This window comes from Glycine soja, chromosome 16 (genome assembly GCF_004193775.1).
Source record: "Glycine soja cultivar W05 chromosome 16, ASM419377v2, whole genome shotgun sequence".
NCBI lineage: Eukaryota > Viridiplantae > Streptophyta > Magnoliopsida > Fabales > Fabaceae > Glycine > Glycine soja.
This window is the reverse complement of record NC_041017.1, coordinates 9,472,830-9,544,918: the sequence shown is the minus strand read 5'-3', so window position 1 is coordinate 9,544,918 and position 72,089 is coordinate 9,472,830. Positions and strand designations below refer to the sequence as shown.

General features: G+C 34.2%; 3 protein-coding genes and 1 pseudogene across 3 annotated transcripts; 1 reads left to right on the top strand and 3 right to left on the bottom strand.

The window, feature by feature from the left end:
- Positions 1-42,824: 42,824 nt before the first annotated feature.
- Positions 42,825-45,576, bottom strand: LOC114390333 (beta-galactosidase 15-like). Its single transcript, XM_028351033.1, has one exon. It carries the CDS (start codon positions 45,560-45,562, stop codon positions 43,082-43,084), a length of 2,481 nt encoding a protein of 826 aa, XP_028206834.1. The 5' UTR covers positions 45,563-45,576; the 3' UTR covers positions 42,825-43,081.
- An 11,518-nt stretch (positions 45,577-57,094) lies between these two features.
- Positions 57,095-61,051, bottom strand: LOC114389757 (probable pectinesterase 53). Its single transcript, XM_028350497.1, has 6 exons — positions 61,024-61,051; positions 59,366-59,450; positions 59,080-59,155; positions 58,710-58,916; positions 58,113-58,348; positions 57,095-57,281 (listed from the first exon to the last, which is right to left on the bottom strand). The coding sequence occupies exons 1-6, from the start codon at positions 61,049-61,051 to the stop codon at positions 57,269-57,271; spliced, it is 645 nt and encodes a 214-aa protein (XP_028206298.1). The 3' UTR covers positions 57,095-57,268.
- Positions 60,942-61,831, bottom strand: LOC114389755 (annotated as a pseudogene).
- A 6,604-nt stretch (positions 61,832-68,435) lies between these two features.
- Positions 68,436-70,806, top strand: LOC114389644 (dCTP pyrophosphatase 1-like). The gene is made up of 2 exons (XM_028350362.1): positions 68,436-68,835; positions 70,297-70,806. Exons 1-2 carry the CDS (start codon positions 68,713-68,715, stop codon positions 70,546-70,548), a joined length of 375 nt encoding a protein of 124 aa, XP_028206163.1. The 5' UTR covers positions 68,436-68,712; the 3' UTR covers positions 70,549-70,806.
- The last annotated feature ends 1,283 nt before the right edge of the window (positions 70,807-72,089 follow it).

The window sequence follows — 72,089 nt, the reverse complement described above, 5'->3', positions numbered from 1 at the left end:
TTTAGGCATATGGTCGTACTTACTTTACGATGATTTTTCTGAAACACAAAAAAAAATGTGTAGGTCTTGTGCACTTTCGTTTGCACACCTTTTTCAAAAAGATGCGATCTCGGGCATCAGTCGTGCCCAGGTTACAAGCTATTTTTAATCTTTTGAAAAAAAAAAACAACAAAAACAAAAAACAACAAAAAATATATCTTTCGGCTAAAAAGCCAGCACGCTTTTGAAAAGAAATAATTTCCAGCTTTTCTTTGAAAAAGATTCACCAATCAAAATACAAGGGTTTTCGAGAAAAAATGTGTCTACAACATGAAGGGTGGATGTTATGGAATTTTCTGAACACCCAAAATGGACTCAGACGAATGCATAAATTGATAAAAAGAGCATGTTTTGGAAACACTGGGTTGACATAAATAGGGAAAATGAATCCTGAGCCCTAGTGTCACACAATCCCAAAACTTGATGCTTGGGTGTCCATATAGGTGAATGCGTGACCTGTTTTGCATAAAATTTCTGAATCATCATTGTTGCGCGCGTGTCATGGAAATAATGTGGGACATCCCTTTACCCCTGGACTGTTGACCAAACCAACACCCTGACATATATCATGTCCAGTCGTTCTACAAGCTCTGAGCCAAAATCCAAACTCACCATGAACCTTGACTCGAGATGAGAATTTCCATCCTCGCCCTCGGAAGAAAACAAAAGAAACAAAAAAAAAAGAAGTTCCCGATCAAAGATCGGAAGAAAACCAAAAAGAAAAAAAATTCCCGATCAAAGATCGGAAGAAAACAAAAAAAGAAATTCCCGATCAAAGATCGGAAGAAAAAAAAGAGCGAGAGAAGAAAACCCCCGATCAAGATTAGAAGAAAATGAAAGAATTATATATAAGGGTCTTCAGACCAAACAAATATCCAAAATAGTCACAACCAAATAAGGAAAATAAAGGAAACCAGAACTTGAAATGGTCCATTCCCTTTGATTGCCAACCAAAATCCTGTGCGCTGGCAACTTTCTCACCCCGCACTAAACAAAAATAGAAAAGGAAAAGGCCAAAACATTCAGAGTCAAATTTCTCACCAAAACACCATTCCCGAAAAGTCCTACTAATCCATGACCGCGCATGTAATCTTTGATTTGATAGGAAATGATTTGCAAAATCAAGTCATGACATATTTATAGTTCGGAATTAGGATAAAACACTTACCTGTGTGAGATTGATACACTTCGAGTGATTTTCTTCTATTTTGTTGGACCTAGTGTTTCCTCTAAATGGTCGTTTAGAAATGAAACGCTAACATCCAAAATCTCATTTGTGGTTATGAGAAAATTTCATCAGCATATTCTTCTTCCCCAATAGACACATTGTTTATCTCCAAAAATTATATTTTGCCCTGATCAGTTGGAGGTTTTGTTTCTTTACTAAAGCATGTTTGCATTTTAGTGAAAGAACACCAAGACTATTTTAGTCTCACAAATTCAAGAACTAGGTAGGTCTGAGTTCCTCATCACAAATTGAGGATACGTAGGAGCAAAAGCTTCGCTTTTGTCGACCACCCCACCTTTTTCTATCATGACTTGTGGGTTCGGTGGCAAGCGGAGACGCCCTATACGGTAACCCGCACACACTTGTTTGCTATCGGTCAGACTCAAGAGTCTAGTAGCATGCAGTGACTAACGTCGTCATCTGCACCTTTCTTGGAGATGTCAGCATCTTTCGGCCAAGACTGCGAAAAAGTGTTGTTTGTTATCCTTCAGACTCAAAAGTCCGGTAGCATGCAGTGACTAACGTCGTCATCTGCACCTTTGTCATCCAGAGACGACAAGCCCAATGACATGCGGAGATACCTTATGGTTATCCGCACCTTTTGTCAGCTAGAGGCAAGCGAGCCTGTTGACACGCAGAGACTAACGTCGTCATCTGCACCTTTGTCATCCAGAGACAGCAAGTCCGATGACATGCGGAGATACCTTATGGTTATCCGCACCTTTTGTCAGCTAGAGGCAAGCGAGGTCATTGACACATAAAGACTAACATCATCATCTGCACCTTTGTCATCCAGAGATGGCAAGTCCGATGACATGTGGAGATACTTATGCATATCCACACCTTTTGCCAGCTAGAGGTAAGCGAGCCCGTTGACACACAGAGACTAACATCATCATCTGCACCTTTCAAGAGATGTCAGCATCTTCCGACCGAGACTGCGAAAAAGTCTCGTTTGCTATCCGTTAGACTCAAGGGTCCGATAGCATGCAGTGACTAACGTCGTCATCTGCACCTTTGTCATCCAAAGACGGCAAGTCCGATGACATGCGGAGATACCCTATGGTTATCCGCACCTTTTGTCAGCTAGAGGCAAGGGATCCTGTTGACACGCAGAGACTAACGTCGTCATCTGCACCTTCGTCATCCAGAGACGGCAAGTCCGATGACATGCGGAGATACCTTATGGTTATCCGCACCTTTTGTCAGCTAGAGGCAAGCGAGCCCATTGACACGCAAAGACTAACGCCACCATCTGCACCTTTGTCATCCAGAGGCGAAAAGTCCAATGACATGTGGAGATACCTTATGGTTATCTGCACCTTTTGTCAGCTAGAGGCAAGTGAGCCCATTGACACGCAGAGACTAACGTCGTCATCTGCACCTTTGTCATCCACAGACGACAAGTCCGATGACATGCATTGATACCTTATGGTTATCCACACCTTTTGTCAGCTAGAGGCAAGCGAGCCCGTTGACACGCAGAGACCAGTGTGGTCATCTGCACCCTTCCCGGAAATGTCAGCGTCTTCCAGCCGAGACTGCAAAAAAGTTTCATTTCTGCCATCAGACTCAAGGGTTTGCTAGCATGCGGAGATACCTTAAGGTTATCCGCACCTTTCGTCATCTAGAGGCAAGCAAGCCCGTTGACACGCAAAGAGCAATGTGGTCATCTGCACCCTTCCCAGAAATGTCAGGGTCTTCCGGCCGAGACTGCGAAAAAGTCTCATTTCTGCTATCAGACTCAAGGGTCCGGTAGCATGCGGAAATACCTTATGGTTATCCACACCTTTCATAAGCTAGAGGCAAGCGACCCTGTTGATACCTAGAGACCAATGTGGTCATCTGTACCCTTCCCGAAGATGTCAGTGTCTTCCAGCCAAGACCACGGAAAAGTCTCAATTTCACTATCGTGACCTAAGGGTCCGGTAGCATGCGGACACACCTTATGGTTATCCGCACCTTTCGTCAGCTAGAGGCAAGCGAACCCGTTGACATGCAGAGACCAATGTGGTCATCTGTACCCTTCCTGGAGATGTCAGCGTCTTTCGGCTGAGACCACGAAAAGTCTCAATTCTGCTATCGTGACCCGAGGGTCCGGTAGCACGCAGACACACCTTATGGTTATCCGCACCTTTTGTCATCTAGAGACGACAAGTCCGATGACTCACGGAGACAACATATGGTCGCCCGCACCCTTCCTATCCGAAGACTATCGAAGTCCCTTTTATCATCCAAAGACGAACAAGTCCGATGATATCGGGATGATGATGGTCTTCCACTTCTAATCATGTTGAAGATTGTTGCAGATTTTACCTTTGTCATCTAGAGACGTTCAAGTTCGATGACGCGTAAGACTCGTCTCTGCTAACCAGAGACGATCAAGTTTGATGACATGCGGCGACACTCAAGGGTTATCCGTACACACATTTATGCTACCCCGACCTGTGAGAAGTCAGGTAGCATGCGGAGATGCCCTATAAGGTAATCAAACACATTTCGAAGACAAAAATGTCTTCAAATCATTGCATGCCTTCAAAGGCGACAATTTCCTCACACATTTCAAAGACGACAATGTCTTCAGTCATTGCATGCCTTCAAAGGCGACAATATCCTCATCTACATTTCAAAGACGACAATGTCTTCAGTCATTGCATGTCTTCAAAAGGCGACAATATCTTCATTTGCATTTCGAAGACGATAATGTCTTCACCTCAAAAACTTCAATATCCTTTTCCAATGTGCTTCGTAGGACTCGACGTCCTTTGTTTGTACGCTTTAAAAAAAAAGAGGGAAAATGAAAATGAAAATGAATTAAACGAGAAAAGAAGGAATTTCAATGTCTTCATGCCTTCACAGGTTTTACTGCTTGGATTTGCGCTAGTGGCCGGTCCGGTAAAGATTCAGCTCGAACGAAATTATTGTCTTATCTTTACTTCCCTTTTATCTCCAATAAAAGATAAATAAAGATGGGCAACTGTCATACCCTAATTTCATCCGGGGACCATTGCTTGTCGGCATGCGACCTTTTTTTTACCACCTTAAAATTTTTAACACCCATCGTTGTGGAATCCGTAAAGTTCCGGGATGTTTCAGGAAGAAACTGGTCAAAAACACGAAAACATAAGTGTATTTAGCAAAGTGGGGTGTGTGTAAATAAACTGTTACACTCTAATTTCATTCGAGGACCATTGTTGATCGCTTCAGAAGGCTTAACACTCATCACGGTGGAATCCGTAAAGTTTCGTGAGATTTTGGAAAGAAAACAGCCAAAAAGCACAAAAAAGGGGGGTGACCTTATCAAGATAGGGGTGTAAATAGTAATTCAAATCTAGGCCCTAGAAGTTGGGTTGCTTAAGGAGGAAGAAACTAGGCGGCAAGATCCTCCATGTTTTGTTGAAAAATGGTTTCCGTGGCTTCCGTAATGCTTCTGTAAAATTTCCAAAATCCTTGGGTAAGCATATTTCACTTAACATTGATGAAAGAGAAGAGAAAAAAAAGATGAAAATCAAATCCAAAACACTTCCGTAAGGCTTCCGTAACTTTTCCGTAAAGTACGAAAAGGGGGGGTGAACTTAGTAATTGGGGTGCGCTTAGAAATCTTCCTCAAGAAGCCTCTGGGCGGCAAGCAGTTCCCTTTTTCCCTATAAATAGGGGAGGGGGGCTGTTTCAAAATGTTCATGACTCCTAGGCTATGCATTTCAGCTGTTTTTGGTATAAAAAAAACGTGTTTCCGTGAAGAAAAATCAAGTCGAAGTGCTTCCGTAACGCTTTCGAGACTTTTTCGAGCAAATCTGTGAAGATTTTCCTCTGTTCTTCGTTCTTCAACTGGTAAGTGTTCGAATCTGAGACTTTCAATTCATTTCTTGTTTTTTTTACTTTCATCTTCATTTTGCTTACTTTCAGTTTTCTTTTCTTCCGCTATAACGAGCTTTTAACCGTTTATTTAAGTCGTTTTCTCAGCTAATAAATGATAAAATGAATTTCAACCGATCATTTGTGTTGTAATCTCGTTTAATCATTGTTAAAACAAAATCTAGCCGATCGTTCACGCTGAACCAAAAAAAGCAAAATAATAATAAAATAATCAAAATATCTTGAAAAAAAATAATAAAATAATCAAGAAAAATCAATCGGACGTTTTTCTTTGAAAGTTTCCTTGAATTAATTGACTAATAACCAAACTGAAACCAAGGCTAAAATCAACTCACAAATCAAGCTTTGTCCGCAAAAATCACTTGAAACCGCTTTAAGGTCCAACGCCTTAAACGCTCCTCTTTGCTTTTATCGGTTAACATGGACCGTTCAAAAGCATAAAATCAACACATAACTTTACCGCTTTTGCAAGAACTATATAGGTCTGAGTTCCTCATCGCAATTGAGGATACGTAGGAGCAAAAGCCTCGCTTTTGTCGACCACCCAAAGAGATCATTAATGGTCCAACACCTTAACGTTTCTCTCCTTTCAAAAACCAAGAGATCATTAATGGTCCAACGCCTTGACATTTCTCTTCTTTCAAAAACAAGAGATCGTTAATGGTCCAATGCCTTAACGTTTTCTCTCCTTTCAAAATCAAAAGATCGTTTAATGGTCCAATGCATTAAATGACCTTTGTTCAATTAAAATCTATCTTGCAAAAAAAGATAAAAACAACATAACCAACGTTTAGTTCTAAAAGAACTACGTAGGTCTGATTTCCTTATCACAATTGAGGATACGTAGGAGCGAGGAAAACACCCTTGTCGATCACAAAAAGATAAAAAAAATACAAAAAAACATAAAAACACAAAAAGACATAAAAAAAGGGAAAATAAAACATTTTGAAGTCATATTTGCACAATTGATTAAAGGTTGTCGTCCCTTGTGACGGACGCGTGGAGTGCTAATACCTTCCGTGTGCGTAAAAACAACTCCCGAACCTTTCACACTTAAAGTTCGTAGACCACACATTTTTCAGTTTTTTCTGACATTTTCCTCAAATAAACATTCTTGGCGACTCCCCGTGCCTTCCTCCCTTGGAAGACGCACCCGTGAGCCCTCGCGTCACTCTCTCGCTGAAGGGTAGGTTGCGACAGGAGGGTTCATTTTCATCTGGTATATATACCTTCTTAATGGTGGAGTTTTTTTCGTAAGGCTTGGATGGATGATTGCTTTGACACTTAGGTTTTTCTACTTTTTTTATTGGTTTGAATAGACCTAGATTTCATGAACTTTTATATGTGCTCAGTCGTCTTCTTTACTCATTATTTACCTTGGATACATATTTACTTATGTTTTGATGCAATCCTACCCCCCAAGGGCATTGGATAGAAGACTCCAAGAAGATTGGGCCAAAGATGCAAGAGAAGACCCTAGGGTTCTCATGAGCCTTAGGGTAGATTTCAGGCTCATGGGCTAAGTATGAGCCCACTTATCTTTGTACATATTAGATTAAGGTTTCATTAATTTTGGGTCTTGTATTTAGGGCTTCATAATGTAGGTAGGGTACCCTAAAAATGTAGGATTTTCCAGCCCTTGTATTTTAGGGCACCTAGACTAGTTTTGTATTAGGGGTAGTTTTGTAATTTCACATGCATTAAGTGAATATTTGATGTGTGTGCTGAGAAATAAATTTAATTGAATTGGGAGGAGCCCAATCCAATTAAATTTTAGAGGGGGAGGTGAGCATTTGCTTGCTACACCCCATTGCCACATCATATAGTCACACTTTGTGCATGTCCTTCATCCTTTACATGCCTCATGACACCTAAGCACACTTAGTGGAGAATCTTGGAATTGATCTTGGATTAGTGGGCTGAACCATAACTGATGTGAACCTGAGTAGGAGCGGATCGTTTGATACAGGCTACGGAGATTTGGATGACGCCACTTCCAGTGAAGGAAGATAAGTCAGGGTAGACGCCACAAGGATTACCTTGATAAGTCTGAGATTGGTTCAACAAGGAACTCAGAGAGAAACTCTCACCAAATTTTATCAAATTCCAAAAGTTCCTTTATTGAAAACAAAAACCAATACTTATAGTGTATCAGAACAAAAAGATAAAAATAGACATGGGCCTTCTAAACAATTTGAGCCAAAATTACAATAAATAAAAATTATAACTAAAAACATATTTAACTTGGGCCTTTAAATTAGTTTGGGCCTTCAACAACAATTAATAGTCTTTGTAGTGCCTCTGTCTCTGGGCCTCCATATTTCTCCACTTGGGCCTTCAATCATCATCAATGCCAGCTATACAAATAACCAGCCTTGTCTCTATGACGTGTTGGGCCTGTTTAAGTCTGTCTCTGGTCCTGGACCCTTCAAGTGCTTCAAGGTCCTTGTCCTTAGTTGTGTCCTCATCAATAACTAAAATTCACTAATCATAATTAGTGAAATTTTGGCTCCAAAGTTTGGCTCCACAAATTCAATTTCAAATTCAAGTGAAATTTGAATTGAAATTCAAATTTCCCTCCAATTTTGTGACACTTAGGCCATAAATAGAGGTCATGTGTGTGCATTTCTCAACTTTGATCATTTGAATATTAAACTTTAGATTTCATAGCTCTTTTAGAGCACAAAATTTCGTGCTTTTCTCTCCCTCTCCTTTCATTCATCTCCTTCTTCCTCCAAGCTCTTATCCATGGCCTCCTATGGTGGTGAGCTTCTTCTAGACTCATTTTCTCCTTGAAGTGGCATCTCCTCTCTCTCTTCCTTCTCCATTCTGCTGCCATTCATCTTCCAAGAAGCAAAGGAATCCATTGATGAAGAAGATCCTAGGCCTACAAGCTCCAATGGAGCTTACATCATGTGGTATCAGAGCTTCTTCATCTAGGTGATGTTCTTTTGCTTCCTCTATCTTTTTGTTCGGTGAATTCTCTTTAATTCCTTGTTCTTCATCTTATTCTCCATGTATATCCTCCGTTGTCTTGTGGTTTGGTGTTGTTTATAGTAGATTCAAAAAAATAAATCGATTAAATCTTAGATCTACACTTGTTCTTGCATTTCTATGGTTCAAATTTTATAGATCTACTCTTGAATCATTTTTTGTGTTGATTTTAGGTTCTATCATTTTTCATTCATAATATTCTTGTGCTGAACCTTAGATCTAAATTTTCTTCCAAAATATTGATTAGAAAAAAAACACAAAAATCTAAGTGTAAATCACTTAATCCATTTTGTCTTAGAGTCATGTTTAGTCATAGTAATTGTCACATTATGTTCTAAGTTTGTGTTGAATTTTTATTTTGTTGATTGAATTCTAGATACATTTGTTCATGTATTCTTGTTATTCTTAGCCTATCTTTTGAATTTTGAGTCTAATTCATGCATGTTATTTAGTTCATAACATGTTCTAAATCAATTCCTAGAAGTAGTCTTGTTGTTGAACTCTTTTTTTTTCTCTGTTTCCTACATGATGCCTATGATGAAGTTGTGGTTGGATTTGTGAATCAAATAAGTCTTAAGCTCTCTTGAATTGTGTTATTTAAGATAATTGAGCATAAGCAAACACAAATTGTAACTGTCCAAGCCTTAAGCAACATAAACACTACTCTTGATTTCTAGGTTGAAATCGTTGGTGCTAGCAGCTTGAACATACAAACTTGTATAAATTACTGGGATCAAAGGAAAAAATAAGAAAAATCACACAAGTTGGCAGAAAAATTAGTGTCCAGGAAAAAAAAAGTGAAAGGAAAGTGTGCTTGTTGTTTTGGCTCAAAATTTGTTCTATAATTGGTGCCTATTTTATACCAATTCTAGTTCTGAAATTTAAATTGAAAATTATTGTTAAAACAAGTGCCAAAACTAGAGGTTTCTTGAGTCTTTTTTTTAGTTTTTCTACTCTACTCTAGAGCCATTCTAGGTTTCTCTTTGAGTCCTAGCTTGCTTTTGTGTGTTTTTCATTGCTTTAATTGTTGAATAATCCTAAAAAATTTGTCTTGTTGAAACTCTATTAGTTTAGCTTTCATTTTTGTTTTTTGTCTTTGGTTATTGCTTGTCTCTTTGTTTCCTTGCTTGTGAGTTGCCATATAGGGAATTGGAAAGGAGGATTGGTGCCATACCTTGAAGAGTTTGAGTCAAGAAGAAAGGGGCCAACCACCTTAAGAGCTATTGGAATAAGAAGCACTCCAAATTAAGTGAAACACAAAAGAGAGAATAGCCACCAAAATTGAGGACTTTTTTTTTGTAATTTGTAATTGCCAATTTTCTTTGCTTTCAAACTTTGTAACAAAAAGGCCTTTCATTGGAAGTAAGTTGGGAGCCTCCAATAGGTCACCCTACTTCCATTTGTGTGTAATAATTTTAGGCAATTTTCCCTTAAGATAGTGAGTGTTTTGTTGGGAACCTTAAATGAGGTCATCCAAACACTCTTAGGATCTGCCTAGTTTGCATTTCTTGCACTTTAATTTTTTGCTTTCCTTCATAGCTTATTTCATTTACCCTCCATTGTCAAACTGCCTAGATAGCTTGCCTTTTACCAATTAGTTTTTACCTTATCTTTCACACCTCTTTTAGTGTTTATTTTGGCTAGTTTCAACCATAGTTTCTTTTACCTTTTTTTCAAACCCCCAACAAGAAAGAACCATAACTTAGGAACCAACATGAGTGTTCATTCCTCATCTAGTGTTAATGGTAAGGGTTCTACTCCTAAGGACCCTTTGTATAAGATATTAGATGAGTTGAGATCCCTTAATTTGTGGAAAGAAAAACAAGAGAGAAAAGAAAAAGGTAAAAAAAGAGTGGAAGAAATAAGTCAACATGAAAGAGAGAAAATAAGAGAGGAAGAAAGAAGAAAAATAATGAAAGAAATGAAAAGAGAAAAACATGCCTCCTATAGTAGTCATGACTCTTGCAAGAGTTTAAGTGAAGAACTTAGCGACTATTATAGAGGGCGCCATAGTTCACATACTAAACATCACTCCCAAAGAAAAGAAAAGGATAGAAGGCCTCAAGAGGTTAACATTAGCCTCCCATATTTCCATGGAAAAGATAATGTTAAGGCCTACTTAGATTGGGAAATGAAGGTTGAACAACTCTTTGCTTGCCATCATATTAGCGAAGAGAGAAAAGTTCCATTGTCTACCCTTAGCTTTCAAGGGTATGCCCTCTATTGGTGGACTTCCCTTGTTAGGGAACGAAGGATTCATGGGGATCCTCCAGTAGAGTATTCGAATGATCTTAAGAGTGCCTTTAGGAAGAGGCACATTCCCTCCTACTATCAAAGGGAGCTTATGGACAAGCTCCAAAAGCTTAGACAAGGGAGTATGAGTGTTGAAGAATATAGACAACAAATGGAACTACTCCTTTTAAGAGCTGGAATTAGTGAGGAGGAAAGAACAAGCATAGCTAGGTTCCTTAGTGGGCTTAATATGGAAGTGAGGGACAAGGTTGAACTCCTTCCATATAGGGACCTAGATGAGCTAGTCCAACTTTGTATAAGAGTGGAGCAAAAACTTAAAAGAAAGTCTTTTTCAAAATCTAATGGCTCTCACTCTTATCCAAGGAAGGACCAAGCCCATGGAATTTTTGGGGCTGCACCTTCAAAACCTATGGAAGATAAGGGTAAGACCATAGAGAAATACACCCCTAAGACTAGTTCCCAAGAAAGGACTAGCAACATTAAATGCTTCAAATGTCTTGGGAGAGGTCACATTGTCTCTCAATGCCCCACAAAGAAAACCATGATCATGAGGGGTCAAGACATTTATAGTAGTCAAGAGGAGACTACTTCTTGCCCTTCCTCTAGTGGAAGTGAAGATGAAGTAAGGGGTGAAGAGTCTAGTGAGGAAGTCTACCCTAATGAAGAAGGTGACCTCTTAATGGTTAGAAGGCTTCTTGGAGGTCAATCTTGTGATCTATCTCAATCCCAAAGAGAAAAATATCTTTCATACAAGATGCAAAATTTTAGATAAAACTTGTTCTCTCATTGTGAATAGTGGATCTTGTTGCAATTATTGTAGCACAAGATTAGTTTCCAAGTTGAACCTCACTATCATTCCCCACCCAAAACCTTATAAACTTCAATGGCTCAATGAGCAAGGGGAAATGATAGTTAACCAACAAGTGAAGGTACCTTTCTCCATTGGGACATATAAGGATGAAGTTAATTGTGATATAGTTCCCATGGAGGCAGGACATATTCTTTTAGGAAGGCCATGGAAATTTGATAGGAAGATTATTTACAATGGCCTAACTAATGAAATACCCTCACCCATCTTGGCACTAAATTTGTGTTGCATCCTCAAAAACCTTCACAGGTGGCCAAAGATCAACTAACTATGAAAGATAAGAGGGATGAGGAAGAAAAACTAGAAAAAAAAAAGGATAGTAAGGCCTTGTCTTCAAAGGCCAAGGGGAAGAAAAAGGAGGAAAAGGATTCCTCCAAGAAGATTGTTAAGAAGGAAAATCATTTTGCAACAAAAGGTGATATTAAAAGAGCACTCCTTCTTAAACAATCTTTCTACCTTCTCCTATCAAGGGAAACATCCTTTAGCACCGCCATACCTCTTGAGCTTGAGGTTATTCCTCAAGTAAAGGAGTTGTTGGATGAGGGTTTGGTTCGCAAGAGCTTAAATCCTTGTGCTTTGTTGGTGCCTAAAATAGGTATTATTAGGCACCAAATCCCTATGATAGGTGGTATGATGAATGTGTTGAGTGGTGCAACACTTTTTTGTAAAATCACTCATGCACCCAACATCTTCATGATTTGTGTACATAGGGACTCATTAGGTAGGTTTGTTCTTATTTTTTGTTTCAATGTGTCATACCCTAATTTCGTCCGGGGACCTTTGCTTGATGACATGCAACCTTTCTTTGGTCCTTGTGAGGTGCTTGGCACCCATCATTAGGCAATTTGTGAAATTCCGGGACATGCCGAAAAACAAAAGAAAATATTGATGCGCAATCCGTAAGATTTTGTGACACACCGGAAATCAAATGGAAGCATCGTTGCACAAATAAGTGAGGTTCCGTAACATTCCGTAAGTCAAAAAGGGGATGATTATGTAATCCACAAGGTTCCGTAACATTACGGAAAGAAAACAAGTATCGTTACGAAATTCGTAAGTTTCTGTAACTTTATGAAAAAAGAATCACCAAAAATAAGGCAGGGGGTGTACTTAGTAAAAATGGGGGTGCAAATAGCAACCAGGCCCATTTGGGCCCTCCAGAATATTCCTCCAGAAGGCTGTTGCTTCTGGAGGAAGCAACCCTGCTCGCCTGGGCGAGCTGGGCGGCAAGCACCTCCCCTATTTTGCTATAAATAGGGGAGGAAGTGAGAAGGAAAGGGGTTCAGCCCCTTAGGCACTTCTCTCTCTTTCGAATTTGCTTGGAAAAATTGTTTTCGTGAAGAAAATCTAAGCCGAGGCGCTTCCGAAACGTTTCCGTAACGTTTTCCGTGAGGAATTTTGTGAAGGTTTTCGACCGTTCTTCGACGTTCTTCATTCGTTCTTCATCGTTCTTCAATCTTCATCGGGTAAGTACCTCGAACCAAGCTTTTCGATTCATTCTATGCACCCATGGTGGTCCACATTGTGTTTCGTGAATTTCTATTCTCGTTTCATTTACTTTTTTTATTCCCTCTTTTGACGTGCTTAAGCCATTTTACTTAAGTCATTTCTCGCTTAACTTAAAAATAAAATAAGTTTCCACCGAACGTTTGAATTGTATTATCCGTTAACTTCGGTTAAAATAAATTCCGACCGTTCGGTCGTGCCATAACCACGTTGGAAATAAAAAAAAAGAGGTAAAATAATAATGTAATAATCAAAAAATATCTTTTAGTAAAATAAAGCGGAAAATCAATCGGACGTTTTCTCTTTGGGATTTCTCATTCTTAATCGAATTGACTAATAACTAAAGTGAAATTAAGGCTAAAATCAACTCGCCTAGTCAAGCTCGTCCACAAAAATAGGTTTTTAAAGTTTGTCATTTCAATTTCTTACTAAGTAAATGGATCATTTTCAAGGTCCAACGCCTTAAAATGATCACCTTTGAAGTAAAAAGAATCACTTGATAAGCAAGAACTACGTAGGTCTGATTTCCTCATCGCAATTGAGGATACGTAGGAGCAAAAGCCCCGCTTTTGTCGACCACCCCAAGAGATCGTTAATGGTCCAATGCCTTAACGTTTCTCTCCTTTCAAAAACAAGAGATCGTTAATGGTCCAACGCCTTAACGTTTCTCTCCTTTCAAAATCAAAAGACCGTTTAATGGTCCAACACCTTAAATGACCTTTTGTTCAATAAAAACATATTTTGCAAAAAAGACAAAAACAACTTAACCAAACACTTTGTTCCGAAAGAACTACGTAGGTCTGATTTCCTCATCGCAAATTGAGGAATACGTAGGAGCAAAGGGAAACACCCTTGTCGACCACAAAAAGAGAAAAAAAATATAAAAAGGGTATAAAGGATGTAGAGACATAAAAAGGGAACATAAAAAATCAAAGTCATGTTTGCACATTCGATTAAAGGCTGCCGTCCCTTGGGACGGACGTGTGGGGTGCTAACACCTTCCCCGTGCGTAAATACAACTCCCGAACCTTTCACTTAAAAGTTCGTAGATCACGTCTTTTCCAGTTTTTCTGACGTTTTCCTCAAATAAACGTTGGTGGCGACTCCGCGCGTATTCCTTTCGTGGAACACGCATCCCGCGAGTCACGCGTCGCCCTCCCGCCGAAGGGTAGGTTGCGACACAATGCAAACCTAGGTGCTCATGTGGGACACCGTAGGTTTGTAGTAATTTTTTGTAGGAATAATCAACATGAAAATAAAGAAAAAGGTGTGTTTTATTCCATTACTTTCCCTAACTTTTTAAATAGTGATCAAGGGCTTCCCATGGACCCTAAGAGAATAAAGGTCATCCCTGAGTGGCCTACTCCACCAAGTATAAGGGAAATTTGGGGCTTCAATATCTTAACAAACTTTTACAAAAGGTTTGTCCCATATTTTTCTATACTTGTAGCACCACTTATTGAGTTGGTGAGGAACTATATTCTTTTATGGGAAGATAGCTAGGAAAGGGGTTTTCAGTCCTTACCGTACTCTAACATACCCAACATCACTAATACATATGTTTTTATTCTTTTTACAGGTGTTGAGGAAAGAATTAATGAGTTTCAAGAACCTCTGGATTTGAGGTCAAATCCTTTTCAAGGGGGAGGGAATGATGAAATCCTACCCCCCAAGGGCATTGGATAGAAGACTCCAAGAAGATTGGGCCAAAGATGCAAGAGAAGGCCCTAGGATTCTCATGAGCCTTAGGGTAGATTTCGGGCCCATGGGCTAAGTATGAGCCCACTTATCTTTGTAGATATTTAGATTAAGGTTTCATTAATTTTGGGTCTTGTATTTAGGGCTCCATAATGTAGGTAGGTAGGGTACCCTAGAAATGTAGGATTTTTCAACCCTTGTATTTTAGGGCACCAAGACTAGTTTTTGTATTAGGGGTAGTTTTGTAATTTCACATGAATTAAGTGAATATTTGATGTGTGTGCTGAGAAATAAATTTAATTGAATTGGGAGAAGCCCAATCCAATTAAATTTTAGAGGGGGAGGTGAGCATTTGCTTGCTACACCCCATTGCCACATCATATAGTCACACTTTGTGCATGTCCTTCATCCTTTACATGCATCATGACACCTAAGCACACTTAGTGGAGAATCTTGGAATTGATCTTGGATTAGTGGGCTGAACCATAACTCAAATTCACTAATCATAATTAGTGAATTTTTGGCTCCAAAGTTGGCTCCACAAATTCAATTTCAAATTCAAGTGATATTTGAATTGAAATTCAAATTTCCTTCCAATTTTGTGTGACACTTAGGCCATAAATAGAGGTCATGTGTGTGCATTTTTTCAACTTTGATCATTTGAATATTAAACTTTAGATTTCAGAGCTCTTTTAGAGCACAAAATTTCATGTTCTTCTCTTCCACTCCCTTCATTCATCTCGTTCTTCCTCCAAGCTCTTATCCATGGCCTCCTATGGTGGTGAGCTTCTTCTAGACTCATCTTCTCCTTAAAGTGGCATCTCCTCTCTCTCTTCCTTCTCCATTCTGCTGCCATTCATCTTCCAAGAAGCAAATGAATCCATTGATGAAGAAGATCCTAGGCCTACAAGCTCCAATGGAGCTTACATCATATTTGGTGGCCATGGAGGCTCGCCTTAGACTTGTGTGTGTGTGTGTGTGTGTGTGTGTGTGTGATTTTATTCAAAGATTCATGGTTTTGTATTTTAAGTGTTGGACATGTGTGGCCTCAGAAATCTTAAGAAGGGGTGAATTAATTTCCCACTAACAAACTTTTAACCCCCTTCTAAATGAGATAGGCTCAGAATGCAGAAGAAGCAACAATTAATTTAATAATGTTCTTTAATGATTGAAACAAAATAAATGAGATAAAAGAAGATAGAATGCAAACTCAATTTTATACTGGTTCGACAAAGTCCATTGCCTACGTCCAGTACTCAAGCAACCCACTTGAGATTTTTCACTATCTTTGTAAAAACCCTTTACAAAGTCTGAACCACACAGGGACAACCCTTCCCTTGTGTTCAGCATTCCTTACAACTTAAGAGACCCTTGGTCCCTTAATCAATCTCATTGAATAAGAAGAAAGAAGAGGAATTATCTCTTGAAGAGAATGATATTACAATTGAAGTCCATGGATGAACTCTTAATGGATTTGCAAGTGTTTGCCCAAGAGTTTCTTTTGAGAGAGCATTTTGCAATGAAGTTCTCTTGGAATCTCTCTCATTGCTTTTTGAAGTCAGACACACACATATATATAGACCCTTCGTGCCTTTTCAAAATGGTTTGAAGAGATTTGTCTTTTCAAAAAGCTTTTTCTGAAATTCTTCACTAGTAATCGATTATAGGTTTCTGGTAATCGATTACACAGTTATATTTTGAAGGGTAATGACTTTTGAATTTTAATTTCAAGATTTTCGTTACTGGTAATCGATTACATACATATGGTAATCGATTATATGTTCAAAATTCAAATTCAAAACCCTTTTCAACAGCTATTTCTCAAACTTCCCTTCTGGTAATCGATTACACTGTCTGGTAATCGATTACCAGAGCCTTGCATGTCTTGGAAACACTTTGTTTTGAGGCAAGGCTTGATGTTAAAGAAATATTGAAGCAAGGCTTTGTTTGTTGAAGCAATCTTGTATTAATCTTGAAGCAAATGTTTATGCTTTGAAGCAGCCTTGTTTGATTCTTCTTTGGCATCATCAAAATCATGTCTGCATACATTCACATTCTCTCCCTTTTTGATGATGACAATCAAGTGATTTCTTTTCAACATCATCAAAACATACATGATTCACATTCTCCCCCTTTTTGATGATGACACTCATTATCAAGCAAATTCTTTTTTACATCATCAAAACCTGCATGATTTACATCAAGTCTAACTATTATTTTGTATATCAACTTGTGGCTTTAAATCAAACAACATTTTGTTAATATGTAAGTTTCACACAATTTCAAAAATAGATCACATTCCTTTCAAGTTCATAGCTTTCATTAAGGAGAAAAGGTTTCACAAGCCCTTGTGAAAAGTTTTATTTCAATGAAAATTTTACCTTATCTTTTTGTGTTTTGTTACGATGTTTATGAAAAGGATTTGAATTCACTTGTTTATAAAGATGAATAATAGGTATTGAAGTGTATTTTTAATCCTAAATTTTAGGTGTTACACTAAAAGGGAGTTTCCCCACAAATATGAAATAGAACTAATGCACACTCCCACGGGGAGTTAAAATTGAAAGGTTCAGAAAGGTACCATCCTCCTTTAAATTTGCTCCTAAGGGTTTGTCATTATAAAAAAGGGAGAGATTATAGAATCTACATCCATGGTTTTGATTATGAAAAACCATTAGCTATGGAAATTGTAAGGATGATAGGTTTTGTGTGATAACTAACAATCTACTCAAGTGTTTCAGTGTTAAACTTACTAAGAAATAGATATGTTCATGCATTCTGAGGTGCTTAGAAAGGATATCTAAGATTTCTTGTCAAGAGTAAAGAACTCAGAAGATTCCTTAAAGCTCATGTTCACGATGAAGAATGCTTCCCTCTTAGTAATTATTTTTAGAAAAGAACAAGACAACAAGGTCTTAAATAGAAGTCACATCAAAGGCAACAGTGAGAGCATCCAGTATCAGAATGAAGTTGTATAAGAGTCAACATTAGAATGATGAATTACTTGACTCTGAATACTGGACTTCATAATTCTTCATAATGGTTTAGAATGCACCTCAGGGACAACATTATTTGTTCCAAATGATGCTACATATATAAAGAAAACATCAAAAGACTAAAGTTGACAACATCTTGCCTTTCCTTATTTTGCCACATGCACAAAGACCACATCAGAAAGTGAATGCTAATTGCATTAGAAGATGTAATCAAGTTGAAATATGAAACTATCCATGAGAAGAACTGATGTGGAACATCAGAATGAAAGACTGAATACATTGAATAGTCTAATCTTGGACATAACACTAATGCATCGGCAACAGTACCTTCACTTTATTTCTATGAAGCAATCTACTTCAGAATGCTTTGTGTTAAGAAGTTGTGTTCAGATTAATGAAGTTGTGATACTTCAGAAAGAAATATTAGTTGAACTTCATCAAACAGATCTACTACCAATATGGATCCTTTCTAATCTCACATTAGAATCCCCATTCTTATGTAACTTTAGAGTGCTCATTAGAAAGGATCCTCAAAATGATCCCTCTAGCAATCATGACATGACATTTGGCATTTGTGTTTGCTTTCTTTAGAAGTCTATCTATTGAGTGCACTCCACTTCAATGGTCTTATTTGGAGCTTTAAGAGATCATCAAGGAGAATCATGAAGTTAAGTTTTTGAAGCCTTGCAAGAAAGAGAAACTCGAGCCAATTTCTGTGTGAGAAATCTACCATTGTTGCTTCAACCCTTTTATTAGAGAATGACCCACTTCTATAAAAGCTTGTAATTTGTGATAGATCTAAGATAGAAATGAGATATTGTTCCTGAGTGGAAACCCTCATGTGACCATGTGAGGAGAAATTTGTATCTATGCAGTCATAACATAGAGACTCCTTATTGTTGAAAATCCTATAAGTGGTTGGCAAATGTTGAAACTAGTGGTGAAGTTGGTTTAGTAGTGGTTGGGAGTGAAGTATAGTAAGGTTTTAAGCAAGTTGTTGAAATCCAGTGGTTTGTTGATCTAGCAATGGCTGGTTGCATTAGTGAAATCTTATCTTGAAGGGTGAGGACTGAACGTAGCCCAAGGTTGAGGTGAACCAGTATAATAATCATTGTGCATCATCTTTTTCCCTTTTCTCTCTGCACTAATTTTGTTGTTTTTTCCACTCTACTCATTTTTTAAAATCATAAAGGTAAAAATCCTTTTGTACAAACACACTTAAAATTGAACATTTTCATCAACGTCTTTTCAACCAAACATCCTTTTTGAAACAAAACTCTGAACTGCAAAAACTCTTTTTTCATAACTTTTTTTGCATTTCCATTCTAAACTTAGAACAATTATTGATTCTGAACTAACTTAGTCTAAACTTCTATCTAAATATACTTTATTTTCAAAAGGGGAACATAGAATTTTATGAAAACACAATTCAACCCCCTCGCCCTTCCTGTGGTATTTTTGTCACTTCAAGATGGTCACAAAAACAAGGTGTAAAAAACAATTATCAATCATTTATAACAAACAAATCTATAGTGATATGGGCTATTGATAGGGTTGTTCCCCTCCATAGGCACATGCTTAGCTTTGCACTCGCACTCATTTTTAGAAAATTTTCCCAATGTATGAAATGACTCTAGTGAACTCCAACAAAAATTGTAAGTTAAAATAAATTCATTTGATATTATTATGGGATTTTAAAGTTTAACAAATTTTGTGTTAATGTTAATGGTATTTTGATAATTTTATTAGTTAATTTTTTTAATTTAAAATTTATATAGTTGGGGGTTCTGTGAATAATTTTAAATTAAAAGTGAAACAGTAAATAGCCTTCGTCATTTAAAAACACCAAGAGTTATCTGTTGTGAGTGGAAATGTAGAATATGAATGTAAAAACTCATTAGGTTGTTTAGTAGGACCTCACACCCATGCATTTATAGAGGTTGTTTGGTGGGTCCTCTTTTAAGATAATGATGGGGGTTGGAAAACTTAAAAGGTTTCTTGGTAACACCTTAGACCTTTTCATGATTTTTGTAGAGGTTGTTTGGTAGAACCTCTGGCATTACTCTTTTGAGGTTGATTAATGGGACCTCATGTATTCCTCTCTACAAGGGTTGTTTGTAAGATTCTATTTAAGCACTTTTGAAATCAAGGAAAAATGTATATTGTTTTTACTAGACCATATATTTTGATGAATGTTAAATTACAACTTGATAATGGTTGTATGTGAGACAATTTGAATACATCTATTGATGAACTAATTTGCTCGAGATTTATGGATTTTAATTTGTTTGTAAGATTTGTATATTTTATTTTCATAAGCTTACCCTTGCACGTGTTCATTTATATGACTACAATGATCATCACATTTTATTCACAAGAGTAGATGGCGAGATGTTAGCACCTAGGAACCTTTTGTCTTGAGTTCTTAGAGCCCACCACTTAGTAGGGCAAGGTATAATGAGTGAATTGGTTCTTGCAACTAGTCATGTACACTAGAGATATGTGGATTTCAAGCTAGTCGTTGTTCTATTTTTCTCACTAATCATCAATTCCACCTTGATATTATTTCTCCTGATTGACTAAATGTGGGAGCAACAGAATTATGCGCCTAGGAAGTCGTCTATCAAGTCTTCTACTAGGATGGTCCAAGTGTGCATCCTACGACTAACAAACGTCTACATCTTGTTGGATCAAGTGGCCTCGGAATAATTAAGAAGGGGGGTTGAATTAATTATTAACGAACCTTTACTAATAAAAATTTATCCTTCTTAATATTAGCAAAAGTAAAAACAATAATTAAAGTGCACAGCGGAAATTAAAAGAGTAGGGAAGGAGAAGACAAACACAGGAGATTTATACTGGTTCAGCAACAACCCGTGTCTACATCCAGTCCCCAAGCGACCTGCGATCCTTGAGATTTCTTTTCAAACTTGTAAAAATCCTTTTATAAGAAAAGATCCGCAAGGGATGTACCCTCCCTTGTTCTCTTTGAACAACCTAGTCGATGTACCCTCCACTAGAACTGATCCACAAGAGATGTACCCTATCTTGTTCTTAGTCACAACAACCCAAGTAGATGTACCCTCTACTTGTACCACAAAGGATGTACCCTCCAATGTGTTAAGACAAAGTTCTCAGGCGGTTAGTCCTTTGAAACTTTGTGAATGGGGAAACAAAAGAATTCTCAGGCGATTAGTCCTTTGAAATCTTTTGTTTATGGGAAAGGGAAGAATTAAAAGAATTCTCAGGCTGTGTCATTTTGAATTCTTTGACAAGGAAGAAGGGAGACACAAAAGAATTTAGGCGGTTAGTCCTTTGTTCTTTTGGAAAAGGGAGAAGAGAGACACAAAAAGAATTCAGGCGATTAGTCCTTGGCGAATTCTATTTGGAAAAGGGAGAAGGGAATGAAAAAGATGAATAGCACAAGTTTTGTTTTCAAGGTTTGGAAAACCAGAAAACTTAAGAAAGCTTTTGACAAAGGAAGAAGAAGAAGAAATTCAAGAAGATGTTCAAAGAGACTCAAGGGTTGTAAAGGATTGAAATCAATGTATTCAATGTATATAAAATGCAAGTTAAGGTCTTGCTTTTATAGACTCTTCATGTCTGGTCAAGAAAACCATTAGAAGAGTTATAACTTTTAGAAAAACTTGAAAACCATTGGAAGAATTACATCTTTTGATTTTTATTCAAAACTTATCACTGGTAATCGATTACCAAATCATTGTAATCGATTACACAAAGCATTTTTGTGAAAGGATGTGACTCTTCACATTTGAATTTGAATTTCAACGTTCAAACACACTAGTAATTGATTACCAAATCATTGTAATCGATTACACCATTTGGAAATCAATTGGAACGTTGTAAATTTAGCTGAAAGCTTTTTGAAAAAAATCTTTGCTACTGGTAATCGATTACAATAAACTGGTAATCGATTACCAGAGAGTAAAAACTCTTTGGTAAAAGGTTTTGTGAAAAATTCATGTGCTGCTCAATGTTTTGAAAAAACTTTTTAGTACTTATCTTGATTGAGTCTTTTCTTGATTCTTGAATCTTCAACTTGATTATTCTTGATTCTTGATTCTTGAAACTTGAATCTTGAAATCAAATTTCCTCTTGATTCTTGAAGTGTTCTTGATTCAATCTTGAACTCATTCTCTTGGGCTTTTTGTCATCATCTTTGTTATCATCAAAACTCCTTGAATCAATCTTGATTCAACATCATGAAGCAATCTTGATTCATCATCATGAAGCAATGAAACTTGCTTCTACACATCTTAGCACCCCACGTGGATGGCAAAGCTCACTTGGTGTTTTTTTTTTTTAAAGAACATTATACGTCATGAAAATAAATAGATAAAAGGAAACAAATCATACTTAAATAACATAAGGTCAGCATTGATGACTAACTATTTCCATATTTAAATTAATTATTATTTGTTTCCTTTTATCTAACGATTTTCTAAAAGGGGATCATTAGTCATCAATGGACATTAGGTTATTTAATTATGATTTATTTCCTTTTGTCCATTTATTTTCATGATGTATAATGTTTTGTTAAGAAAAAACACTAAGTGATATTAGATCTCTTGACATGTTGTTTTTCCTTAACTATCAATTGCACCAAGCTGAAGACATTGATGACATATTAGTTTCTATTTATGTCTTAGGAGTTTTGATGATGATAAATGTAAGATCCTGAAATTTTCTTCTCAATTTATTTTTCTACATGTGTAAAATTGTACCATTAAAGACTAGACAATGGAAATTTTGCATTGTGTAATTTAATTATGACTATGTGATTTAATTTATGATTTGTATGATATTAATTGCATAAGTTTAGAATTAGCTTTTTTATTTTTAGTGTAAAAAAATTATTTATTTAGTTGGAAGACATTTGGAAATTGCCTAAATAAAATTCCATCTGTAGCAAAATTGCATCGCGCACTGAGCGGCAGTGTAATTTAACTTTGTGTAAAAGTGTTTTCTGTATGAGAATCACTCCGGGTACATGTATTCCTAGGGAGATTAGCACAACAACCTAGGCTATTAAGATAAGATTTACTAGTTTCGGTAAAAACCAAAAATACTCATTTTTGTCAAATCTTATCTCTTCCATTTTTGGTAGTTTTGCAAAAATAAAAACTACCCATTTGTGGTATAGCATGGCACATTCAAATTGGCAGCCAAGGGAGTCATTCAAGTGTCAAAGCTTTGTCAATTGAACCCTACACCATAGCTTATTGGTCTTTGTGAGAAAAAAATCTTTTGGAGCCTTTAGCCCTTAATTTTGCAAGAATTCAAACTTGAGGGAGTGGAGTTCAGTTGTGCTTCTTTGTCTTCCAAGCTTGTTCTGAGTGTTCTTGAGCCTTTGAATCAACAAGCTTAGGTAAATGAGCTTCATTCTTCATCCTAGACTTGATTCTTCTTCATTCTTTTATTTTAGCTTCTCTCATAACTTGAAACTATCATTTTTTTACTCAAGAAGGGAAACTTTCAAGAACTGAAAATTCTTCATTCTCCTTCAAGATTTCATAAGTTCATCAAGAGGTGATAGGGGTCTCTCCAACTCTTGAACCATATGCTTGTTGTTGAACTTCCTTGAACATGTTGTTGCTTGGAAACTTTTGAGCTTTCTTTCATGTCCTAAATATGCGTGCTGAGCTATTTTCCTTGAGTTTTCAATGCAAAAAATGATTTATTTGCATGTTAAAACATAGATTTAGCCTCAAATTTCACTTAAATCGGAGTTTCCTAGCAAAAGTTGCAAATAAAATAAGTTTAAGGACCTTTAGTAAAATGAAAAGTCTATCACGAATTTGGACTAAGAGTTACATCAGTATGAATTGTTTTTTTATTAAAGTTTTGACCTCAAAATTGAGTTTTTTAAGTTTTAAAATGTAGGGTAGCATATAAGATTTGCAAAAATCCAACTTTCAGAGCACCAAGAGTACTAAAAATACGTTAGGAGCAAAACATTGAAAAACCAAGCGATAGAGTGATTTTAGACCATATTTGGAATCTGTGCCTCCCTATAAATTATCTTAGAATTATTTGTTTTTTGGAATTGCTAATTTATTTACTATTATATGGTTAAGCTAAATTCAAGATCTGGTGACTAATGCATGTTCTGAAATTTTGATTATTCTCTGCTAATAAAATTAATGAAATACGTGCATATATTTTATTATGATTATTGAATGATAAGACCGGTAGAGTGCAAACTCTGGAAATTATATTTGTGGCAAGCGAATTTATTTTGTAATATGTGTGTGTGTGTGTGTTAGAAATTAAAATACATTGTAATTATAAAAAGAGTGATAATTAATTTTATTAATATGATTAATATAAATTTATTAATTAAATGTACTATTAATAAATATAAAAAAAATAAAACTTTTTACGGTGACTTGTAACATAAATCTTGATTCGTTTTATACTAGCATTAGTAATCTAAGTAAAATTTAAAGTATAGAGAAAATGTATACAAAATATGTAAACATTAGTGAGAATTTAACAGAATAAAGCACAAGGACGGGCAAAGCCAAACATCCTGCCCGAAAATATTGCATGTGATGGGACAAACCAAACTTAGCTAAGGGGTTAACTATATGTTTTCTCTTATTTTTAACAAGCATGCAAAAACAAGCATACAACAAAAACAAACTAAAAATGCCAAAGGTAAGTCACCCCAACTGAGTCAACAAAGATTCAAGAGTGTTAGAGATAGAGGAAGCAACATGAAGACTTAGCTGAAAAAAGATGATGGTACTCAACAAACCAATAAGGGGTGAATTGGTTTTCAAAAAAAATCGAACCTCTAAAACCAGAGTTAAAAAAACTTATTTTGTATAGATTGTATCACAAAACTTTTCATAAATCAAACTCAATCAATACTTAATCAATCCACCATTTGCACAAGATCCCTTATTAGAGTTCTTTCTTTCACAAAGATATATCTTGAACCTTTTTGAAAACTGATTCGTACTTGAATGAGAGATAAAGGTCAGATCAAGAAAAGACATGCACAACCTTTTTATTCCAGTTCATTCTCTATCACTGGAGAAGTTAATCCAGTTATCTAATCAAAAACCAGAATTAGATTTTCACTATGCATAAAGAATCCTTACAAGCAATCGCAACCAAACTATAGCTCCCACCCTAGAAAATGATACTTAGACACCCAACACTAATGTCCTTTGTGAATAAGAGCCTAAGAGAACCCTACTCTTAGCCCAAACTAGAAACACCTATTCTAGCATACCCTAAGCAATTCATGCACAAATGAAAAGATGTGTAAAAACATACACGAAACCAAGAGTAAAGATATACACACCCTGATCAATCCTTCCGCAAAACCTTGCTTGACTGAAGAGGTGTTCTTCTTGAACTCAAGAAAGTGATACAACTCACTTATCACAACAGATCTTCACAATCAAATAGATTTCAAGGTGTAAGTTACTTCTTCTAAGCACTTTTTTTCTCTTCTAATCACCATTAGGCCCAATCACTGCCACTAATAACAATCATTCAGAGGCTTATTTATTTTTTTCATTGTTTTTTTAAGAGAACACAAGCTAGTTATTTATAAAGAAAATAGTTATAATCGCATGTAATCAATTAAATTTACAAAGTAATAGATTAATTCAATGAAGTAATCGATTAGATTATCTTTTTAATCAATTAAAGTATTATTCCCAAAACCTATAAACAACTCAAGAACAAGGTACTCGATTATATACTCAAAGTAATCGATTGAAGTGTTCTTGTTCACTTCTAAACTACTCAAGAATGAGAAGTAATTGATTATATCACATGGCAATCAATTAAAGCAGAGACTCCTGAATAAATCAATCATAGTCTCAGAAACTACTATGTAATTAATTATGAGAAGGTTGCAATTGACTAAACTGATACAAGACATAACTTTGTAAGCTTCATACAACTTTTGTAATCGATTATAATAAGGTTGTGTCAGATCCTAATTTCGTTCGGAGACTATCATTTGCTAATGTTTTGATTCTTACTAGCCGAATTGAGCTGCTTGACACCAGTTGTCATGCAATACGAAAGGTTTTTCGACGTTCCGATAAAGAATATGGAAAATACCCAAAAGGGAGGGCAAAAGGGTCATTTTGAAGCTTTTTTTGACCCTTGGCTCGCCCAGGCTAGCCTCTGGCTCGCCTGGCCCTCCAAATAGCTTAGGGGTGAAGTAACCAGCTCGCCTGGACGAGCAAGGTTACTTCTGGTTGAAGCAACAGCTCGCCTGGGCGAGCTCCAGGTCACTTGGGTGAGCTATAGATCAACCAAGTCCCCTCATTTCCTATAAATAGGTGTGAGGGGGCTGAAGGAAAGGGTTCAACTTTCAAACATTGAAAGGATTTAGTAAAATTACAGAGAAGAATGAGAAAGAAGAAGAAAAAACGAGGCTGAGGCGCTTCTGAATCGCAACCTTGATCGAATCCTACATCGTTCTTCATTCGGTAACCGGTTAGTATTTATTTTAAGGTTTTGAATTCGCTCTATGCACCCTTAGGGGTCCTCGTTGCTTTTCACATCTTCATCTCATTCTTCTACCATTAGTAATCTCATTTCTTCATGTAAAGTGAATTTCAACTGATTGTTAGTGTCGTAATCTCATTTTATCCTTGTAAAATAAAATTTTAACCAATCATTTACTTCAGAAGTTGTCTTTTAATGAGATTGAAAGTAAATAAGTTAAACCAAGATAAAATCAACATCTAATCGAGCTTTCTATCCATAAAAGTCGCTCAAGTCCGTTCAAGGTTCAACACCTTAATGGTCTCATTCTTTTTTTTTTTGTGTGGTTAAAATGAACCTTCCAAAAGTTTAAAATCAACTCAACGCACAACTTTCTTGCTTTTAAAGAAATACGTAGGTCTAAGTTTTTCATTGCACTTGAGGATACATAGGAGCAAGGGCAATACCCTTGTCGACCCCAAAAAGTAAAAACATAAAAAGGGAAAAATAAATAAATATTAAAGTCGTGATTTTGCACACTCGATTAAAGGTTGTCATCCCTTGTGACAAATGCATGGGGTTCTAATATCTTCCCCACACGTAAACAACTCACGAACCCTTATTCGTAAAATTCGCAGACCTTTTTGGTTTTTCTAACATTTTCCTCAAATAAATGTTGGTGGTGACTGTTCGACGACCGGCAAGTGTACCGGATCGCACAAGTAGTATAAAACGGTAAGAACCGAGTATCAAACTCTCGGGGACCTTGTTTTACTTGGTAAAGTTGTGGTTCAGTAAATAAGTGCCTTTGGATGAAAGTTTGGTGCGTGGTATGGACAGGTATGTAAACTAAACTATTCAACAGAAAATCACGTGAGTAGTGGTGTGTGAAGATAGATAAACAACGTGTTGATCTTCCTACTGGATGACTGATGTTATTAATGTTGTCCTCTATTTAACAATGTTTCTGTGTTCTATGTTGTCTCCTGGACGGCTAAACCCTGATATCTCGTGCATGTATAGCCTAATCCTAATCAAGCATCATCCTCAGATCCCTCTTGTTGGACTAAACTTGATTAGAACTGCATTAAGATATACATACCAGCAACTAGGTTACCGTACCCCGATCCCTCGTGAAAATACAATAAACTAGCCTTGTCTTATCAAGTTCTAAGGATCAAACCATTTCCCAATGTTGAATGACCCTAAGTGAGCATGCATCTACGTGATCAAAGCAAAGGCATACTAAAATGAAGTACTAATAGCACAGAGATCACATGCAACATTATTAGATAGATATAAAAGTATTTACATCAAGTAACCCGTAGGAAGAACCAACTTAGGATTTAGCTCTCCATAGCAGGGAGGCTTCTTTTACAACAAAGAGAAGAAAAAGTGAAAGATTGAATAATTACAGGTAGTGGGGATGTCTCCTCCACCTCTAGAAACCTCACAATCACTCAAAATCTCGTCCAATGCTTTGAAAAATAGCTTCCTCTTCAAGCTCGGTTCTCTCTAGTATCTTCCACAGCCAGAACTCTCCAAAAAACTCAACAACACTTCCTCCATTTCGAGATTCAGCTTTAAATAGGCAAGTCTGTTGAGAGGTGCGCGCTTAGCGGAAGATAGGCTCGCTTAGCGCATGTAAGTGACTTTTGGCTTAGCACCAGTCATGCTCGCTCAGCCTGGAGGTTCAAGCGGTGCGCTTAGAAAACTGATTCTCGCTGCGCACATCATGACAACTCATCTGCTTCCAGGATCTTCTATGCGCTTAGCCATGAACTGCTGCGCTTAGCAAATGGCTCGCTAAGCCAGAGAGTTGGCTTAGTGAGCGACTCAAAATCAGCCCTTCTACAAACTTGCTTCTTTTACCAGAAATTGAAATGGAAGGTTATTAAATACACAAAAGTGGGATACTAAGTACTTATTACCTGTATTTAACAAAAAGTATTCACAATACTACAAAAATAACTGTAAATGGAAGGAGTCGAATACAATTTACACAGCTTTTTTACACAAAAGTTAGTCGTATTAACCGACTAATAAACTCCCCCAAATTTACAATTTTGCTTGTCCTCAAGCAAATAAAGAACAGCTCACTGGTCCCCAAGTGACAAAACATGCAGTGATTATGTACGAAGGTGTGTAACTCCCAAAATATTAATTGCATGATAAAAAATGAAACAAAAATCCCTTTGAACTCTTTTATTCTTCTTTTTTTTATTTATTTGTTGTGTGTGTTGTTGTTTCTTACCTTTAAACATTAACCATCTAACAGAGTCCCCCAAATTTGGGGTGAAATTGTCCTAAACCAATGTGTTATCTTAAAACCTAAGCAAGGTAAATAGGAATTACACCTCAAGGCTCACGGTTCAATACAATTACAGTTTAGCTCAAAGATGGGTGCAAATGATATAATCATTGATAACAGGTAAGCTTTTGGTCAAGTGGCTTGTATAAACAACAATGGCCTTCATTATTACCAATTCATACATTTCATTCTAAATTTCAGAGATTGATGCAAAAATTATTACTCTATGCTAGTCGTTCTCTCAACAATTAAGTTCACACTCTCACTAGTTTATGATCAAGCTTTTCTTTCACAATTAATCTGTCTACTAACTAACATTTCTAATTGTGAGCCTACTTTCTTGTTCTTTCTCATCTAACATACACAATTGCTCAACTCATGATAAAACATAATCTTCATTTCAATCATGCATTCATTCCACAATCACCATTTCAAACTTATATCAACACTGCATTTTCAAATAGTCAAGTTAAACTGTTCTTTATGCATCAGGACTTTCAAAATGTTTTCAAAACAAAAGGTATGTTGTAAACCATATTCACATGTCACAAACCAAAATAGTTCATACGTACTAAAACCATACAACTACTATACTACGCAAGCATAATAATTAAAATGTACTCAGAACAATATAATAATAATAATAATAATAATAATAACAATAATAATAATAACAATAATAACAATAACAATAATAATAATAACAATAATAATAATAATAACAATAATAATAATAATAATAATAATAATAATAATAATAATAATAATAATAATAATAATAATAATAATAATAATAATAATAATAATAATAATAATAATAAAATAATAATAATAATAATAATAATAATAATAATAATAATAATAATAATAATAATAATAATAATAATAATAATAATAATAATAATAATAATAATAATAATAATAATAATAATAATAATAATAATAATAATAATAATAATAATAATAATAATAATAATAATAATAATAATAATAATAATAATAATAATAATAATAATAATAATAATAATAATAATAATAATAATAATAATAATAATAATAATAATAATAATAATAATAATAATAATAATAATAATAATAATAATAATAATAATAATAATAATAATAATAATAATAATAATAATAATAATAATAATAATAATAATTAATAATAATAATAATAATAATAATAATAATAATAATAATAATAATAATAATAATAATAATAATAATAATAATAATAATAATAATAATAATAATAATAATAATAATAATAATAATAATAATAATAATAATAATAATAATAATAATAATAATAATAATAATAATAATAATAATAATAATAATAATAATAATAATAATAATAATAATAATAATAATAATAATAATAATAATAATAATAATAATAATAATAATAATAATAATAATAATAATAATAATAATAATAATAATAATAATAATAATAATAATAATAATAATAATAATAATAATAATAATAATAATAATAATAATAATAATAATAATAATATAATAATAATAATAATAATAATAATAATAATAATAATAATAATAATAATAATAATAATAATAATAATAATAATAATAATAATAATAATAATAATAAATAATAATAATAATAATAATAATAATAATAATAATAATAATAATAATAATAATAATAATAATAATAATAATAATAATAATAAGGACAGGTAATCAAATCTTGTCATTCATCTCGATCTTGCTTCTCATCATCCAAATGTAACACTGGCGTCCCTGGAGGAGTAGTGAGTCGCCCCTCTTCTTTATCTGAAAACTGAAGCTTAGGTGTGGTTAGAGGAGTAGGAATCCATTCAGGTGTTCGCATTGTAGGGTCATCAGATATAAGAATAGGTGTAGATGGGAGATCTACTTCTGGCGCAGGAGAAGATGGATCCATCAGCTGGTACTGGTACTGGCTCAAGATAAGCAGCCTCCTCAGATCTCCTCTATAATCTACCTTCTACAACCTCAAAAGCTTCAGGAATAGTGGCTTCAGCAGATTGGTTGTCTTCTGGCTCTGGCTTTTGTTGCTAAGGTGCCTAGGCTATAGAGCTTCCATTATCACTAACAAAAGAAGGTCAAGCTCCAGGCCAGGCCACTTGCTTAATGAACTGCTCAACACTCATGATTGGCCTTTGGTGGGCCAATTCTTGCAAGTTGTGCATAATGAGAATTTGTCCCTCAAACAAACTCTGCAACTTAGCATCTAAACTCTGCAACACTTCCAAAAATTTGACTAAGTTATATGGGCTCAGCGACTAGGCTCACTTAGCCCACCCACTACTGCAACGAATAGCGCTAAGCTGGGCCAAGCACGGCTTAGCGCGAGGCAGTCAACAAAAAAATTGTCTAAGGTACCTGGGCTTAGCGAGACAACACTTGATTAGCCATAAGTTTGTCATTAATCAAGATGAACATTCGACAACCTGGTTGAATGCGCTTAGCGGATACATGCTGGCTAAGCACGTTCATCTGGGAATGTATAAAATCAAGGCTTAATTGATGAACTCGCTTAGCGCACCAACCGCACTTAGCAAGTTCATCGCATTTTCCAGAAAAGACACAAACGAGGAAGTCTTTCAACTTCCTCTTTTAGGCCTCTAATAGGCCCAAATCAGACATGCAACACAATCAAAATTATCTACCCGTAACAACTCCTAACAAAGCCTTAACTTTTATCTATTCTACTTACAATCTAAACCTAAAAATCACATTGCTAACTTAATGTCTTCTATCCTAAGGTATTAAAAAAAGAAGAAGCATAAATGAAGTTGGAAGCTTACTTGGATCGTAGATGCTTAGTGGAGACTTGGTAAAGGATGAAAAATGAGTCAAGAATGCAATGCGAAAGTTTTAGAAGAAAGAGGTTGTAAGAAAAGCTCAAGATTTTTGGTGTAAGTGTGAGTGCACTACTGTTGCACTTCACTAAACCGAATTTCGAATAACTCACTTAGCGAGATGAACCGCTAAGTGAGAGAGATGTTTGGCTTTTTGCCTCCTTTCTTGGCGGGCCAACATGGGCCCATTTAAAATTCTTTGGCTAAACGAGCCATCCGCTAAGTGGTAGCGAGAGACGTTTGGTTTCTTAACACGCTCGCTTAGCGGTTATAATTATTATTTTTTTTTAACTAAAACTGCGCTTAGCAAAAAACAAAGCGCTAAGCGACGTATGCAAATAAGAAAACTTGCAACTCTCGCTAAGCTGCACTCTTGGTCAGCTTAGCAAAAATACTGCACCCTGCATACAGGGGGCATGCACTTAGCGAGTGGTTGCTAGCTTAGCACTATCTAAGCCGCAAGGAAATTCGCTTAGGGCAAATAGGTCTTGTTTAGTTCAATGAAACCAGTGATTTGGTCGCAAAGAATAGGGCTTCGCGCAGGTCCACCGCGCTCAGCCACTAAAAAAAATGCGCTGAGCGAATGTACTCTCACTTAGCCCAATTTAGATCGAATTGAATTGGGCTAAGCTCGCTCATGGCCAGTTTAGCAAGCCAATCACCTTGAGATGCAAGGGTTTGCACGCTTAGCGCAGGCTAAACTCACTTAGCGAAAGAAGGATATGCACTCAGCGCATGATATGCGCTTAGCGAGTGGACTATTTCTTGAAAATGTTTTTAAGTTATTTTTAGTCCACTTTCTCAAAACATGTAGAACAACCCCTCCCCCCCAAAAAAAAAAATCTATGACTCATTATAAGCTGATATCCCCCTTTTCAATGATCAAAAAGTAAATTCCAACTTATGCAATGCATGAAAAAAAAATGAAAAGAGTCAGAACTGGGTTGCTTCTCAGGAAGCGTTTCTTTAACATCATTATCTTAATGTTTTTATCTCAATGGGTGATAAAATGCAAGATGGTGTTTTCCTTCTCAAACTCTCCACCATGGTACAGTTTCAATCTTTGACCATTCACCACCCATGTTCTGTCAGGGTCCTAAGATTGTGGATCATGCAGCTCTATTACACCATAAGGCCGAACATTCTTAATGACGAACAGTCCAGACCATTTGGACTTCAGTTTACCAGGAAATAATTTCAATCTTGAATTAAAAAGTAGTACATGTTGTCCTGGTTTAAGATCTCTCTTCAACAGCTTTTTATCATGATAGGCTTTGACTCTTTCTTTGTAGATTTTTGAAGATTCATACGTTGTCAATCACATTTCTTCTAATTCCAAAAGTTGAATCTTCCTTTGCTCCCTGGATGCCTTCTCATCAAAATTTAGGAATTTCAGAGCCCAATATGCTTTGTAGTCCATTTCAAATGGTAAATGACATGATTTCCCATACACCAGTTGAAAAGGAGATAAGCCAATTGGGGTCTTGTATGCAGTTTTGTAAGCCTATAGTGCATCTTCCAATTTGATTGACCAATCTTTTCTGGTTGATGCCATTGTTTTCTCTAATATCTTCTTTAATTCTCTGTTGGATACTTCAACTTGGCCATTAGTTTGAGGATGATAGGGTGATGCTACCTTATGATTCACATGATATTGACTCAGCACCTTTTAAAGCTGAGCATTACAGAAATGCAAACCACCATCACTAATCAAAACCCGAGGCACCCTGAATCGAGCAAAAATATTTTTCTTTATAAACTTTACCACAACCTTAGCATCATTTTGTGGAGTGGCCACATCTTCCACCCATTTAGGCACGTAATCAACAACCACCAAAATATACTCATTACCTGCAGATGAAGGGAAAGAACCCACGAAATCAATACCCCAGCAATAAAAAACTTCAACTTCCATAATGTTTTGAAGAGGCATTTCATTCCTCCGGGAAATTCCTCCCATTCTTTGGCATTGATCACACTTCAAGACATGGTGATGGGTATCTTTGAAGAGTGTTGGCCAGAAAAATCCTGATTGTAAGACCTTAGCCGTTGTTTTGTATCCACCATAATGCCCCCTCCACATGGTGAATTATGACAGTGCCACAAAATACCCTTGGCTTCCTCACTTGTCACACATCTTCTGAGGAGATTATCTGCACCTACCTTGAACAAGTGTGGATCATCCCATATATAAAATCGTGCGTCATGGAAAAATTTCTTCCAATACTTCCAAGTGAGGTCTTTGGGAATGATCCCAGCTGCCTTAAAATTTTCCATGTCAGCAAACCATGGTCTCTCTGCAATCAGAAACAAAAATTCATCAGGAAATTCATCTTTTATTTCAACCTCCTATAAAGTGACCTCCTCATTGACTAATCTAGATAGGTGGTCTGCTACCACATTTTCAAATCTCTTCTTGTCCTTGATGACTAAATCAAATTCTTGAAGTAACAATATCCACCTGATAAGTCATGGTTTGGAATCAGCTTTGTGCAACAAATATTTAATTGTTGCATGACCAGTGTAAATTACGATTTTTGACCCCACCAAATAAGATCTGCATTTCTCAAGTGCATAAACAATTGCCAGCAATTCTTTCTCAGTGGTGGCATAATTGATCTGAGCATCATTCAAGATTTTGCTGGCATAGTAAATGGTATGAAAAATTTTGCCCTTTCGCTGTCCCAGCACAGCACCTACTGCATAATCACTTGCATCACACATTAATTCAAACTTTTGTCCCCAGTCTGGTGTTGTGATCACAGGAGCAGAGACCAACTTGGCTTTAAGGGTATTAAAGGCTTCTAAACATTCATCATTAAACATGAACACAACATCCTTGTTCAGCAGATTACTCAGTGGCTTAGCAATTTTGGAAAATTCTTTAATGAATCGCCGATAGAATCCAGCATGACCCAAAAAACTATGTATGCCTTTAACATTAATTGGAGGTGGAAGTTTATCAGTAACCTCATCTTTGCCTTATCCACCTCAATTCCTCTTATAGAAATCTTGTGTCCCAGCATGATACCTTCTTGAACCATAAAGTGACATTTTTCCCAGTTGAGCACCAAATTAGATTCTTCACAGCGTTGTAACACTTTCTCTAAGTTTGCTAGGCAATTTTCAAAAGATGCACCAAAGACAGAGAAATCATCCATAAAAACTTCAATACATTTCTCTACCATGTTAGCAAAAATTTCCATCATACATGTCTAGAAAGTAGCTAGGGCATTACATAAACCGAATGGCATGTGGTGATAAGAAAATACACCAAAAGGACATGTGAAAGCTGTCTTTTCTTGGTCCTAAGGATCCACTGCAATTTGATTGTAGCATGAGTATCCATCTAAGAATCATTAGAAAGATTGCCCTGCAAGTCTCTCAAGCATTTGATCCTTGAAGGGAAGCGGGTAATGGTCTTTCCTGGTGGCTTCATTTAGCTTCCTGTAATCAATACACATCCTCCACCCAGTAATTGTTCTTGTAGGAATTAGCTCATCTCTATCGTTCTTTATCACTGTCATACCTCCCTTTTTCGGAACAACTTGAATAGGACTAACCCATGAACTATCCGAGATTTGGTTAATGAGCCCTGCCTCTAGCAACTTGAACACTTCCTTTCTTACTTCTTCTTTCATTATTGGATTCAGCCTTCTTTGAGGTTGTCTCACTGGCTTGTAATCAGCTTCCATATTAATTTTGTGCATGCAATATGATGGACTGATTCCTTTTAAATCAGAGATGTGCCAACCAATAGCAGCTTTGTGACTTTTCAGAATCTATACCAGTTGATCCTCTTCTTTCTTCTGCAAGGAGCTGCTAATTATAATAGGTTTGGTCTCATTGTCCTCCAAGAATACATACTTTAAATGTGTTGGAAGGATCTTTAATTCTACTTTGGGCTTTTCTTTTGGTCTATTGTTTTCCAACACTTCAAACATCACATGACCAATAGATTCATCGTCTGAATCCCCTAACTCTTCAATACAAGCTAGCATTCTTCCTCCATCTTTATTGACTAGACATTCTGTCACATTCATATTCTTTCTCCCCAGGTGTCTGTAATATCATGGCTGAGGCTGTTAATTCCATCTCCTGCTCCAATATTTCTGCTTCATTTCTTTGATATTTCTGCATTAAGATATACATACCAACAACTAGGTTATTGTACCCTGATCCCTCGTGAAAATACGATAAAATAGCCCCATCCTATCAAGTTCTAAGGATCAAACCATTTCCCAATGTTGAATGACCCTAACTGAGCATACATCTACGTGATCAAAGCAAAGGCATACTAAAATGAAGAACTGATAGCACAAATAACACATGCAACATTATTAGATAGATATAAGAGTATTTACATCAAGTACCCTGTAGGAAGAACCAACTAAGGATTTAGCTCTCCATAGCAGGGAGGCTTCTTTTACAACAAATAGAAGAGAAAGTGAAAGATTGAAGAATTACAGGTAGTGGGGATGTCTCCTCCTCCTCTAGAAACCTACCAATCACTCAAAATCTTGTCCAATGCTCTGCAAAATAGCTTCCTCTTCAAGCTCGGTTCTCTCCAGTATCTTCCACAGCCAAAACTCTCCAAAAAACTCAACAACACCTCCTCCATTTCGAGATTCAGCTTTAAATAGGCAAGTCTGTTGAAAGGCGCGTGCTTAGCGAAAGATAGGCTCGCTTAGCGCATGTAAGTGACTTTTGGCTTAGCGCCAGTCATGCTCGCTCAGCATGGAGGTTCAAGCGGTGCGCTTAGCTAACTGATTCTCGCTGAGCGCATCATGACAACTCATCTGCTTCCAGGATCTTTTACACGCTTAGCCATGAACTGCTCCGCTTAGCAGATGGCTCGCTAAGCCAAAGAGTTGGCTTAGCGAGCGGCTCAAAATCAGCACTTCTACAAACTTGCTTCTTTTACCTGAAATTGAAATGGAAAGGTTATTAAATACATAAAAGTGGGATACTAAGTACTTATTACCTGTATTTAACAAAAAGTATTCACAATACTACAAAAAGAACTGTAAATGGAAGGAGTCGAATACAATTTACACAGCTTTTTACACAAAAGTTAGTCATATTAACCGACTAATAGTGACTCGTGCGCATTTTCCTTTTTGGAAGACGCACCCGTTGAGTCTCGCCTCGCCCTCCCATCGAACGACAGATTGTGACAGGTTGTAATCGATTAAAACAAAGAGTTTTTCCTTCTGAAGAAATTTTTCTAACTTAGAAAATTTTCTTATCACTTACTCATGATACTGCATGATGTAAAAAAGATATTATATTGGCTAAGATGCAACATTCAATATAACAACCAATACAAATGCCACTCAAGGGAGTTAAGCGTGTAAAAGACAACATCTTCAACCTTTTCTCCAAGCTTCAAGCTTTAGTCTTCATGTTGTTCCCCCTATCTCTAACATTAGCCTTGAAGCTTGAAGAAGTTTTGTCTTTTACATGTCTAACTCTCGTGAGTTGCATTAGTATTGATTGTTGTGTGTTGTGTTGTAGCTTAGTCTCTACCATTTCATATGTGCATAATATATCATCATGTAGGAGTAAGGAGAAAGTTTCTAAAGTTAGAAAATTTCTTCAAAAGGAAAAACTCTCTATTTTAATTGATTACACAAGTTTATTTATGCCATTAAGAATGTGAGAATACCCAAGTATTTGGACTTAGAGTGGTTCTCTTAGCAAGGTTTCAACTTCCGTAATTTGCTAGAAGCTCAAGGTCTATCCAAGCTTGTGTAGATGAAAGGAACATTTTATTCAAAGCTAGTGAAAGTCTTATACACGTGTACACGCATCAATTTAGAAGGTAATCTCTTTTCTATAGTTAATGGAGTAGAATTGGTTATAGACGCTGATGTATGGAAGGAAGTAGATGGACTAGACATGGGTGGAATTCACAAATTCAAAGAAATTTCTGATGGGTACAAGATATAGAGCTATAGGGGAATGCTTCTCAGCCCAGCAAGGAATTTGAGGAATTGCTTAGGTGTAGGTGGTCTGACGGCAGAAGACAAAATGATTGTGTCCCTTATTACGTACATTTTCACTCTAAGGTCAAGTAATCATGCACAGGTAATTGACAATGATCTGTAGATTGTATGTGGTCTTAAATCTGGTATCAAGATGAATTGGGTACTTTTTATTGAAGTCATTATGTTAAAGAGTCGTTGGTTAGTGGACTATGAATTTTTGTATGTTGTGTTTGCCTCAAGATTCATTTACGATTTCAATGTCGATTTATCTAATGAGATAGTGGATTTTACCAAAGCATCTAGTCAAATCACCAAAAGGAATCTCAAGAAGGTGGGGATGAGGTTTGTTGAACATAAGTGGATTATGGCTAGAGAGCCACCTATAGCAAGAAACAGGGATTAGATGGATGAAGAAGCTAAAGTTGAAGCTCCGCAAGAGCCTACACACCAATGGAGTCCTTTTGAGTCTCTCATGATTCAAAAGATGAATGTTATGCTTCACCTCCATCAAAAGCACTTAGCTGACATTCACAGTACAATAGAGAACATCACAACTCAGCTAGAGAACATAGAAACTAGGGTGACCCTTAGTACCCTCCTTAACCCTGATGAGATGAAGCTTAGTGTCGCAACGTGCCCTTCGCGGGCGAGCGAGGGCGAGGCTCACGGGTGCGCTTTCCAAAGGAGGAAAGATGCGCGGAGTCGCCACCAACGTTTATTTGTGGGAAACGTCGGGAAAACCGAAGGAAACCGGTCAAAATGAAAATTCTAAGTTCGGGAGTTGCATTTACGTTTGAGGAAGGTATTAGCACCTCTCACGTTTGTCACAAAGGACAACAGCCTATTTTTTAGAATTGTGGAATTGTGTTATCTTAACTTTTATTTGTTTTTATTTTTTGAAGTCGACAAAAGCGGGGCTCTTGCTCCTACGTACCCTCCATCAAAGAGGAAATCAGACCTACGTAGTTCTTCCTTATGCATGAATCAAGTGATTCTTTTTACTTGAGGGGTGATCATTTTAAGGCGTTGGACCTTAAAAATGATCCTTTTTTACTTAGTAAGAAACTGACATGATAAACTTTCAAAAAAACCTATTTTTGTGGACGAGCTTGACTAGGCGAGTTGATTTTAGCCTTAGTTTCACTTTAGTTATTAGTCAATTCAATTAAGAATGAGAAGTCCCAAAGAGAAAACGTCCGATTGATCTTACGCTTTTATTTTACTAAAAGGTATTTTTTGATTATTATATTATTATTTTACCTCTTTTTTGATTTCCAACGTGGTTACGGCATGACCGAATGGTCGGAATTCATTTTAACCGAAATTAACGGATGACACAATTCAAACGATCGGTGGAAATTTATTTTATTTTTAGATTAAGCGAGAAATGACTTAAATAAATGGCTTAAGCACGTCAAAAGGGGTATAAAAAGTAAATGGAAACGAAAAAAAATACATGAAACGAAATGTGGACCACCACGGGTACATAGAATGAATTGAAAAGCTTGGTTTGAGGTACTTACCCGTTGAAGACTGAAGAAAACGAAGAACGAACGATGAATCTTGAAGAACGGTCGAGAATCTTCGCGTAATTACTCACGGAAACGTTACGGAAACGTTACGGAAGCGCCTCGGCTTGGATTTTCTTCACGGAACTAATTTTCCTCGGCAAATTCGAAAGAGAGAGAAGTGCCTAAGGGGCTGAACCCTTTTCTTCTTCACTTCTCCCCCAATTTATAGCAAAATAGGGGAGAAGCTTGCCGCCCAGCTCGCCCAGGCGAGCTCAGCTCGCCCAGGAGAGCAAAGTTGTTTCCTCCAGAAGCAACAGCCTTCTGGAGGAATCTTCTGGAGGGCCCAAGTGGGCCTGGTTGCTATTTGCACCCCCATTTTTACTAAATACACCCCCTTCTATTTTTTTGGTGATTCTTTTTCCGTAATGTTACGAAACTTTATGAATTTCATAACGATACTTATTTTTTCTTCCGAAAGGTTATGAACCCTTACGAATTATGTATTTACTCTTTTTTAGCTTTCGAAGAAGTTACGGAAACTTACGGATTGCGCAAAAACACCTCTTTTCAACTTCCGCCACATTACGGAATTTCACGGATCACGCAAGCCTGCTTCCTTTAGATTTCTGAGACGTCTCGGGACTTCATTTATTGTGCAACAAAGGACGCCAAGTATCTCAAAGCGGCTAACCAAAGATTGCATGTCATCAAGTAATAATCCCCGGACGAAATTAGGGTATGACACTTAGTCATGTTTTAGTGCTTGTTTTTGTTTTTTGATGGTCTGTTCTTCCAATATTATGTTTGCTTTTGTTTGTCTCTGATTGATCAAAAAGTTGAGACATCGTTTAGTAGTTTAATGATTAAAGTTGTAATGTTTTTATATTATGAAATGTTATGGCTTTTTCTGTTCAAATTTCTTTTGTATGTTTTGATTCTATGTATCATTCTAACTTTTTGGCCTTGTTAATGCCAAAAGGAGGAGAACTGGCATTAGCATTTGTTAGCATTAGCATACCATATTGCATTACATTAGCATTGTTAAGCATTTTGCCTACTGCATTGTGTAAAAAGATGAGAATATACTACATTAGCATTGCATCATTAGGTAGATATATAATGATACTTCTCTACACTTGTTAATGATGATGATGATATGAATTGATAATTCTCTTAGTGTTAAGATATTTTCAGAATTGACTAAGAAAAGCAAAGTCTCTACTCTTAAGACTCAGACCCTCCAAATGCACTCGCAAATTCAAGTTTGGCATCATCAAAGCCCAATAGGGAAAGATTGTTAGAGATAAGGAGAGCAACATGAAGACTTAGCCATAAAACTTGAAGAAGAGCTTGAAGAAGTTTTGTCTTTTACATGTCCAACTCTCTTGAGTGACATTTGTATTGATTGTTGTGTGGTTTGTTACATCTTATTCTCTATCATTTCATACGTGCATCATGCATCATCATGTAGGAGCAAAGAGAAAGGTTTTAAAGTTACAAAATTTCTTGAAAAGGAAAAACTCTCTGTTTTAATCGATTATAGCCTTACAACAATCCATTACACAAGTTGTTTTAAGCTTACAGAAAAATGTCTCATATTGGTTTAATTGATTACATGCTTATCGTAATCGATTACACAGTTGTTTTTTTAGACAATGATTGATTCATTAAGGAGTCTTTGCTTTAATTGATTACCACGTGATATAATCGATTGCTTCTCTTTCTATAAGTTTTTCAGAAGTGATCAAGAACACTTTAATCGATTACATTGAGGATCTAATCGATTACATTGTTCTTAAGAGGTTTCCAGTTTTTGAGAAGAACACTTTAATTGAGTGAAAAGATAATATAATTGATTACTTCATTGAAATAATCAATTACATTGTAGATTTAATCGATTACAGGAGGTTATAATTGTTTTCTCTATATATAGTCATCTTGTGCTCTCACTTCTATGTACAAGTTCATTAAGTGTGAAATTGCATCAGCTAATATAAGTGAAAGAAGAGAAGAAAATGCTTAGAAATAGTGACTCACAACTTCTAACCTTTGATTATGAAGATCTTTTTGTGATAAGTGAGTCGTGATACTTTCTTGAGTTCAAGAAGACACCTCATTCAGTCAAGCAACATTTTTGTGGAAAGGATTGATTAGGTTGTGTCTATCTTTGACTCTATTTCTTCGTGTGGTTTTACACATTACTTTTTTGGGCATGAATTGCAGAAGGCATGCTAGAATAGATTTTTCTAGTTTGGGCTAAGGGTTGGTTTCTCTTAGGCTCTTATTCATAGAGAACCCTAGGGTTAGGTACCTTAGTCTTTTTTTCTGGGTAGGAATTGAGATTGCTTGTAGGGATTTGATATGCATATTCAAAATCTAATTCGAGTTTAAATTAGATAACTTATTAGCTTCTCTAGAGATAAAGAGTGAACTAGTATAAAAAGTAGGGTACTTCTTCTCTTGATCTTATCTTTCTTTCTCATTTTTGTCTTAATCAATTTACTAAAGGTTAAAGAAAATATCTTTTTGAAAGAAAGAACTTTAACAAAGGATCTTGTGTAAAGGGTGATTGATTAAGTATTGGTTTATCAAAGTTTGGTGATACGATTTGTGCAAAATAAGTTGTTTTTTAACTCTGGTTTTAAAATTCTGTTTTGTTTTGAAAACCAATTCACTCCCTCCCCCCCTTTTGGTTTATGAGTTCCATCATCTTTTTTAGACTGGACAAAGAGTAAAACAACCAGTGGTTCTATTTTCTTCTGTGAGAATGTAAGGTTGCATTGAGGAAGTGGATGATAGACAGAGATACACTGGGGTGTAGTGGGCGGAGAGGTTCGAAAAACCTAGGGGAATTAGCGAGTGGTGACTACCCTGCATTTGGTACTCCTAACAGGCTCCGAGACTATGCTTTTTGAGTTGGAAGATGAGGGGTCGGTATACGATGTATCCATATGTAGTGATCACATCACTCCCGACTGTCATGCACTTGATTTTGTAAGACCATTAAGACTTGGGATGATTGGTGGCAGTGATTGGGCCTAATGGTGAATTAAGTGTGATAGTTACGTGTTTAGAATGTGAGAGTGTTGTTTGTTTGGATAACCACATGCAAAGGTTATGTAGATTGTATGTTTTAATTTTGTTTTACTATTGCCTGCTATTTGTGGCGTTCGAGGAGTAAAGGACTTACCCCTACAACCAACAACTTTCAAGTATTGATAATGTCGAGCACACCAAGGCGTCTACAAACTCAGCGTAACTCGCAAAGAGAGTAGGTATGGCCATGTAACATAACACGGACTACACGTTACACATATGTAATACTTGAGTCCACGTAGTGCCAGCTGATAGATTGGATACAACATGCATCGAGTATACCCAGTGGAGGTTAAAAAGGACCAAGGTAACCATTCGGACATGTCTTCCAAGGAGATGGAGGAGTACCGAGAACTACTGAGGCAATTGGAACTAACGTCTAAGGAGGAGAGTGATGATTCTTCTATGGACACATCTTAGTTCTCTACTTATGGTGTGATAAGTGGTCTACTATGGTCCTAGTTTCTTTATTGTTTTGATATATTTTGAGAGATATTTTTTTCACATACATGTATTTTGTTGTAACAAGGATGAAAAATGTACTTTGCTTATTATTACACTATTATGGGATGTATCTCTATATTTCTCAGTGACACTACAAGTTTTATTTTATTTATGTATGGAAAGTGAATTACTTTACACGTGCTTTTATTTTAATTTGATGTAGCTATTTAGCATTTTCCAACTATCGTGTTTTGTTTTATTTTAAAAAAATACTATAGGAAGATGTTTTTTTATTATTTATAAGTAATGGTTAACAAAAGTGACACACATTTCTAAAATAAATCAAATTATAACATTTTCAAACAATATTCTTAGTTTAGAATTTGAGGTGTTACAATATATAAACTAGAAAAGCTAAAAGATAGTATGGCCTATAGTTATTAGGATGTGTGTTTTAATAGCCTGTTGATACTTGAATGTGCGTGTCATGCATCATAGGCTAGGAAAGCATTTAACTTTACAAGTTTATATATTATTTTCAATTAAAATGTTGCTCTATGTTTATTCAATGACTTAAATTCATTAATAATTAATATATAAACACCTTTAAAAATAGTTTTAAAAATAATATAAAAATATTATTTAAGGCAATTCATATAAAGTAATGCAGAATATAAATTTTATTGATAGTATTCTTCAATGTTTTGTCATTGATCATAGTCGTACAGAATGTTTAGGGTATATAAAAACAATTCATATATAAAAGTATTAATATTATTTAAAGCAACACATTATAAAAATTGTAGAAAAGTTTGGGGGGCATGGCCCCTCTTTGCTCCATCAATGCTCCGCCACTGAATTGAATCCTTTAACAACTTTCTTCTCTTTAACTTTGATTTGAATGAAATGCTGACTTAACAAGTTGCTTGGACAGCTAATCTTGCTACACGCTCGTCAACATTCATTGGACCAATTGCTACACCAAATGCTTCTTTTGTCACCATAAATCCACAACTATTCCTCCCTACGCATGCAGCTTCCACCACAGATTGGCCATCAGTAGCTTCCCATGTACCTTTTTTGAATGAACCACAGTTACCTGTTGGATTTCCAAAGCTAGAAAATTGGATCTGTGAGATTGTTTTCCCACCTTGGCATGATAGCTCTAACAATGCACCTTCCTGGACTTGGGCACAAATAGTTCCAGTTATCACGGTTTGAAAGGAAACATTTTGAGGATTTCCACCTATTTCTTCGAACAAAACCAATGTGTTCTTGTCATTTTTCAAGAATGACCTTGGTACATGGTACCACCTTTGTGATGGATTGCCACAATTGGTGTTGCATTTTTGAGCCGGTACGTATTTTCCACGGTAGTCACAAGTGTCACTGCACCCATTGGTAGCAGTAATCCAAGAAGTCCAATAACGACCAATGCTTTGTCCATTCACCCAAGCTTCTCCTTTACCCAAGCCTAGCAAGTCCACAACCACAGGGTCATTTCCGGAAGGAGCTACAAAGTCAGCCTTATACCAAGTCAAGGATCTCCCAATAGGATAAGGTGAATTAGTGCGCCATGATACACCAATGCGTGGTTGCGGATCATATAGACGCTTTTTTTCGCCATTCAAACCTATCTTGTAAGACCAAAGGTTGGTTGACAAATCTATGGTCTCATTATTGTTTCCAATTAATTGAACAGGGCCACCTGCTATACCAGTTTTAATCTTATCGAACTTTGCACCATAGTTTGGAAGCCCAACAGTGGCACTAAGCAAAGTTATGACGTTTAGTCCCTTCTTCAAAGAAACGTATTTCTCATATGTGAAATTGCCTCCCCATTGGCTAAATTTGTATCCTACATGCCTTCCATTAACATAAGCACGAAGGGTATGCCCCCTAGTGTTCACACGAAGAGTTGCATTGCTCCAAATGGAAGTGTCATTGATATCAACACTAGTCATGTACCACAAGTAGTCACTGACATCGAAAGTTAGCTCCTTCTGCTCAAGAAGTTGATTTACCTTGAAGTTGCCCTTTCCATGCATGGTGTCTTTCTTTTTCTCTGGTATCCATGCCCAAGTGAGCTTATTAGAAGCATCATCACTCTTCTTCACCATTATCGAGGTTTGACTATTAACCTTTGCAGTGTTGAAAACTTCTTTGTTGCAACCATCAAGAATGGTCACAGACCAAGCAGGGAGAAAGTAGTTTCCATCTTGTTGCAAGTCAACATTTGCATCCTTGCTATCGTTTGTATTGCTCAAGAAACAAAACCTTTCCCCATTTGTGTGGGTATATGTTGTTAATGTGACTTCATTGCCAAAATCCTTGTCCGTCCTTGTCCCGTTGGTGATGATTTTTTCCCCTAATTTTATTGCTGCATGAAGTTGCTTAAGATGTCCCCATTTGGGTTGATTCAAATTGCCATACTCATCAAGTGGCGCATCATACTCGTAAGATGTTGTCATATACGGGCCTCCTGCCGTGCGACCAAAGTTAGTTCCTCCATGGTACATGTAATAATTATTCAATATCCCTCCATTTTGGAAAAAACGTGCAACTGAGAAAGCTGAATCTTCAGCACTTCTGTGAGGCACCCTCTCGCCCCATTTTTGGAACCATCCAATCCAATTTTCAGTGAACATTTTGGGACTTTTAGGGTTATTGGGTTGAAAACTGTCACAATAGTGCCCATTGCAAGTGTTGATCATAGGTTGGGGAGCATCGTGTTGCTGACACATGATCCAAGGGACACCGATATTTTGTGCCAAAGCCATTTGTGCACACCATTTGATATATGTCTTCCCTGCCTCTCCGTAATCCGTCATAATGTTTCCATATTCATTTTCAATTTGAGCAAGAATAATGGGTCCTCCTTGTGATGCAAACAACTTTGCTTCTTTAGCCATGTTCACAATCTTTGTAGTGAAAATTTGCATTTCGTTCTTGTAAATTGGGTTATCTGTTCTCAGCTCAATCCCTGGCATATTGTGTAGCCACAATGGGAAGCCTCCAAAGTTCCATTCGGCACAAACATATGGACCAATCCTTAGAATGGCATACAACCCAGCCTCTTGGATTATCTGAAAAAATTTGATAAAATCTAAATTTCCTGAGAAATCATATTCACGTCGAACGGGTTCATGACGGTCCCAAAATACATAACTTTCAATGGCATCAAGCCCTCCATCCTTTGCCTTTTGTATGATGTCAGGCCACATCTGCACTGTGCTTCGAGGATAATGGACCGCACCAGAAAAAATAACACGTCTTTCTCCATTAATAATGAGAGAACGTGCATCATAAGTAACCTCTGTTGCAAAGCATGAGGCTGTGAAAGCTAAGAAAAATAAGGCAATCCCAACCCACGAAGAAGAACCCATTGGAAACATATATGACTATTCAATCTTTGTTATTACTTCATATATATGTATATAAAAAGTGAGATCTACATATAGAGAGAGAGAAAGAGAAAGATCGAGAGATAGAAATGTTACTTGCTTAAAATAGATAATGAATAACTAAATTGGGTTTGTTGTCAAATTTTGGATCAACAACGTGTTTGGTATTATGATAATCACAAGTAAGAAAGGATTAGAATGACACAAATAAGGAGCAAATATCCTTTGACTCCTTTAATATCCATAACTATATATATCCAACTATTTTTTAAAAGTATGACCTGTACCAACTAATTTTGTATCTTAAAATTTCTATTTTGCTAAAATATTTATTTACTCCTATCTATTTATATTCAATATTTGTTTTGTTACAACTATATATAGGATAGCCAAATGGTAGTTATATTGTGTATGTGATGTGTTATCTTGTTGTAGATAATAGGGTGTGTGAGATGTAAAATTGTACAATTTGTACATTGTCATTTCATTTTCTTTTTTTCATCTTGCAGTTAAGCCTATTATTGTAGCATGTGCATAATGCCAGGTTAATGGCATGTAATTCTCTTTCTTAGGAAAAAAAAACATCGATATTATTCACTTCCACGGGATTTCTCATTTTTTTATTGAAATTAATATCTTTCTTTGTATTTGTCTTTTATTACTAAGACATTATTTTTCTTTTCAAGTTTTAAGTTTGACATACACCTTATATTTTTAGTGAAAACTTTTATTCATGGACAAATAAGTAAGTTTATTAATCAAATAAGGAATTAATATTAATTATTAATTAAAAAAATTATTTAGGGGGATATTTCAACCTCTTGACTTCAACCAGCATCACTTGTACTCCAATGATGCTGACTTAGGGGCAACTGTTATGGTAATCACCTAGGCTATGGGCTCATGCACTCCAAGTCACGGCCCACAAAACTACCATAGAGGAAATATCTATAGGGAAAAGCTCAAAATAACTAATTGAGAACATAAGAAACTCTAAAAGGACTTTTGTCTTACCGAACAAGGCATTTTTTACTATTACTAACTTTGAGAAGATTCACCCACATTCAATTGCAATTCTCGCATGATCTCATTTTCACCTCCAATATCACACCATTGTGTTCAAACCTTATGCCACCACGAGGGGCAACTGTTTTGAGGGATATCTTGACCTTTCGACTTTAGCCAATATCACTCGTACCCAAGAGATGCCAACATAGGGTCAACTCTAATGTTAATTGCCTAGCTTTGGGTTGACCCACTCCAAGTCAAGGCCCACAAAACTACCATAGAGGAAATATGTGGGGTAAGGCCCAAAATAACTAACTGAGAACATAAGAAACTATAAAAGGACCTCTGTCTTACGGAAGAAGGCAACTTTTACTTTCTCTTACTTTGAGAAGATTCATCCACACATTCAATTGTGATTCTTATTGGATCTTATTTCTACTTTCAATATTGCACCACTACATTCAAACCTTACGCCACCACGCCGAAGCTTGAATTCTAGTCACCTTGAGTTCAGATCACATCATTAGTGCTATCTATGGGAATCAATCATCAAAATTTCGATTTGATTCACCAAACATCTTGAATGCTTCCTAATTTGAGAAAGATCTCTCAATTTGTGATGGTAAGCACAAGGATTCGAAAAAGAGCCTTTGCGGCTTCACAGAAAAATCGACCACCACCTTCACAAGTGGAGGGAATAGAAGCCTCCATAAAAATGGAAAATAATGATAGGCATGAGTTTGTTAGTGAATCTCTGGCTAACTCCATTATAGGGTTGGCGACAATGCTCCAGCAACAACAAGGATGATTCATTGAGGAATTGTGCATAGAAAACAAAAATAGTCAAGAGCGAATGAAGGTTCCAAAAGAAAAAAAAAGGTCGATGAAACCATATGAAGGAGATGGAAGAAATGATTTCATTCAACATGCCATTATCTACAAGGATTTTGGTTGTTCAAGTTCCCAAACAACTCCAAAAGCTTTTGGCAATGGAGTTGTAATATGGATCTACTGATCCTAATGATTACCTGATTTTTTTAAGCTTTGTCTTACAAAGGTGCTTTTGTGTTGTTAATTTGAATAGCATTTCCATTGTCATTGAAAAGATCAGCATTAAAATGGTACCAATCACTTCTCATAAAGTCAATAGACTCTTACATGGATTTAAGAGAGAAATTCAAAGCCACCTATGTAGCAAGTCAAGTCATGCCGAAAATAGAGCAGGCTTAAAGAAAATAAGACAATGTGCACTACTACAAAAATGGCATTTTACGACATGGACACTACGACGGTTGATGGGGAATCGCCTTAGAAAGTTGTGTGGTGGCTTTTTTGTAATTATTTGAACAATAATAGCATTTTACGACATCCATTCTAAGACGGTTAATAAAAACTGCCTTAGAATGTTATATATAGTTAAATTTACGACGGGTTTTATAAAAAAACCGTCTTAATTGATTTGGATTAAAATTTCGCGGTGAACCTCACCTCTTGCCTGTCCCCTTTTGCGTTGAACTCTCTCTAACCCTAGTCTCACTTCTAACCCTTTTGCACCTCTTGCCCTTTCGCGCTGAAACCTTGCCTCTAGCTTCTTTTTGAACCTCAACACCTCTTTCTTTTTCTTCAAATCTAATCGCGCCCACGCATCACCTCTTGATTTTGTTCCACAGCCTCTTCGTTCCTTCCAATGAGTTCAACCTTCTCGGCAAGGCTTTCGCAACACCCCTGGAACTTCCGAATCAAGGACTACCAGCAGGGCTTTCGATCCAACGTCAGCAACAAAGACATTGGTTTGACTTCGAAGAAAGCAGGTTAGTGACTTAATTACTTAAGAGAATTATACCAATCAAATGTGATGGGTCGTTTAACCTCATTTTTAATTGGGACAAGTTAGGTACGTAACTCCATAAATCTGAATTGTGATGGGTTAGTTGCTTATGAATGTAGAGGGTGGCTTCTTATGGTGGAGTTTTAAGGGATGATGATGGTATTTTTATTTGTGATTTTTTTTAGTATCACGAATGGGATGAAATTAACATGGAGGAGAGGTTTTTGTCAGATAAAAGTGTATTTTGGTTCTCAAGAAACTTTAAATTTGTTGACTAAAGGATGTTGTTGTTCTTTCACATCCTTGTTATAGTATGGTGCATATGATCCATAGTATTTATCAACGCAAAATGCATGGAGTGCAATTCTTAGTTAATTTTCATGTTTTGAGGTGGTATCTGATTTTATTTGTAATGTCGCACACATAGATTTAGCATGTTATTAGCTCTTCTTGAGATTCCTAGTCAACAATAACCTTGCTATATTTTACTCCAATACACAGGTTGTTTTTAAAATTATTTTGTTATTCCTTTTCAAAGTAGTTTTATATTTAAATGTTATTTTGTGTTGTAGATAAAAACTGGAAATCAAATAATAAAGTTGAGTAATCACCAGTTTTCATGGGCTTTTTGACAGTAGTACCTTGGGCGGGACATGAAAAAGAATGATACATAGGAAGAGGTTGAGAGAGGTAAAATAAAATGGTAATGAATCGGCAAACCAAGAATTCAAATCCACAATGTTACTCCTTTTATGAATCTTTCTCTGCCTTTTTTTTCTGCATGATGTCCATTAATGTTTTCCCTGTTGCGGTAGTTATATCAATAATTTTTTTGTATATGATGTCATTGGTAAATGCATTTCTAATCTGGAGAAAGCTTATTCATTATTCACCGCACTCGTTATCTATTAAGGTGAAAAAACTTAAGACTTCAATTTTGCTTCACAGGTTTTATTTGTTTTAATTTTGTCTTAAAAGTTGCATAAATGTTGCATTCATTTCCTCTTACATAACTTCGACCAACTAGCTGGCTAGATTTCTGCTTTCATATTCGGAAGATCTAGTTGTTTACGTCCTCACTGTTCAAGTAAATATCTTGGTTAACAAATACATATTTAATAAAGGAAAATTGTTCACAGTAGACCCTGACGAGGGAATGATTAAGGAAAATTTGAATAAACTAATACCCAATGCATATCTCAAAACTCTACAAGATGAGTTATTCTGATGGAAGATATATGCAACTAATAATAACTAGAGTAATAAAAACAAGATAGGGTATATATTTGACTGCATGAAGTCTCAGAAAAGAATCAATACACTGAGGCTCTTCTGTTTTGTTTTATTTCTATTTAGTTAAGCTTGTGTTAGGCGATGATGTGACTGCCCTATTTCTTGTTTGAGAATATGTGACTGCCTTGTTTCCTTTTGTAATCTAGTCTCTACTTCTAGTGACCATTTGTTATCCCTATATATGTTTGAATAGTTAGCTAATAAAATTAAAATTTGCTAGATGGTGGATGCCATTCTTTAATGTTGTCATTTTCCTAACTTGTGCTCAAAACATGACAAGTAAATTAGATCCTTATCCTCCAAGAATGAGGATAAATGAGTAATTATGTAAATATAATAACAACGATGATAATTAATTGTGAAAATTTGCTATTGATGATATACTCCTTAATGATAAGGATAAAAAGGAATTAAGCTTTGTATATATAACAATGTAACTCTCACTGTGGTGCTTTGTTTGCATAATTGGTGTAATTGTCAAATTTTCCATCTAACTTCACCTAAATTTTGTTACTTTCTGAAATTGAAGAATATGAAAGAGGGATTTTTTTTTTGTACCAATCATATTTGGAGGGGCATGGATTTTTAGAATGGAACCTTAAGTTAGGACTTTAGTTCATAATAGGATTGAAATTAATAGGTTTGTTTGCATTTTTTGTTACTCTAGATACATTCAATTCTGTTTTTTTAGGTCAATGTCGAGTTTCTTTCTTTCATTGTTGCAATTTTTACTGGTGTACTAATTTTTCCATATTTAGCAATGAGATAAGCTTTACCATCCTCTCTTCTATCATGGTTTTTTGCCTGTAATAAGGTGTAAACCATCTAACCATCTCATAATTATTTCTGGTTATTAGGATTGGTTAGTAGTTATTCTATGATTTTTATTTTGGCATTTGTTAAGTAGACCTTGAAAAATTTGATAAAACACAATAACATACATGGCTGCAGAACATGCTATTAAGTATTGTACATGATGCCACCAATTTTATTTTACTAGATTTTGATTTTTGCTTTTGGAGAACTTTTGAGAATGAATTTTTCAGTTCAATGTATTCTGTGTTAGCTGACAACACTGTATTCTTAATTAGTGAATAAAGGGCTTAGATGTTTAGAATGTATTCTGGCAATCTTGAAAAGTATTACCGTTGGAAGAGGACTCCCCCTGTGCATCAGTCTATGGCATCTAGTACCTGTATCAGTTTTAGACTAGCTATGTTTTAGGGTTCTATAGTTCATTAAGCTTAAATCAATCAAAGGGATGATGCATTGACACCTAACTTATAGACACATATCAAAATGCTCATATGCTTGACACATGGCACAACATCACCACAACATAATTTACCTTTTAGAAAATTTTGTGCTTTCAATCTCAAATTTGTATAATATGATGGTTTTGATTAGGACTTGATTCTAACAAGAGAGACAATTTTCATAATCAGAGACCAGTCCTTGGAGATATAGCCTTTATGTTAAAACTTTTCTATCTAGATCTATTTCTCTTTATTGGATGTTAAATCACTATTATGGAAAATGGATCGGCTGATTAATTAGAGTGTAAAACTAGTGAACCAATTAAGTGTTTGATTAAAGAAAAAACCACAAACTTGGCCACAGAAAAACTTGTTCAAGGAAAATTGATCAAAATCCACCAAAAAAAAAGGGGCTACGACTGGTATTTGCAAGTGTGCATTTGAAGAAGGAATTTGCATTTAATCTTCAATGCCCTTGTTCTTGAAGGAAAACTGTTCTAATTATTTTTTTGAAAGTAGCTTTATTATATTTACATCTATGCATTTTATATTCCAACAATTTTTAGGCAAACATTTTTGGTCATGCATTGGTTGGTTGCATGTTTGTACATTTCTTCTTCAATTTATAAATTCGTTACAAATGTTTCATTTAAGTAGACAATTGTTGACTATTGTTACCTTTGCAGGTTGTATAACGTGGTTGACCTATGATGACTGTCTTAGTACCCTTAGAAAAGAGCCACATATAAAGACGGTTCCCAGAACCATCGTAAAAAGCACCACATATAAAGACAGTTCAAAGAACCATCATAAAACGTGCCACATATAAAGACGGTTCCAAGAACCATCTTAAATGTTATTTTACCTTCTATAAAGCTCGATTTTACGACGGTTCATAACAATCATAAAATGCTTTATATAACCGACTTTAAATGCGCTTTTTCTAGTAGTGGTGCTCAGGAACCATTAAAGGAATACTTAATTCATTTCAATCAAGAGGCAGGGTAGCAGAGAATTTGCAACCAATAGTTGTTTTAATGTTGGCCAATGATGGGATCGATAAGAAAAACTTTCCTTTCTTCATCTTAATCACAAAAATTTATCCCTAAGAATTTGAAGAATTTATGGAAAGAGCCGAAAAATATGTCAAATGTGAGAATGCCTTAGAGGCAACAAGAATGAATTCAAATGATGACTCAGTTATGGATGCATCAAATAACCACACAAAGTTGCTTCGATATGAAAATCGGGATATCTAAAATCATGATAGCGGAGAAGGCAGAGGTTTATTCTAAAGATGGATGAAGTAAGTACGGGAGACAATCCTGCTCAAGATTATTATAAATAACAAAGTACATTATTTGAGTAGTTAACATAATTGCATACTAAAAACTAAACTTTGCATACAAGGTTAAGTATATATATATTTATTACAAAATAGTTTTTGTCTCTATGTTTAATTACTTCATATATGAAAATTTTATTAATTTATATTTTGTATAAGGTTAATCTCATTTTCACATAGTTATAATAAATATTTAATATTAATTTAAATATATTTTTATTACAAAATATTGCACACTTAACAATATCATAAATTTAATTACTTTTAATAATATTGAATATTTTGCATAAATGCATAGTAAATATATTGAAATAAAATTAGTTAAGTTGGAATTGAGACCAGTAAGAAATGAACTATGGCTTCAATTTTCACATATTCTATAACAAACAAAGATTTAACTAGCCTTAAAATCAAGATTTGGTTGGATTATTTTCTTTGCTTGAATACTTTAATAATTTTTTTCATTTATATAGAATATAAATACCTAATTATGCGTGTTTTAATATTAAAAAAACTAATTTTATAAGCAAGTGTATTTTGAACATGAGTAAAAATGAGGCAGACCCTTGCAAATGCATGAGTATCTTGCTAGTAAAACTTAATACTTGAGCCCAATGAGACCCAATTTGATGAAGGACTACAAAAGGATGAAGATCTTAACTTGGGAGGAGTTGTTACTAGACCAAGGTTAAGGAAGCTACATGAGGATATTAATATGAAGATGATTTTACTTGTGGAGAAGAATGATAAAAGAGACTTGAAGATCATAAATTTGATCCTACTTCTAGATTAGGATTACTTATTTTTTATGCCCCTTTGTTGGGTTTTAATAATTGTGTAATTAAACTCATGTTGGAGTATTCATCTTATTTTAGTTTCCACGGCTTTTTAGTAGTTACCATGGTAATTCTTTATTGTGTTAGTTTTGAGCATGGGGCCAAGTGCTCATACTTTTTAGAAGAATAAATATACCTCTTAAATATTTTGTATGGACCGTTTGCTGATTATTGAAATATTAGCTTGTTGCAAATAGAGAGAGTGTTTCTCTTTGGTTATTCCTTAAAACCTTGATTCTCATAATAAATAAAAAATCATTCTTTGAGGTGGATCTACCTTAACTCATCAATTCATTCAAATTGTGGCATTATTCTTTAATCTTAATCCATCTTTTTATTTTTCTTAATTTTGTCAAAATTCCCAAAATTGATGATGCTAAAATTTGATCCACATTAGGGGTTTTATTACAATCTCACAAAACTCAGCTAAAATGACACAAATAACCATAAAATCATGCTAAAACTTGTAAAAGAATGAGTCATTAATCAATGCTAAATAGTGCTCTATCAATACTAAAAAGGAATCTACACTTGATGCAATGCCAGGATCCAACATTGGCTATGCGTCTCAAACATTGGACTAAAAGTACATGAGGAGACCTCAAAATAAGAAGCTAGTGTAGCATCTCAAACATTGAATACTAAGTAAAAATTGTAGTAAGATCTGGATTAGATCCTAACATAACCCATTTTAGCATCTCTAGCATAGATCCTCTTGTGGAAATCAACAATTAATAGCATTAGATCCTGCGTAGAAACTTGAGATCAATGTGTCACACTAGGTTTTATTGAAAACATCAATAAAGCATGGGACATCACTCAACACTTTAGATGTTGCATTCATTTGTAAGTGTTTTTCTTTTTTTTCCTATAAAAAATAAAATAAAATTCTTCATGAAAATCATACTAAAATATTGTTTTTGATTCTTGGACATTTCCTCAATATTAAAAAAAGTAACAATTGTGTCAAGGAATCATCGATCATCATCATTAAAAGTAATCAATCAATCATCATCATTATTATTATAATAAGATGTGCTTTTGTTTCTAAAAAAATTGGTTAAATTTGACCTTATTCTTCCTTGCATTTTTAAAATTGTAGTTTTGTTCCATGAAGATTTAGTCAAAATTGATCTTATTCCTTTTTTTAAAAAAAAATCTTAGTTTTGGTTCTTGATGTCATGCGACATCCACATGGACGCCACATGGTAGGCATCAGTCACATCAACAACAAAAAATTAAGAGTTAGGGTGAGAGACTAATTCTACCTATTTTAAAAATTTTGACCACCAAGATCAATGAAAAAAGTTTAAAGACTAAATTAAAATTCAATAAATTTTCTAAAGACCAAAATCATATTTAACCCATATATTAAGTATCAAGGAAATTTTTACTCTATTGGTTAAATATATGTGAGTTAAGTTGATGTAAACTCCATCACACTCACGTTCAATTCCTAATAATCAAAAGATATAAATACATTAAATATTTAATTCCTTCATTATTTATAAAATTAAATAAACATAATAAATAAATACTTATTAAAGTTTTTAATTGTATGCATTAAAAGCATGAAAAAAAAGTAAAATGCATTAAGTGGAATTGATTAAATTTGAATAGAATTAATATATATTTCCTACTTGTCTAAAAATTGAGGTTTTGTTAATTAACCAGTGTCCTTACTCCTCAGGGCATTAATGGTTAAGGAATTAAAATAAAAATATATTTTATATAAAAATTGTAAAACAGAAAAAAGATTAGACAACATAATTTTTCACCTTCAAGAAAAATATTTATACTTTAATGTTTTAAGTAATGACTTAAAGACACTGATTCGTACTTGAAAATAAAGTAAATTTATATAACTTGAAATGCATGTCAGTAAACATACGCATTAAAAGAAAGCATTAAAGAAGAAAAATACATTTTAAATGAAATAAATAATTTTTAATAAAGTTAGCGTTTAATATTTCATGCTTTAGTAAATTTGAAATGACTTTTTACAATTTACTGTAAACGCATTTTAAATTTTAAAGGGGAAATTTTTGTTATATACTTCATGTTATTAGTTTTTATATTAAATAACTTATATTATGGTACAATATGATTTTTTTTTATGAGTAATTAATCTTAAGAAAATTGATGTTGAAAATAAGAGGTTAAAAAAACTCTAACAATGTTCTTGTTAAAGAAAAACTCCTAAAAATTTTATCACTAAAGAAAAAATCTTTAAAACGATTTTGTTGAAAAAGATAACTAAAAAGAAAAAACCTGTCCAGCTAGGTTAAAGGAACTTATATAAAAAGAGAGGATTTATGAAAAAAAAAAATCACAGTTTTCATAAATTAAATTGATGAAATTCCATTATAATTTTTTATATTTACGGTTCACTAACCAAAGTCCAAAACTCAGTTTTACGAAATAGATAATACCAAACTTTATTCTTCAAACTCAAATATTTTATATTATAAAATCTTGTAAATTTTATAAAATTTAAAAAACACCTTAAACATACAAATGCACGTTGATTTTGTGAAGGAAAGATCCGAGTATATAAAAAAAATACAACCTTTTGAGAGGAATCGCGAGTTTATGTGTGACTAAAGAAGCCAAATATTAGTGTCATAATCAACCCAAACAATTAAAACTTAAGGAAATACATTTAGCTTTCACTAAAAAGTCAAATGGCTATGATGATTAATCTATTTACTTTATTGGATAAACTAGCCTGTAATCTGTGCGTATGCACGGGTCGTCTGATTATTTATTTAGCAAGCATCATATTTCTATTTTTGCAAACACTCCTTTTGTCAATACTCAGTATGAATTTAAATAATCCTCTTATGAACTGTGTACTTCTTTATCTATGAAAGGGAAAATGATGCACATATATAATTAAATTCAGAATAAACATTTTCTTATGTTTTTATTCATGTAAATTTTAAAATTGTTCCCTTGCTGGTTGTCATTGTAAATCCTGGATGAAACATTAAATAAAAGCTGAACAACACTCATGTTGTATCTAAATCCTTCTGCTTTCACACAAACCTAAAGAGTAGCTCTTGCATGATTGCTATCCTACTCAATGCCTCTCTTGCTTTAATTGTTCATTCAGTTATCAAAGTAAACAACAATCATCTCCTACATCTTTTCTTTTTGGTTGGAATGACAACATGGTTTACGTGTGAATTATGATCCCCAAAGAGCTTTAGAAAAAATCTAGCATTACCTCAACAAATAAATGACAATCATTTTTCAATTTCTTGTTCCTATCTGAAGCAAACTTAATCTCATGCATGTCATTTGTACGTGACTTATATTTATATTTCCCCATTGAGAAATGTTTGTCACTAATAAACTCTTTTGAATATACTCTTTACTATGGATTAAAATTTACTCAAAATCACAAAACTTTGCTCATCGATGTGGCCTCAATCATAATTTTGTAGTTTTCATTAATTAACCATCGTAGAGGTGTTAGAGAATGTATTGCTAACACTCCTCTAATATCTCCCATTTGAATGCATAAAACAATTTCAGTAAAATATTCCATACTCATCATGATGGAGGTCTAGTTGGAATTTCTAATTACCTTCTTGCTGTATATAAAGATGCAAAAGGAAGGTTTCGATTGTCTTCCCACCAAGTCCCTGATATATGGCGCAACCTATTAAAGGATTTCGAGAAGACAAAGCATTGAAATATGATCGCAATGCCTATTGTATTGGCTCCAATCTCCCTTTCTACAAAATATGCAGGCAAAATGATAAGATGTAACCAAGAAACTAAACAACTAAACCAAAAATTAACTACTCACGAATTTAAAACAAATTGAGTTAAACACCATTCTAAATAAGGATAAAAGAAAGATAATTGCCTAAAAAAATCCATTAATAAGTAATTAAATGCAATTATCATTATATTAACATAATCATCATACATCTAGAGTAGCTTTACATCGTTGGATTAATGCACTGCATTTGCTTCTCTGAAATTGACAGTGACATTCTTTTAGATAAAGCTGCTAATTCAGTTGGGTCAGGGGATATGATTGTCCAAGACTACATGCAGAAATGAAGTTGTACCAAAAACTTTCTCCATAGAGAACGTAGTGAGGCTATAACTTAAATCTCAAGGCCAACATCTGCACAAGCCAAATTAGTTGTCTAAATATCAATACCTCGATCATTAGATGAACTTTGCAATAAAAATATGAAATAGAAAATTAAATACACACACACACACACACACACACACACACACACACACACACACACACACACACACACACACACACACACACACACACACACACACACACACACACACACACACACACACACACACACACACACACACACACATATATATATGCTACTTGCATGTTTCGAATAACATGATCAAACTGAAATGTTGTATGTGTAAGAAAATGACAATTGAAAAGAGGATAAGTGATTCATAAATAAAGTGTTCAAGGAAAATTCTTGTTAGTGTATGTATGCACTATGCAGTATACAATATATAATGATATCTACCAATGAAATACTTTGACCTTCATTACTCAATAGTTCGATATGATTGCTCAATACTTCAATGTGAAGTGGTAGATTTTTCTTTTAGTTAGTGAACTCTTGTTAGTGTGTGTATAGACTATACACCAGATACATGATATTTTTTAACCTTCAGTACTCAATAGTTCCATGTGAAGTGGTATATTAGCACCTTGCAGAGTAATGTCGCAGAAAAATGTGAAACATAGGATGTAGTTTTCAATAGCCAGAAAAAAAATGAAATTTACATCGATCTTCAAAACAAACAATGACTTAGGTACCTTCAAATTTGCATGATATTAATGAAAGTAATTCTCATTTTACTTTTTGATATTATTATATTCATCTATTCATTTAGTATTTGAGTTTACTAAAATGAATGAATTTCTCTATGTGGTAGAAGAAGAACAGAGGAAGAGCCATACATTTCACGGTTAGGATCACCCCAGTTATACCAGCCTTTGGGAATGATGATGTTTTCCATATATGTGTAGGCAAAGACCACGCGAGAAAAGGGTCCCCAAGCCCTTCCAAGGTATAGTGCCCTTGATCCCGTGACCTTGGAGTTCACAACTGAGAACCCCGTGTCCTCCAACATACTACTCCTTCCTTGAGCTGTTACGACCCCTATAATCTGTGCAATGGCATGCACGTGACATCCCTATATATAGTATAGTGTCATCAACAAACATTATTAATCAACAATCAGAAATCATAGTAAATATGATTTTTAAGATAATTAAAGTAAAAATTAATACATTTGTGATTGAATAACAATGTGAAAATTCTTTTAGACAATTAGTGCATACTTACTCATACATTAATAATTTGCAAATGAGTAAAGAACTCATTTATTGCTCACAATTGTTAAATAATGAATGCAATACAAAATTGGTTATGGTTAAGTTATGCTGATGTGGCATGAATTAAAACTGGGATATTCCAATGTTTCAGATTAATTGAAAGCAATGATCGCAAATTAGAGGTATCAATTAATAATTATTATGGAAAGAAAATCTAACCTCAAATAGTGAGAGAGAGTTGCCAAATATGAAATCAACAGAGCCTTCGATGTAACAATCCTTATAAAAATGTTTTCCCAAATGATCATAAATTGTGTCTTGTGCTCCTAAGAATTTGTAGCCTACAAATGTTGTTGTGTCTGCTGAAATCCTTAATGCCACCGCTTGCTTTCCAACTACTCCTGGTGCAGGAACAGGAGTTGTGTTCTACATTCACCATATATATATATATATATATATATATATATATATATATATATATATATATATATATATATATATATATTGTTATGCTTGTAAAAAAACTCACATATATAGACAAAGCTAAATTGGGATTGAAATAGAGGGAGAGAATTTTTAATTTACTTACTTGGAATGTGATGTTCTTGGCAAGGAAATAAGGTGAATTCACAGCAAAAGTTGTTGAACCATAGGTTTTCTCACCACTATCACAGCCAATTGTAAAGACAAAATTTCAAATGGCCATGGAATGAAGGACGGGGGTATAAAAAGGAAATAACAATGATTTAAAATTTCAAGTTAGATGTTATAACTTCACACCACCTTGCAATGAAGGTGAAACATGTGTAATCAAAATTTACATACCTATCCAACAACCATTAAAGGGATAATCTAATAAAATTTTCTTCACGAACCTGTAGAGAATATGCAAAATCATGAAAGCATATGTAGATAGCAAGGAATAGCAGACAACCATCAAATCAAAGCAGTGATAGTCACCTATTTTATACACGGCAAGTTCATGAACTTAAAATTCAAACCTAAAGGAATTTTGGACAGATAAAAAGAAATATATAAAAATCATATCGCAACCTCTCTTATAGAATAAACCACATAATCAGAATGTTATCCATATAGCATAAATGTCATATCATATGCACAAACACTCAATTTCCAATCCTTCCATAACATATAGTCGCATTGATTTCAGTTTCATATCCACTGTAGCAGACCAATGATTTAATGATAATCATATTTTTTTTCAATATCATGAACAACTCCACTACACTAAGATTGACTTATGTGTGGGTATTCTAGAGGGGTACATTAACATGTCTAGGGGTTGCGTAAGACATCTAATCTTATCAAAAATATATAGGAAGATTCAGAAGTATAACCAATGAACACAAACACAACATGAATCAGAGAAACCATTTGAGTCATCAACATTAAATCACATCTAAGAACATACCAAATCTACACAAATTCCACCAGATCTACAACCTGAAAAGATAAAAAATGCAAGAAAAAAAAAGAAGAAAAAATATCAGGTATGAGATTTTAGGATAAAAAAGTTCTTAGAAAATTGTCATTTTCTCCTCAAAGGTGCTACTACATCATTGATCCAAAACATAAATGATTTGACAAATTTCCATATTAGCCACCGAATGCATAATATAATACTCCAATTTTACCCAAGCCATATAAATTTCTATCATTAAAAATATTCCAAATATGACACTTCTACAAGAAATTCAAAGTCCTTGCCTCAGGCAAAACATAGAAAATACTTGTGTGAAAAAATTGAAGGGAGATTGAGACCATAAAACCTTGTTGAATAATGCCCAGTCATGCCAAGACAGTTAAAATTATAATTACCGTTAAATCAAGTCCGCAAAATGAAGCCATTGCCCCTCCCACTGAATGCTCTGTTGCTATAATTTTAATATCTCCATAAAACTTCTTTGCTCTTTCAACAACATCTAAAATTGCAGGCCGTATTGTTGTATTGTGGTACGCGGTATAAAAACCACGATGTACTTGGAGACAGTGATAATAATATGTAAGAAATAACACCAATACAGAGCAATTGAGCATAACCTAAGGCTTAACTTTTACACACCATTGCACCATCCGTGCTTGGATAATTTATATCATGATGCTTCCAATATAAATCTTCAATCCAATTATGTAAGCTGTATAAAAGTGATTACAAAGAAATCAGCTCAGAAAAATTTACCTCGTGAAGCACTGCCACAAACCGGATTGTAAAGGTGAAACCCTAATCCCAATTCTCCTTTCCCCCTTCCACTTCAATTCAAATCTCTGAGTTGTGGATCCTTATTTTTCCGATTTTTTTTTTGTACTGCAATTGCTTTCGTCGTGATGGATTCCTCGGTTTCTTCGTGAAGCACCCCACAGGAGAGAGAGAAATGAAAAGATAAAACAATTTAGGGGGACAAACACATGAAAGAACTGTTGGATGCCTAATAAAATGAGATTTTATTCATCATAAGCATTCATCCCTCAGCATAATCTTGTACATAGAAACACACCAAAGTGTCTAGCAAACCATGAATAACCCAAGCCTGACAAACCATTGACAGAAATGCATAAAACCTTACAATACCTTATTTAAAATGCAAATTTTTTATTTGGTTGATGTAAGAAATCCCTCTATTTTGATTCAAATGCCTTTTTCAATCCCACAACATGATCGTAGACCTTCTTTTCATCAGGAAAAGTTTTGGACACAGTCTCTCTCTACATGCATCTCTTAGCCCAAGCCACAAGTTCAGGACACTCAGCTTCCATTTTGAAGTTACCATATGTCTCAAAAGTATAAAACCAACTATAAAAAGGGATAAGACCAAGATCAACAAACCCAAACGTGTCACCCCCATAGAAAGGTTTGTCACCTAATGCCTCTTCTCATGCTCCTCTCTAGTAGAAAGCCACATTTTCCTCCAAGTATCATACACCTGCATTGAATATCACAAAACCAGTATTGGTTACAAAATCATAAACTAACCCAACAAATTAAAGCATGTACAAAAAAGAAATCATGTGACAACAAAAAAGGAATCCTCAGACATAACATTCTACCTAATATTTGTCGATAAAAATAAATAAATTAAAGCACATACCTTTTTGTCGATGTAATCTACCTAGAATTTGGTTTGAGCTCTCTCATAAGGGTCAGAGGGCAAGATGGGAGCTCTGTCATTCCAGACCTCATCAATGTACTACACTATAATTGCATATTCACAAATGGGTTTGCCATTATGGATGAGAACTGGAATTTTCTTGTGAAATGGGTTCATTTGCAAAAGCAAAGTTGTATTCCTCTTGCACCCTACCTTGATTTCAATCAAAAACATTACCACAATCCCCTTCACTCCAAAGACTAAATCATTGCTATTTCATGGAGTGTTCTGGGGTGCTGCATTTCAATCATTTGAAGATGCAAATAAGTAAAACAAACATCTTGAATTTTAGTTGTCTAGAACAATATTCTGACTAATGATGCCTTTTTGTATATCACATCAAAATTCCATATGTTAGCAAAAAAAAGTTAAGAAAAAAAAAGTTCATATACATGTGATGTGACCATATGCAAAATGCTGCGTGGCAATAAGGTAGCTTTAAGAGAAAAGAAATTTCTAGTGATGTTGATGTTTAATTTGCGTAACCCATTTTACATATTGTCATATTCAATAATTGAAGACAGATGTTAACCATCCATTTCTTAAAGAATCATACATGCAGTGATGCAGGGAGAAGACATAAAGACAAACCTAACTTTATTTATTGAGCTCCAAAAGTAAGCTTCAATTCTTTCTTAAAGATATTAATAAGATTCAAGATCAAAATCCCTACCCTGAAGGAGAAGCTTTTGAGTAATCTCGTTGGGATCCATGGAACATTCCTTGAGCATTGCATAAACGTCTTCTTCACTGTGATTGCCCGTGATCTCCTTGATGTTCTGGATCGTCATCCTCACACTGCTCGGAATTGAAGCCCTAAACGCCACACCGCTAATCTTCGCAACACAAAGTCACAAACTTTGAGAGAAAAAGATATGTGGGCAATGAAGATCAAGGGGTCAGTGATTGATTGCGTCATGCAAAACAAAAAAAGGGCACTAAATAAGCATGGAGAGAGAGGGTTCAATGAGGATTGGGAGAGGTGTTATACAAGCGGCCTCAGATATCTTAAGAAGGGGGGGGGGTTGAATTTAAGATATTCCAAACTACTTGCCCTAATTAAAAACTATTTCACTTTTTATTCAAGTTATGAATTCCCTTAATGACAATCTTCTTAAATATTAATTCAAATAACACAATTTGAATATGAATATAAAGCAATAATAAATAAAGGAGATTAAGGGAAGAGAAAATGCAAACTCAGTTTTATACTGGTTCGGCCACACCCTTGTGCCTACGTCCAGTCCCCAAGCAACCCGCTTGAGAGTTCCACTATCTTGTAAATTCCTTTTACAAGTTCTAAACACACAAGGACAATCCTTCCTTTGTGTTTAGAATTCCTTTACAACAAGAGACCCACAGTCTCTTAATTCCTTAGAGAATGAGTAGAAGAAGAAGAATGAATCTCTCTAGAAAGAGATAGATTTTTACAGATTGAGCGCTCAAATAATTCCTTAATGAATTGCAATTGAATTGGCCAAGGAATTCTTAAGAGGATAAAATGAATTTGTTCTCTGAGAGGATAAACACTTTTTGTTCTGAAAAACTCTGTCAAAATCGTGTCTCAAGTCACACATATATAGGCCTTATGAAAGCCATTCAATAACCACATGAAAGGATGTGACTGATGAGAATGTTTTCTGAAAAACTCCTCTGGTAATCGATTACAATAAGTGTGTAATCGATTACACTCTTTAAAATTTGAATGAAAACGTTCAGAAACTGCTGGTAATCGATTACCATATATGTGTAATCGATTACACAGTGCAAATTTTGAATTCAAATTTTAATAGTTGTTGTAAATCAGTTTTGGCCACTGGTAATCGATTACATCCTCTGGTAATCGATTACCAGAGAGTAAATTTGTTGAAAAACACTTTTTAGCTTAAAATTCTTGGCCAATACCTTTTGCTAATCCAATTGGAATTCCCTTCCATTTTAATATCCTTTCTAAGACTCTATAGACTGTCTTGATCATCCATCTTGATTAACTCTAATTGCTTTGTCTTGAGTAAATCTTTGAGAAGCATATGATTCATGTAATCCTTTGGCATCATCAAAACTTTCAGCTTGATCCTTTGTCTACAAGAGGGTATGCATGATCTATGGGGGTTTGAATTGATCAATCTGAATTATTTTAATTAATCGAAAATGGGAAAAAAAGTTATCTTAAAATGCTAATTAGAAACCTGCAACCTATGTATATTACTTGTGATGAGCTCGCCAATTCGAAAATCTTCGAGCAATTTCCTTAGTTTGTCAGAATGAATGGCGTCAAACTCTTCAGTGCAGTCGATGCCGACATTTATGAGGATGCTATCGATGCCACAGAGGTGCTCTTTGAGCAAGCAGGTGTTGTCGTAGACATGTCCATGGACGATGATCCAAGTAGAGTCAGAGGTGCAGTCCTGGACCAAAAACATAGAAAAATGAAAACTTAACATGCATTAGAACAAAAATAAAACATGTATGAGAAGAACAGCAGGGAAAGAAAAGCAAAACCTCGTTTGTAGTCGAAAAAATGCACAACAAAAAAACCAAGCACGACAGGAACCGAGCTGAAGAATGGACGAAAGTGAAGATGGAAGAGGGAAGAAATGAACGGATGATACAAAAGTGAAGAAAAGATCAACAGGAAAGACCAAAAGCCCAACACTAGATGTCAACCTCTCTCAACCCACCTGAAAGCTTTAAACATCAAGCAACATGACACACCCAAAAAATGAAAACCGGATGAAACAAACCAACGTGGCACAACCAGAGGAGTGGGAATTGGACACCCAAAAAACCATTAAAAGGGACAGTTGTCTAATTTTCAAGCATGGGCACACCAGTATTTTTGGTGGACTGCTCTTTTATAGAAGTATACAAAGTAATTTATACATTAGAGATATAAATGTGTCAAATATTTTTTCTTTTATTAATTATAAAATTTAAATAAAAATAATACTCATGAAAATTTTGAATGTATGCATTAAAAGAAAATATTAATGGAGAAAACCCAAACATATTGAATGAACTTTTTCGGTGAATAACATATTAAAGGAATTTGATACAATTTGAATTGAACTAGTATTTAATATATTATTCTTCAAGTAATTTAGAAAATAAGCATATGTTTTTTTTTATAGCTAACTAGAAACGAATGTTAAGCACTCTCTCTATTAATTTCTATGTTGGAGGAAGTTGGAGGAAATTTTTGTATAAAATATTTATATTTATATGACATTACAGGACTCACAAATTTAAGATAAGTGATAATTTAAACAATCATGCATTATAGATTCTCATATAAACAAATAAAAGAATTATCATTTAGTATTCTGTTTTAAAAATTATTTAGCAAAAATTAAATGATTTATTACCATTAATGGAAACCCATGTAAACTTTAAAGAATAATTTAATTATATATTATACGTTAAAATTAATAGATAAATACTTCTTAATATGCATTAAAAGAAAATATTAAAGGAGAAAATAAAACATATTAAATGAATTTTATAAAATTTGAATAGAAATATCATTTAATATAGTTTTTGTTCTAAACTAATCCCTTAACTTTTAAAAGTTCTAAAATAATCTCCTTACTTATTTAACTCTGGACAAGTTGATAATTTTCAAATTTTGATCATTTTTTAATATGATTTTGAACCTTTTTTCTTATATATATCCTTGATACCAAACTTGTTTCATTAGATTTACCTATATAAAAAAAAGGTCATAAATGTAGTGGAAATGGTCAGAAAAATAGTCTAATGAATAATAAGAAAAGAATGTAACATTAGATTTTTAGATTTTTAGCTGGTCATGAGACCCACTTTTCATGTATTTTTTACCTTGATTATGTCTTTTTTTGTATAAACATTAGGTGATTTTATAGTTTTTATGTAGATAAATCTAATAAGACAAATTTTACCTCTTAAATCAATAAAAAAAATGTTCAAAATCGTGTTCAAAAATAAAAAAAAATGATCAATTTTTTTAAATAACTAATTTGTCATGAATCAAATAAGTATGAAAACATTTTCACAACTTTTAAAATTTATGAGACCGATTTTGAAAAAAAAAATAAGTTAAGGTACTAATAATATAATTTAGCCTTTAGAAAAAAGTAAAAAAAAAAAAACTATTTGACAGGGTGAAAATAGAGGGAAATAGGGAAGGAGAGAGTATTAGTGGAGAAATGTTTAATTGTGTAAGAAGATTTTCAAAAAAAAAAAATCAGCTAGACTAAAAAAATTTGCACAAATAAAAACAAACATTTGTACAAAATTACGATTTGAAGTATACAATAATCAACTATGTTACCTATTTTTAAAAATTTGAGCACCAATATCTATGAAAAAAATTTAAAGACTAAAATCATATTTAACCTATATTTATTTTAAATATCAAGGGGTTTTACTTAGTTGGTTGAACAATATCTATGAGTTAAGTTGATGTAAATTTCATGACACTCATGTTCAATTTCTAATCATCAAAACTCAAAAGATATAAATACATTAATTATTTATTTTCTTAATTGGTTATAAAATTAAATAAACATAATAAACAAATACTTATTGAAGTTTTCAATTGTATGCATTAAAAGGATGAAAAAAAAAAGTAAAACCCATTAAATGGAATTGATTTAATTTGAATAGAATAAGTAAATATTTCCTACTTGCCTAAAAATAGAGGTTTTGCTAATTAACAACGCTCTTATCCTTACGGTATTGGTTAAGAAACTAAAATAAAAGAAAATTATAAAAATTATTCATACACAATATAATTTTTCACCTTTCAATCAAAATATTTATACTTTAAGTTTTTGAGTAATGACTTAAGGACACTTGTTCGTATTTGAAAAAATAAAAGTAAATATATCCGATAACTTGAAGTGCATGTTAGTAAATATATGCATTAAAAGAGAACATTAAAGAAGAAAAACACATTTTAAATTAAATAAATAGTTTTTAATAAAGTTAGCGTTTAATATTTCATGCTTTAGTAAATTTTAAATGACTTGTTACAATTTACTGTAAACGCATTTTAAATTTTAAAGGGGAAATTTTTGTTATATACTTCATGTTATTAAATTTTATATTAAATAACTTATATTACGGTACAATATTATTTTTTTATTATCAGTAATTGATATTGAAAAAAATGATATTGAAAATAAGAGGTTAAGAAATCTCTAACAATGTTCTCGATAAAGAAAAGCTCCTAAAAATGTTGTCACTAAAGAAAAACTCTTAAAAACGATTAAGTTGAAAAAGATGGCTAAAAATAAAAAACCTGTAACAGTGGTCATATTTGTTGTTTTAATTATAAGCAACAATAATCAATTTTTAAACTTGTTCCGAGTTAAATATCTTTTATACCCATGATTTATTTTTAATTTTATTTATTAGACATCCAATCATTAAACTATAAATATTAATATTAAATGAAACTATTACTTATAATATTTAAATTTAATATAATTGTAAAATAAAATTTAAATTAAATATGACCACTAATCTCTTGATCTTGATAATTTACATTATATAACTTATATTTATATATATAGAACCAGAAATAGCATAATAAAAGTTAAAAAATGTTGACCCTTATGGACCCAGTACTAGGGGTGAGAATAGATCAGATCGACCTACAGGAGCCTACGGCTTGACCTATATAAAGCCTGGTCTGAACTGACCTATTTAATTAAAAGGTTAGACTTATGCTTTTTTAAAAACTTATTAAATTAAATAGACCAGACTTAGGCTTGTTAAAAAGCCTGATAAGTCTGATAGGCCAGCCTATATATATGTATATATATTTATATTATTTTTGGTATCAATTTATACTTATATTATTTTTTGGTTACAATTAATTTTTTTTAACAAGTTGATTACACATTACTGTTCCATAACTTCTATCCCTATAATCAAGTAAGACTTTAATTACAATTTAGGTGTGAGTCATGTGTTCCTTTATATTATTCATTATTTTTATTGGCTTTCTTATTCTGGTTAACGTTTTCTTTTCCATTAACTTTCATATTACGTTCCTACCCTAAAGCTAACAAATATAAAAAGGCTTTTAAAAAAACTATTGTTAGGTTTTTAAAAAGGACAGGCCGAAGCAAAATAAAAACCTTTGATAGGCTATAGGCCAGACCTCAAAAATTCATCATAGACTAGACTCTTTTAAAGTGTGACCTGACCTGGCCTATTCCCACACCTAGAACCCACCCATAATGGATTATTGTGCTTTCTATAATCAATTAGGTTGGCTCTCCTTTTCTTATTATTATTTTCAAAAAAGTAAACTTTTACTCTAATATTTTATTTCTCTTTAATCATATGATTTTAATTTGTATCCAGTTTTCACCTGTAATCTTCTTTTCTTTTCCACCTACATATTTTCTCTAACTTCATTTCATTATTCTCTATCCAACAAGGGCCAAAATGTGAATAAAAAAACAAGGGTAAATTATTTCTTATAGTTAGATAGAAACGCAAGTTGATAAATGCATTAAATGAATTAAATAAATGCATTCATTAAAACAAAACATTATTCTTCACTTAAAAAATACATTAAATAAGAAATAAAATACATTAAATGAATTAAAAACAATTTAAAACAATTATCATTTAATATAGATAAAAATAATAATTGATATCATTATTATTTTATTCTTAAATTCATTTAATTTTGCTTTTTTTTTTATAAAAAAGGTGGATCCCATGCCTCGGGTTTCACTCTCTCATTGTACGAATATCAGGAAGAAACAAAATAAACACAATGAAATGAACTCCACCAATTCCCGAAAATCACCGTGCTGCAGCAGCATCCACCACCTCTTATTTCATATCCTTTTTCTCTCTCTTTCTCTTCTCTTTAATTTCTCTTTCCATATAAACGCAGTGTGAATGCATGAGTGAACTTTGCCAAGAAATAAAAAGCGCTTCATTTTCTTGTCTTCTGGTGCTTATATAATGACGTACTAGCTAGCCTCATTTTTCTTCATCCTTATTATTTCTCTCTCTTTCTTTCCCTATATTCATTTTCTGTGCTTTGAAAGATGACTGGGGTTCCTCAAGAAGCACCCGTTTCTCTTGATCAGCTCAAGCAGATACTGGATGAGTTTGCAAAGGAGAGGGATTGGGAGCAGTATCATAGCCCAAGGAACCTCCTTTTGGCTTTGGTATGCTTCTCTTTTAAAACCCAAATAAATAAAATTGTGCTTTTTTTTTTGTTCTAAGTTGCACCTTGCGTGAACATTGTTTGTTTGTGCCATTTTCCAAGGATACCAATTTGAATTTCTTTGAAAATTTTATTGTGTCCTTTTTACATTATTTCGTTGAGGTGTTATGTATGTGTGTATGATCCACAAAAGGGTCTAAACGAAAAAACGTGTGCTTTTTTTTTCCTTCTATTTTTGACTCGAATGAACATTGTTTGTTAATTTGTGTCATTTTCCAAGGATTCTCATGGGAATTTTTTAAAAAATTTGTTGTTTAGTTTTTACATTATTTTGTTGAAGTGTTATTTGTGTCTGAGTGCGAGATCCACAAAAGGGTCTAACTGAAGTTGAGTCATTTTATTGTTATTTTAATCTTTTTCGTTCTTCATGGGTGTTTGAATACTGACCCAGCATGTCTATCATCCTCATTTATGCATTTGGGAACCTTAAATTTTTCTTAAAAGTTGGTTTTTTTTTTTAATCTTTTTGACGAGTTTTTAGTATTATTTTATGCAACGGTGTGTATATTATTTCGGGTTAAAAGATTAAAATAAATATTTTTGTTAAAAAATAATTATATTTGTAAGAAAATCATTTATTGGATTAAAAACTTTGTAACTATTTTCTCTCGTAACACATGTGGACACAAAATAATCAATTTTCTTAATTGTGTGACGTTACATTTTAAAAAGATTATTAAATCCCAAAGCGTTTCATGTTCTTGCGCATGCTTTTATATTTCGCAGGTTGGAAAGTGAAAAAGGTGTGATATTTAAACTGAAGATTTATTTTCTGCATTTAAAAAAAAATATTTAATTTTTATTTATTTTCATCAAATCAAAAGGAAATATATTATTGTGTTCTTTTCTCCTAATCAAACATACCATTAATTAGTATATATATTTGCCAAAACGGGTAAAAATCACTGTTTTGAAACTCGAACTTCTTGAAAATCAGTATATCTTTAAATAGGCTCGATATCTCTAAAGAGGCTCAACATCATTCAGCCAATTGGAAACCAATAAATAAACTGATTTAACCGCTTAAAATTATTTTTTTTAAGAACATTCAATGTTATTTTGATTTATATATATATATATATATATATATATATATATATATATATATATTAATTATAACTTATAAAGGAAATTTACTTTTTATTATTATTGTGAATTTATACACATTAAATATTAAATTATTACCTTCACCCAACCGGCCCGATTCTAACAAGATACAAATATACTTTACAAACTGCAAGTGTATTCTGTTTGTACGATGAAACCCACAAAATATATCCTCCCAATTCAGTTTCTACCATTTAAAAACCCATAATTCGAGCCTATTTATTGATAGTGTCAAGTCAAAAGACTAAGTTTTGGGTGCTATCAATTTTTTATTTCCTATTTATTGATTTCACAGGTGGGTGAAGTGGGAGAATTGTCTGAGATATTTCAGTGGAAAGGGGAGGTTCCAAAGGGTCTTCCAGATTGGAAAGAAGAGGAAAAGGTTCATCTTGGTGAAGAGCTTTCAGATGTGTTGCTTTACCTTGTGAGGCTCTCAGACATTTGTGGTGTTGATCTTGGCAAAGCTGCTCTAAGAAAGGTCCAACTCAATGCCATAAAATACCCAAAAAAGGTTAATGATGATGCAATTACTCAAGATGCTAATTGATGATAATCCATTGGTGCCTATGGTTGTTGTAGTTGCTATTTTAGGGGGGAACAGTAGGAAAGTGGTTTTGGTATATGTTCTTCTATAAATGGGTGGAGGCTAGCATTGTTGGATTGGTTTGGTACTAGGAACATTTATTCTCACCTATGGCATATTGAATCGAATCCTATTTGATGTATCAAATAATAATAGATTAGCTTTGGTGAAATGTGTCTCTATTGACAATATTTTGAAAGAATTTAATTTTGACATTTTTTATATTTTCAGTCAATTAGAAAATTAATTTAAATAAGATTTATAGAGTGATTATTATAAAAAATAATTTTTTAATTATATGATAATTTATAATTAGATCTTTTAGATGATAGTGTAAAAAAAATTACACTATCAATACTAGCAATATGTTGTTTAACGCATTTTTTAAATGCATTTTTTTAATTGAAATTTCAAATTTATGTTGATTTCTACTAATTTAGAAATATGAACATTTGAATATTTTTTTATTAATTAGAATTCATATCGATTACATACACTAACTAGAAAACAAGACGCACATAACATGAATTTCCCTCAATAAAAAAATGTGTTTAAGATTCTTGTTGACATCTTGGAACTATGTACCTTTCATAAGGAACAATTTTCATGGACGGTAAGAAAATTCTAAAAGTATTTAAGATAATGATAAAATTAAAATTTAAAATTACTGATTAAATTAAAACATTTTCCGTAGAAATCGCTAACATCTTTCTTATCCATCCTTTTCCATTAAATTTATTTTAAAAACCACTTGCATTCTAAACAGATAATTTGAATTGTTTTTCTTAAATACTTATTATCCAATTCGATTACTATGATTTAATTGATAAACTTAAATAATTAAATAAAATAAACTTACGTCGTAGAGCCTTACTAAAAATTTAATTTTCAATGGGGTATTTAAAATAATTTCTTGCAACAAATCTCAGTGTCCCAATGTAATGGCATTAAAGTGTTGTCATTTCCTTCATCCTTATTTGCTTCGACCCGTCTATTAGTTCTGACTGATTTTCCTGCGCACAAAAATACGTGAAAACGTTTGCACTATGGTATTTGGATTTTCATTTATTTTTAATGAATCGTATTTTGGATTTGAATTTTCATGATTTAAGACTTGGGAGGGATTAATGACGGGAAATGGAGATTTGTTTTTAAATTGAGGGTGAGACAAAATAGCCACATGGAATGGTCTACTAGGAGAAGCTTAGTAATTTACTAATAAATTTGTACAATGTCTATGATATTGGCCACGAAGGGATTACTAATATTGAGAATAAGCAAGGTGTTGGTAGTGATAGAGGTGCAACCAATCCGCCTAATGATTCTTTTTCAGGAGATTGAAAGTCTTATGATAAAGTTTAAGATTAAGAGGATGAAACAAACATTGCAAGGTTTGATGCTAAAGATCAAAGAGAAAGAAGACCAATATGAATTAAGGGTTGCACCTAAGTGGGTCACTCTCCTATAAATTGATGAAGATGCTTTAAGGTCAACTTGAGGAATCA

Bases quoted from the DNA above. Each gene is read 5' to 3' on its own strand.
- LOC114390333 (XM_028351033.1), bottom strand. From the start codon at position 45,562: ATGTTTCCAATGGGTTCTTCTTCGTGGGTTGGGATTGCCTTATTTTTC.
- LOC114389757 (XM_028350497.1), bottom strand. From the start codon at position 61,051: ATGGTTTGTCAGGCTTGGGTTATTCATG. The intron at 59,156-59,365 runs GTTCGTGAAGAA...TGGCTGTGATAG, and splicing joins ATTTTGCATATTCTCTACAG to TGGTGAGAAAACCTATGGTT. The intron at 58,917-59,079 runs GTAAGTAAATTA...TGGTGAATGTAG, and splicing joins CCAAGAACATCACATTCCAA to AACACAACTCCTGTTCCTGC.
- LOC114389644 (XM_028350362.1), top strand. From the start codon at position 68,713: ATGACTGGGGTTCCTCAAGAAGCACCCGTTTCTCTTGATCAGCTCAAG. The intron at 68,836-70,296 runs GTATGCTTCTCT...TTGATTTCACAG, and splicing joins GGAACCTCCTTTTGGCTTTG to GTGGGTGAAGTGGGAGAATT.